The sequence below is a fragment of the Phyllostomus discolor genome, chromosome 9, assembly GCF_004126475.2.
Source record: "Phyllostomus discolor isolate MPI-MPIP mPhyDis1 chromosome 9, mPhyDis1.pri.v3, whole genome shotgun sequence".
Classification (NCBI taxonomy): Eukaryota; Metazoa; Chordata; class Mammalia; order Chiroptera; family Phyllostomidae; genus Phyllostomus; species Phyllostomus discolor.
In genome coordinates this window covers 73,810,738-73,882,826 of record NC_040911.2, presented here as the reverse complement: position 1 = coordinate 73,882,826, position 72,089 = coordinate 73,810,738, and the positions used below count along the sequence as shown (strand labels likewise).

General features: G+C 37.5%; 1 protein-coding gene across 4 annotated transcripts; it reads left to right on the top strand.

Annotated features, from left to right (window-relative positions):
* Positions 1-27,554: 27,554 nt before the first annotated feature.
* BTBD3 (BTB domain containing 3) lies at positions 27,555-64,811 on the top strand. 4 transcript variants are annotated; one of them, XM_028523775.2, is made up of 5 exons: positions 27,555-27,751; positions 55,675-55,948; positions 56,442-56,532; positions 57,098-57,216; positions 60,808-64,811. In XM_028523775.2, the coding sequence occupies exons 2-5, from the start codon at positions 55,806-55,808 to the stop codon at positions 61,838-61,840; spliced, it is 1,386 nt and encodes a 461-aa protein (XP_028379576.1). In that variant the 5' UTR covers positions 27,555-27,751; positions 55,675-55,805; the 3' UTR covers positions 61,841-64,811. The 4 variants fall into 4 exon arrangements, with proteins under 4 accessions (XP_028379576.1, XP_028379577.1, XP_028379574.1 ...); XM_028523776.2 differs by lacking the exon at positions 27,555-27,751 and adding an exon at positions 27,818-28,040; XM_036009566.1 differs by lacking the exon at positions 27,555-27,751 and adding an exon at positions 54,589-55,566.
* Positions 64,812-72,089: the final 7,278 nt, after the last annotated feature.

Here is a 72,089-nt window from a genome sequence, read left to right as displayed (position 1 = left end):
ACATTTTTCTCAACCAGGAGGGCATTCAATAGATTTATACATATTTCACTTTGGACTTTTCATCAATTTATATAAATTATGCTGAGATTTATTTTGTAGGAAAACCAGCAGAGAATAGTGGGATAACTGAATTAATCCTACTCTAATTTTCCTACCATAATGCTACAGATTCTCAGAAGGACCAAGAAATAGACATAAAACCAAAGGAACAAAATACAAACTGTTTGCTTACTGTAGTTCTAAGCAGAGGGTACAGCCAGTACAAAACTCAGAAGAGGGTGTTGCTCAGTGAGTTCAGGGAACAGGACAACCAGCATGGATAGCAAACCATGACTAAGGAAGAAAAAGTATAGGATGACGTCAGAGAGGAAGGTGGAGTTAAATCATGGAGAGCCTCAATTCAATATCTATTTCCAAGGGAATCTGTTAGAAAGTTTTAAGCAGGGACCAATCTGGACTGTGTTATGTTTTTTTCAAGAATGACTCTGGCTGCTCTCTGGATAATGCAACCACTAATGTACTCTCTATTTCTATGGATTTGCCTTATCTGGGAAAGAAGGAGAATGGGAGAAAATTGGAGGCTATTATGATCATCAAGGCAAGGAGTGGTATTGGCTTAGACTAGAAATTCTGCAGCAGATGTGGTGAAATGTTGCTAGATTTGGAAAATTCCTGCATGGAGAGCTAACTAAGAGTACTTGCTAATGGAATTGCTACATGTGTGTGCATGCATGTCTGTTGAGGGGGTGTGGTGGTGAATAGAGAGAAAAAGGAGAATTACAGATGATTCCTTCATTTTGCACCTGAGCAAATGTTTCTCTCCCCCACTGCACATGCTTTAGTTAAAGTTCTCAATAGCTCTAGCCTGGACAAAATCACGGTAGTGTCCTGTTCTCTATTTTTATTTATTTTTTGTCTTCCATTCTCCCCACACAATCACCTTCAAAATTATCCTATATGTTATCTCATTAATATCAGAATCTTTTCCCTTAAAAATTGGATTAGTCAAGATCTGGTTAGGGAAAAAAGATCCCCACTAACTATTGTTACAGAGGATTTAGTAAGGGGGACTTTTTACTCAGGGCATAGAGGGGACACTGAGGTAAAAATCCCATATTAGCAATTTCAAAGCCATTGTCACTTCTAGGGTTGAGGTAATCTAGATCATTGACACCTGAAAGATGCAGTTACTACCCTGAAGGCTGGGATAAACAGAGGAGTAAAGAGAGAATACCAGAACCCAAAGCTTGGACAGGCTCCTAAATATCCTAGATTTCAGCTACATTATTCCTTAAACCCCTCAGGTTTTTTTAGAAACCTTTGTACATGTCATTAACTCTATCTGGAGTTCCATTCCCCCTTCACAGGGAACAACTCTGGAAAGCCATCCTGGATTTCTCCACAGAGTAAATCCCATCCTCTTCTTTGACTGCCTGGTGCTTGCTTAGCTCTGTGTCAATATGAATCACACTGCATTGTCAGGAATCTGGTTACAGAGCTGTCGCTGTCTCACCCGAAGGACTACAAATTCATTGCAGATGAGATTGTCTTGAAGATTTCTCATCATTTCTCCTAAGATGTTTACTGAATTAAAAATAGTCACAGATAAACTAGAGGATTCACAGTGATAGACAATTTTTGAAGTTCAAATTGGAGTGAAAAAATTAACTACTAATCACTTCATTATCCATAAAAAATGCAGAATATGATGGTGGTTATAATACATATATGACATCTATATCTGTTAATTTTTATGCTATAATAAAACCACTCCTAAACTTCATTGCTAGCACAGATTCTTAAGGCCTGCCTGCCACAGATTCTGAATCAATAGATCTGGGTGAGGCCTGAGGAGCTGCATTTCTAACAAGCAGCCCAAGTGATGTTGTTGGCAGTTTAAGGACCATACTTTTAAGTAGCACTGCTCTAACCATCTGAAGTAACTTAATTGTATTGAATCCTTATTTCTAAAATGGAAAAGTATTAATAAATTAAAAACCCATACAAACTAAAGCCACTTTGTGAAAAGACTCAAAATTGTGCCTTAGGAATTGACCAATTAATAACTACTGCAAGCTATTTTAAGTACAAGAAGATTCCTTATAGATAATTTATGTTTATATACAGGAGGAAAAAGTTAATCTTGGTCAAGACCATCACCCAAAGTCAGAAATCAAAATACAAAAATAAAATAAAGAATATACATTAAGCTTTAATTATTAGCTTGTGTACAAAATGAAAAATCCATCTCAAGGCTTTCTTAAATTAGAAGATTTTGCTCCTCCTAATTGTGCCATTTTCCAATTCTCTCTAAAATATCTAATAATAGTATAGCCAGTGACAACTACATACTCCATAGCTCAAAATAATTTATATTTTCCCCACTAATAACAGATTACAGATGTTTTCTTGGCAGTCCTCAAGATTTTAGGCTGATCACTAACAAAGCAGCTTACTTAGTGAGTACCAGGTCAGATCTGTTGTGATCCAAAAAACGATATTTGAAAACCATCCTATAAAGAGCCTTTATAAATTATTATAATTAAGCTGATTATTAGCCTGCCCTTCCTTGATCCTAATTTAATTTCCTTCAATGATTTCTTTCTTCTACTTATGTTTCTACTTCAATGCTTAAAAGAAAAAGAGCAAAGCACTTCCTTTCAAAATTGCATAATGTACCTCCATTTTATCATGATCATTTAGATCAGGGTGTCAAATTCATTTTACCAGGGGCCACATCAGCCTCACGGTTGCCTTCAAAGGGCCGGATGTAATTTTAGGTCTGTATAAATGTAACTACTCCTTAACAGTTAAGCAAGAACTCAGTTTGTACCTGCCGCCAGGTACAAACAGGTGCTGGGCGGATAAAACAAGGTGGGGGGCTGGATTTGGCCCGCGGGCCTTATGTTTGCTGCCTGTGACTTAGATCATACTTGGATTATTAGCAGAAAACTGACCTGGATATTATTTTGAGTCTATATTAAATGGGGGATAAGCCTCAAGGAGCAAGAGACACTTAAGTGGTTGTGGGAGAGTTTACAATCCCTCCCAGCCTAAAGGCGTAAGGTTAAAAGTAAACGCTAGCTTCTGTCATGTGGGGCCACAGAGGTGAGACCTGGAACAAAAACCCTACATGCTCCATGTGCAGATTCCAAGATTTATGAGCTCTTACAACTAAACACACACCCACATGTTCTAATGGAATTGTGCTTACATCTCAGAACATGTTCCTGAAATAAATTCTCCTTGACAACTAGGGTATTAGAATAATGAAGAAGTGCTGTGGATGTAAAAAAAAAATCTGTTTTATGTCCTGATTCTTTCTCCTCTCCTCTCCTCTCCTCTCCTCTCCTCTCCTCTCCTTTCTTTTCCTATTCTTTTTTAATTCTTCTCTCTCTTCCTTCCTCCCTCTCTCCTTTCCTTCTTTCTTCCCTTTCTTTTTGGTGCAATTCCTTGAGTAGCTTTCCCAATTTACTCAAGTTATATATTTTTTTGTTTTTAAAACAGTGATTAAAAATTCATACCTTACAGGCTCTATTGGGATCATGGTTTGACTGAAACAATTTTCTTTCTACTTTTCTACATTTTCAAAACTTTCTACAATGGACATGCATTTCTAGAATAAACTTAAGAAGTAATATGCAGTACAGTATTTCTTAGTGTGGCCCTCTTCAGAATGCCTAGGATCAAATTTTGTTCCAGTATGTACTATTTGTATAACTGTAGGCAGCTAAGGAGTCTATCCAGGCCTTAATTTGCCCCTCAGTAAAGTAGGAATAAGAAGCATCCTACTTCACTAGATTTTTTTTAGGATGAATTAATCAAATTTAGTGGAAAATGCTCAAAAAGTATTAATATCATCATCACCATTTTTGTTACTTTGGTGATTATAAAATAGGGTGGTATGCATTGAATCCTTTTTGTCCTTGGCATATATCTTATCATAACATAGAATCATAATTCTTACTTACTATGTTCTCTGCCTCCTGGACATTCACATTAATATTGTTTTCATAATGAAGCATTTGGTTTGATGAATAATTCAGCTTTCTGGAATCACCTCCCAAATAAACACATACATATATTTGAACCTTGTATCAGGGTCTGCTTCTGGGAGATCTCAGGTTAACTCGTATATTTAAAGCTGAGAATGCTAAATTGAAGGAAACCCAAGTAAACCTAAAATTCATAGCAAACTACCTAGAAACTAGAAGACAGTTCACTGGGATGAAACATAATTAACTTGAAAAACAGAACTTGAAGGCAAGAGAAGTTTTGTTCATTAAGTTCCTGTTTGCAGGGAAAGGTGGGGGTAGTATCAATTTTTATTTTATGAGTAGTTCTGCAATGTAAACTAGCCACCAGAGATCACAGTGAGTGGAAATACTATCAGGACTTTTCTGGGAGTACACTTGGTACTATTGTCCAGTTTTTTTAAAAAAAGCAAGGAATGTGAATAGGAAATTCATAAAAGTAAAATGAGATGAATTCATCTGTAGAAATCATGAGAAACACATACATTTATCATAAATTTAAGTGCATTTAAAAACAAATGCCTAATTCTTTTTCTGGCAGTATTGAAATTTACAAAACCAGACTGACCTTCTTACCAAAACCAATTAAAAATGCTAGTTAAAATATAAATAACATATTTTTACATGTGAGAAAGAGTGGGTGAGAAAATGTGGAGTTCTCAGATGCTAAATACTAATTGAGAGTAGTAATCCAGACAGTTTTGGGCTAAGGGCACTTCCAAGTCCAAGGGAACTTGTGAGTTGGTGGTGGCATTTACAGTTTGCTTAAGGGATAGGGTTTGCTAGGATTAGGGGACAATGCCAGCCCTCACCTGTGTAAAGTGGGGGTCTGCAAAGGACTACATTCAGGGTCAAGATAAATACAGAAACATTGTCCTCACTGTCTACCCTCTCCAAATCCTCCCATACTTCACATCACACAAATTAGCAAGGAAAGTTGATCATCTCAAGACTTCGGCATTGGGTGAGAAAGAAAAACATCCTCTGAAAGACTGTAGTCACAACATGCTGCACTCATAGTTTTACAATCCAATTCATATTACCAGTACAGTATGAATAACCTCAAGTTGAGAATTTAGTTTACAGTTGTATTTTTAGGGTATCTAAGCTAACTGCTTTAATAAATAAACCTTGAAATATCAGTGGCTTAACACAACCCACATTTATTTCTTGCTTACACCTCATCCAATTGTTAGAGGGCAGAGGCTGCTGGTGAGGAGTTCCCTAACAGGCACTTCTGTCTCAATTATATGATTCAGAAAGCCTGCCTTGTCAGGGGAACAGGAAGAGGATTCTGTATGAGGATGTTCAGGGTTGACGTGGTAAAATATTAAAAATGACCCCCACTGAATGATGCCTCTCTGAATCATGCCTCTCTTCATGATTCTGAAGAATTATGCTTCTTCCATGAAAAGGTGAAATCTACTTCCTGTCTCCTTGAATCTAGCTTGAAATTAAGATTGTATTAGCTTACAGAATGTGATGGAAGCAACCTTCTGGGGCTTCTGAGCTCAAGCCTGAAAAGGCCAGGCAGCACCCGCATTTTTCCTTTTGAAGACCAACTGCCATGTTGTAAGGATGTCTTGCTAAAGAGAAAGACCACAGAGGCAATGAGAGCTGGGATGTCATATGGACAGACAGACCACATTGGGAAAAATAATGTCATTCCAGTTCACAGTGAGTAACCAGACCCCTGATATGTGAGAGAGACCATCTTGGGCTTTCCAGCTTAATCCAGTTTATAAACTTCATGTAGTTGCATAACTGAGCCTAGTAAGACTGGCAAAATACTGCCTCCAGTCAGTTTCATGAGAAACAATACAATGGTTGTTATGCCTTAAAATTAAGGTGGACAATTAGCATGTTCCACAGAAATGGCCCCTATTCCATAGTTCCCAAGCACTTAGAATAAGCAGAAATAATGTCTGAAGAAATTTACCTTCACTTCAGACCTAAAGATAAAGACATAATTCTTGCTATTACAGATATTTAAAAAGAATATAAGAGGATTTTATACAAAAAAGAGAAATAAGCCAATAAACCAATTCCCTTAAATCTGATGCATTAACACTGACTCAAGAGCACTAGGAAATGTGAGTGGCCCTGCATTCATCAAGATAAGGAATCATCACTTAAAAGCTTCTCCACAAGAAAAACTCCAGAAAGACATGTTCGTGGGCAAGTTCTAACAACATTTGAAGAAATTACTCACTCTTATAAAAGAACAGCAAAAGAAAGAATATTCTTTAACATTTTATGAGGTGAGTATAATCATGTCCTAAAACTAAACAAGATGCTCAGGAAATGGAAATTTAGAAGCTATTCTCACTTATGAACATATGTATAAAAATCTGAAAGAAAATTTTAGCAACCCAAATTGAGAAGTGTATAGAACTGCCTTGAAGGAAATGTTAAAAGAAGTTGTTTAGAGAGAAGAAAAATAATATGGATTGCAAACTTAGATCTACATATAGAAGGGAAGAGCACCAAAAAAGAATAAGTAAAGGAAAAGCGTATACAAAGAAAAAATATTAAAATAACCTCAATAGATTTAGAAAGGATGCTGTATACAGTTAAGTTTACATTTACTATATTTGCTGACAAAACTTCTGGGCAAGTTAGGAATTGAAATAAATTGTGTTAATTTGATAAACAGTATCTTAGGGGATGGGAATGAAGGAAGGAAAACAGAAAGGACTGATGGTAACAAACATATAATTTCATGTAAAAATTTTACAGTGTTTGAGAACAAGAGAATGTTGTCCAATGCAGTAAGGCAACAAAGAGAACTATAAAGCATAAGGATTGGAAGAAAAGAAATAAAGCTGTCATAAGTTAGAGCTGATAAAGAGTAGAGCAAAAGTAGCTTTGCAGTAGTGAATACATAACACACAAAGAGTTTATTTTTGTGTTATTTTTATTATTATTTTCCTTATGAACAACTATAAACCTACTTTTGTCCAACTGTGTATGACTGTTTATAGAAACCTTCCCAAATCTATACACACATTATTAGAATGAATAAGAAAGTTAAGCAAGTTTGCTGAAACAAAATCAAAACAGAGAATTTAATTGTATTTCTATGCACCATCGATAGTAGATAGAAGTCATGATTAATCAAAAAGCACTGAAAATAAAATTTAGTAATGGCTTCTGATTTTCCACAAAACTGATAGTTGCAATAATGACTGACTTTATTTTGAATTTGTGGATCTATTTGGAAAGAATTAAAATTTTAACAATGTTGAATCTTCTTATCCTTAAAAATGGTGTATCTCTTCTCTTATTTAGGTCTTCTTTAATTTCCCTCAGCAGTGTTTGGAGATTTTGTCATACAGTTTTACCACATGTTATTTTGTTAAAGTTATTCTTAAGCATTTCATGTTTTTGTGCTATTGTACATGGTAGACTTTTCAATTTCATGTTCCAGTTTCATTATAAATTCATTTGTATCTAGTAGCTTTTACTCTATGTGTATTACAGAAATGACAAAAATTATCTTTGTGAAAAAATAAAATTAGATCCTTTACTACACACATGCACACACATTCATATACACACAGCTGTCAATGGATTGAAACCTGAATGTGTGAAGCAAAACTATAAAACTCTCTGGAGGCAGGCTAGAACACCATTTATATGATATTAGGATAAGGAAGTTCTTAAACAAGATATAGAAAGTTTAATCAATGAAGAAAAAGGGTTGTAAGCTTGGATATATTAAAATTAATGTTTTCCTGCTGATCACAGAGAAGCAGCATAGAATACAGAAAGGATTTCACATTCTAGAGACTAATGCCCTAGGTTTGAAATCCTGCCTCTGCCACTTGCTATCAGTGTGAATTTGAGCAAATTACTTATACTCTCAGGTTCTCCTTACTCAAAAGAAGGCAAGGTTGATAAGAGTTATCTCCATCATAGAGTTAATATGATAACAAAATAAATTACAATATAAATGTAAGAGTTACATATTTTTAAAAAGACATCAATAAGAGTGAAAAGCCACAATAAAAACTGGGAGATATTTGCAACACTTAACTGATAAAGTGTTCAAACGTCTAGCCGTCTCTCTAACTATCTATCTAATCCATTATCTATCTATCTCCATCCAGCCAACCTTCCTCTTCCCCAAATTCAAAATTAAAAGAAAGTGAGCAAAAGACATAACTGGTACTTCAAACAGAAGGAAACAAAGATTTGGAGGACAATTTGCTATTGTTTAGTAAATGTGAAGATGCTCATACTTTATAACCCAGCAAATCCACTCTAAGGAATATACCCTGGAGGAACCATTATGCCTGTACTTCAGGAAATTTATACAGTAATGTTTATAGCATTGTCAAACAAAACAAAACAAAGCAAAAACAACACAAATTTCCAGCAGTAGTAGATTGGATAAATTATTTGCGTAATTTGATTTTTAGTAAAAATGAAGTTAAATATATCAACTTGGGTGAATCTCAAAAACATAATGGTAAGCCAAAAAAAGCAAGTCATTGAAAAATATATCCAATTTGATTGCATTGATATAAAGTTAAAAACATGCAATAAGAAATGGTGTATTGTTTAGTCATATAAATATATGTGGTAAAATGAAAAACAAAAACAGAAGAATGATATAACACAAATTCAAGCTAGTTACCTCTGTAGGAATGATAAGGAAAAAAATTAGAATGGGGCACAGAGCACCAGACACTTCAATTTTAACAGAAGTGTTCTATCTCCAATTCGATGACTGGTACTAGAGTTTCGCTGCATTATTATTCTTTTTAGCTTCATGTTTTATACTGGGGTTTTTTTTTTTTTGCATCTACTCAATGTTTGGTAAACCAACAGCGATTAAATGCTAAATTCATCACTAGTAGAAGGGAATTATGTTTACAACTTTCAAGTGACTACAGAAAGAAAAAACAAATAAATTTTGATCAATACAGCAAAGGCAAGAAGAAGAAAACAGAAAATTATCGAAAACACTAGACGTTCTAAAGTCAAAATAGAAGGTGGCACAAAAAAATTAGATGTTAGTTGAATTTGTTTATTTTATGGCAATGATTCTCAGATTGTTTCAAGAAAGAAAATAAAACAAAATTCAGCTATAGAGAAATATGTTCCAGGTAAATATAAACTACAGATAAGCAAACAAATATAATAAAACAAATAAAGAAAGCAATATAAGCACTAGCCAAATTAAATTCAAAACAGAAAGTTTTAATTTGGGTAAATGGGTTCATTTTATTTTTCAAAATGATAAAACCTCATTGAAAATAGTGCAGTCATGAATCAAACAATGATCTCACAATATATAATTGCCCCTTATTATTCACAGAGCCCATATTTGTGCATTTGCCTACTTGCTAAAATGTATTTGTAACCTCAAAATCAATACTTCTGGCACTTTTGCAGTCATTCACAGGCATGCACAGAGTGGCAACAATTCTGAGTCACCAGAGAAGCAATTATCAGCTGAGATCTAGCAAGGCCGTGCTCTGCCTTCTGTTTTCAACTCCCTTACTGTAAACAAGTTTCTTTTTCATGATCTAGTTAGTGCTATGTTATTCACATGTTTGTGCTTTTGTTGGTGAGTTCACTATTTAAAATGGCCCCCAAGCATAGTGCTGAAGTGGCACTAATGTTCATGAGTACAAGAAGGGTAAATATGCCTTATGGAGAAAATATGCGTGTTGGATAAGATTCAGATTAGGACCTGAGTTATCATGCTGTTGGTCATGAGTTCAATGTTAATGAACCAACAATAGATATGAATAAGGTGTTTTTAAAAAGAAACACAAATAAAACAAGATTATACATTGATTGGTTGAAGGAAATGTGACCAGAGGCTTGCAGGAACCTAACTCATTGTTTCCCCTAGGAGCAATAATTCAGCATTTGCTAATTCAGTGTTCAAGATGACTTTCAGAACATAATTACCAAAATAATTAGAACTGGCTACATAAAACACAAAATCACAATCACAGTAGGAGAACTGAATATGTCTCCAAAAATTCAACAAATTAGATTAAACTTAATTACAATACAGACAATCTGATAATAGGTACAATAAGCTTGTTTGGGCCTCCAATTCCCCTCTGAGCCCAAAGTCCTACAACGCATTCACACAGATAAACCTGTCAATGCTCCAGACCCCTGGACCCTTACCTCTTCATTGCCAATGTCTTCTTCTCCAGTCCAACTTAGTCACCCACTCCCCTGGTCACATCTTAGATACTGACATCACTAAAAACTGCACTACCATTAAAATCTTGAGTTTAAACATCCTGCTCTCTGCCAATTTTGTTCTACCTAGCTCACTAACTCACAACCCCCCACAGCTCTTTAGAGACTGCCAAAACACTGGCACCATAACTCTCTCACTGCTTATTTATTTCTCCCTTCCCAGTCCAACCCTATGTCCAAGACTTCTCATTATAACCACTCCCTCGAAAGTACCCCCAGCTCTCTTTTTCTCTCCCATTATCTCTACAGGGAATGCTTTCCTTCAAAACCTTTATTGACTAGTAGCTTATAATCCTCAGGACTCTGCCTGAGTATTAGTTGCCCTGGATGGCCTTTCCTGACCACATTATCCAAACTGAGTGTAGCCTCGTATCTCCATCTCAGTTTCTTGCTTCTCTCATAATACTTACAGCAACTTAAAAACATTTTTGTTTGATATGTACTGGAACATGAAGTTCCATCAGGATAGGGATCCTAACTATCTTGTTTACATTCCTAGTACCTAATGTAATCCTTTGTACAGCAAGTACTTAATTGAATTTCTAATGTATACAAAAATTTTACCCTATAAACAATATATGTTATTATCAAATGTCTGTCTATGGAATAATTACAAAATTTAATCACATGTAAGACCATAAATATCACCTTAATTCTATAATGTAGAAATCATACCACCTACTTTCTTTCACCATAGTGTGACAAAGTCAAAAATATAATGAAATAAAAGAGAAGGAACATTATGTGAACATATCAATAAAATAACCTTTTGTCAAGTGCACTCAAGAAAAAGGAAAGATAAAATGTAAGCAAGTATCAGAAATAAAATTGGGCACATATGCACATGGAGGAAAACAATTCTAACTGTAAGAGAGACTTCTAGGTGAATCTTCCTCTGCTTTCTCTAGACCTGTGCATAGGAGCCAAGCTCAGCCGGAGGAAGGTACAAAACAGTTCATTCAGTTCACACAATGGTTTTCCCATAAAACCATAGGTGTCGACTTTCAAAGGGCCTGAACAATGCTCCCTAAGTTTCCCTGTCCTGCTCTCAGTGACAAGCTTACTGTATGTAGTATCAGATTCTCTACATTTTAATCAATCTAATTGATTTGTTGAACTCTCAGAGACATGTTAAATTCTCTAATGTTCTTTAAGAATCTGTAAATTCTCAAACATTGTTGATTTTCCTTTAGGCCTCTCCAACTCCCTGCCAGCTTTCTCCTATTGACAGCCTGACTATTGGTAATTGCAGTCACATTAACATGTATAATCCATAAGATCTTTGTGTCATTCACTGATGCATCTCGAGCACTGAAGAGAGTGTCTAGCTCAAAACCATTGCTCAAAATACATTTGAGAAGCAAGCATATGCTAGATATACAATAGTCTCCCCAAGCCATGCTTTCCAAGCTTCTGTTGCCAGTGGTCAACCCCAGACTGAAAATATTAAATGGGAAATTCTAGAAATAAATACTTTGTAGGTTTTAAATTTTCCACCATTCTGGGTACTTTGATGAGATCTTGTGCTACCCCCCTTTAAAACTGTAAACTGTTCTGAGTAGTATGATGAAATCCTGTGCCATCCCGCCTGTGATGTGAATCATCCCCTTGTCTAGAGCTTCTATGCTTCCTGTCCCTTAGTCACTTAGCAGTCATCTCAGCTATCAGATGGACTGTCTCAATATTGCAGTGTTTGTGTTCAAGTAACCCTTATTTTACTTAATAGTGCCCCATACACATAACATTACTGTAGTACATTAACTGTGCTATTTTATTATTGTTGTTGTTAATCTCTTACTGTACCTAATTTACATATTATACTTTCTCATAGGCATGTATGTATAGAAAAAAACAGTATGCATATATGGTTTGGTATGCCGCTTCTCCATTCCAGTCATCCACTGGGGTCTTGGAACATATCCCTGCAGATAAGGCGGGCCTACTACACACATCTACACTTATCGGCACTCGCTTTCTCTTCTGATTAAATGACAGCAGTGTCCCTCTTTCCAACTCAGACCAAGACTTCAACCCATGCTTGGATTCCTATTCCCTGCCAGTTTTTTTGGAGTCTTACATTATCAGTTACTCTTTTTCTTTTTCTTTTTCTTTTTCACACTCTAAACCATATTCTTCCCAACAACTTTGAACAGTGCTAAAGTTTGTCCCAAAACATAACTCTCCTTAAGCTGACATCTCCCCTCCAGCTTTCATCTTTATCTGTCTTGTCTGTTTCATAGAATTGTTAAAGAATCGCTTACATTTGCCTCCATATGCTTTGGAGAGTCTCCATCCATCCAAGTCCTACTAGCATCTCATTTTGAAGATCACAGCCCTCACCCGGTGCAGTTTGGTTTTCTTCACCATAACTTTGCTGATACTGTTCTTGTGTCAGGAATGGCCTACTTGAGCACAAATTGAATGGTTTTTTTAACACCTCAAACCTATTCTGTGCTCTTGACTGTTTCTTCCTCCTTAAAACACTATCCTTTCTTGCACTTTTCTGGGTTTCCACTTACCTCTTCAGATTCTTCTTTTCTGACTTGATTACAGGTTCATTCTTTTCTCTGTAGTAAGTAAATATGGTGGTCCACAAGGCACTAGCTAGTTCCACTGTAGTCTTACTCAAGCCTTACACTCACAGTTTAATTACTCCCTGTAAGTAAATGACTCATGGAGAGTTTTAGTACCAGCTCAGGTCAGCACTCTGACGTCCACACCTGCATATGCCAGTATCCTCCTCTTTTCTTGCATGCCCATCTGGATATCTCCAAATCCCCTCAACTATAAAATCTTAGAGAATTTTGCCTTAGCCAAGTCAGTTCTCAATCAGATAATACACAGTAAAAGTCGAAGAGCCTAACCCTTCTCAAAATATACTGAAATTTGCCTGCAAAATATTGCATGTTGCAGATTACACACTCGCAATTAGGGAAAACTGAACTGACATTAGTGGGATTGATACACTAGTGTTAACATATTTCTTGGTAACAAAGAAGTCCCCACTGACATCAAGTCTGGGAAGTGCCTCCATCAGGAGCATGGGAAGTTCAGTGGAAATCTATGCAACCCTCACTCCCCATGCTTCATGGGTCACCAAGTTCTATAGCTTGTTCTACTCTCATTGTCTCCTTGCTCCTCAGATCTACAGTCCATAATTCACTTCTTTCAGTGACAAAATTGAAAGACTCTGAAGCCCTCTTCAAGTTCCTACCATATCAACAAATCTAGATGCAAAGGGGCCTGTGTATTCTGTTTTCTTTCTGTTAAGTATAGATGAAATTTCCCCTATTTCTATCAATGGGAGATCTTCTGCTTGTTCAATGGGCCCATCATTTTCAATCTCTCTCTCCTGTACCCTGTCTTTCCCCTCCATTTTATTGAATTACTCTTTCAGCATTCAAACATATTACTTTTCCACCTTAAAAACATTTTCATGGCCCCATTTCTCTCTAGCACCTCAGTTTTGTTCCCCTTTATAACAAAACTCTATGAAAAAATTGTCTACTCTTTTCTTATACTGCCTCCAATTTCTCCTTTCTCTCCTGAATCATCAGAATTAGACTCTTATTCAACATGTCAACAATATTGGTATTATAAAAGTCACCTCCAATGTAAAGCTTAGAAAGCACAGCAATATTCATCACAGGAGAATGAAAGGACATGCCAGTGAAGTAGAAGAAAAAGCTGGACTATGTGCTGTCCCAGAAACCAAGGAAAGGAAGTGATTCAAAAGGAAGAATATGATGACTTGATTCAAAAGCTGCTAAGAGGTAGAAATGACCTTTGGACTATGCAACTTGGAAGCCGTGGGGGACCCTGACAAGAGTGGATTCCATGGAAAGACTGGAATGACAAACTTAAGGGAGGGGGTTCAATGAGAATGGGAAGTAAGGAAAATAACAGAGTCCTCAAGACCACTCAATGTTTCCACAATTTACTATGAGTATTCCTAGAACTCAGCACAGTTGTACTTATGGCTATGATATATTGTAGTGAAAGGATACAAAAAACCAACAAAGGGAAAAGGTGCAAGGGGTGAAGACTGGGTGAAACCAGGCACAAGCTTCCAAGAGTCCCCTCCCAGTAGAGTTACACAGAACATGTTTAATTCCCCCATCAACGGATTGTGACAACACATGTGAACTTGTGCCAGCCAGAGAAGCTCATTAGAGACTCAGAACCCACAGTTGTTATTAGAGGCTTACCATGTACCCAAATTCTGGACTCCCAGCGGGAAAGCAGGTATTTGGCATAAAACTATTATTTATGCAAACTGTTTAGATACAGTAAGCCACTCATATTTAACAGTAGCAGTAACCCTCCAAAAATCAAGCTCCCTTGTAAATAGGCCTTTTAAAGCTAGGCTTGCTATTTTAACACTCTTCTTCACAAGGAGAGAGACTATTCCTTTCATGAACTTGTGGAAAAGAGAATAAGTCACCTGACAGCTGGAGGGAATATAGAATATTGAAGGATTTGATTTTATCTTTCATAGGTGAGAGTACAGGATTTTGAATGCTAAAGAGAATGATCCAGTAAGCAGATAAAATTTGATGATGCAGAAGAGAATGGTATACTTAAGTGGGAAAGAAGAATGAGATTCAGCACAGAATTGAACATGGGGACACAGAAAGTTCACTCATCATATGAGTGATGATGATTGTTGATTTACATGCTAACTATGCCTATCTTAGTTATAAATTTTATTTACAAGAGAGTTCAACGTGATGGCAGCTTCCATAATATACAAAATCAATAGCTGTCTTATTTCAAAAAGTTTATAATGAAACCCTCATTTTCAGTAATAATAGAAAAAATACATCTAGATAGAAATAGACACAATATAGGGTGGACTTTATGAAAAACACTATAAAATTTACTGAAGGGCACAAAAACAGAACAGAATATATCAACACATCAATCAATATTCTTGGAAATAAAGACTAAATATTGTAATATAGTATTTTCTCAAGTTAATTCAATCAAATTTATTCATTCAAATCAAAGCCAATTTCAGAGGGAAGAAATTTAAAATAATAATTTTTAAACTTCTCATTAACTGAATTATTCTTAAGTTGTTTGAATCAAATTGATTTCAATTCACATCAAAACCTAATACTTTTTTTTATTAAACAAACAATATTCAGCTAACCCTTGAAAAACCTGTAGGTTAGGGGTGGGACAATGACTCCTACCTACATAGTCAAAAATCTACCTATTACTTTTGACTCCCCCCGCCCAAACTTAAGTTGTCCTAGTATCTTTGGGGAATTGCTTCCAGGATGCCCAGCAGACACCAAAGTCCAGGGATGCTCCACTCTCCTACATAACATGGCATACATCAACACATACAGTGGGCCCTCTGCATCTGCTGCACTCCCAAATGTGGATCAAAAACTGTACATAAATTTATTGAAAAAAATTCATGTATAAGTGGCCCTACACAGTTAAAACCCATGTTGTTCAAAGGTCAACTGCATATTAATAGCAGGAATACAGAGTACATATAAGGTTTTTTAAAATTTAATAAAACTATGTGCAAATGCAAGACTTGGAGAGCCACTCATTCTTACTATTTTGTTGCATGCTCTTCAAGGCTTTTTCTGTGTTTACAGTCCTTGATCTGTGTGGTGCTGATATGCAAAACTCAGTTACCACAGTTCACTCCTAATTCAATCCCACAACCAAGTGGCTCACATTTCAGTTTCCATGTTATATTAACTGAGAGTAATTGCATAAAGTACAAATTTTGCTTCTAGCTCTTTGGTCCACCAATCACTTCACAAATAACACCAGTGCATCATGATCAGTGACCTATGGTGTTATCTTTTTCCAACTCTGTCTATCAGTGATTGGACACTGTTATTGTGTTCACACACAGACAGCAAAGTTTGCGGCTATGTTGCCTCCTTGTTCCCCAGTTGTAAATCCATGTGACATTTTAGAAAAATGAATAATTGAAACAAGAAGTTGGATAGCCAAATGAAAGTTGAGCATCCAAAGAAGTGATAATGTTAGAAGTGGAATTCGAACAGAATGTAAATTGAGTTATAGAAGAAAGAGCTGACCATGGCAATGTTGCAGCACTGCCATGGGAGAGGAACTTAGTGAAGGCAAACTTACACACACATGAGGAATGGAGCTGTGATGAAAGAACAAAGATGTCCTTGCTGAAGTGATGCTACCAAAAATGCTCCCATTAAAGAAACTCTCGGAGATATTGCATGACTTTGACTGTGCAAAAGATAAAATGTTAGAGGACCTAAACTTAACAAGGAGTATGACAATTTGCCAAGGCATGCAAAAGATGTTATGTGACAAGAACAATGCAAGCACTATTCAACTACTCTTGATAATTTTTATTGAAAAATAAAACACTTTAATTCCCAATTATCCTAATATTTTATATTAGAGCACACGAAATAGGTATTGATTTTACTACTTTTTTATTTCCATACATACTTATCACAGATAGTAAGAAACAACTTGCACATTCAGTTTTATAGTTCCACACTAGCATGCAAAGGAAGGGCTGACTACACTTCATCTTCATTCATTCTTTCTCTCTTCCCTATCTTTTATCATCACTTGTACTTTAACAAAAATGGTATCATAATAGAAACATTGTTTTGGTGTATGGGACAACATCCCAACCGAGCCACACTAGTGCAATATACAGATCTAGTTTCATAGAAATGTACACTTGAAACCTATGTGATCTTATGTCGCCCTGATAAATTTAGTGAATAATGAAAAAAAGAAACGTTTTGAGTCCTACTTTTTGTCTTCACATATATTATTTCCATGTAAAGAAACATAAATATATACTATTTTGCATTTAGTGAATGAAAAATATTCCACTGGCTGTCTAACATTCATACAATGATTCATATTTTAAAACAACTTGTAAGTTGTTGCTTTTTCTATATAGTATGAACAATGGTACAATGCACTTCCTAAAAGTTGAATTGTTAAATAAAATGGCACATGTGTGTATTTTTAAACTTGATAACATATTACTGAACTGAGTTTCTGAAAGTTATACCAATTTACACTTCTTCCTGGAGTGAAAGAGAACCCATTACTCAGATCCACTCAGATTAAAGTGGGCATTTTTAATCTTTCTAATCTTTGCTAATCCAATTAAGTAAAATAGTCCTTTGTATATTTTTGTTAAATAGTTGAACTGAATTGAATTTGTATTGGAGCAAATTAAGTGGCTATGGCAAATTTCTATTTTACATCAGAAAGTACTGTAAAATTTTAGATCAGAAACTTTAGAAATAGTCATATTCAAAAAAGGGCATTTTGTAGTTCTCCAAAGCCTTGAACTATTGTTTTAAAGTAATCAATGTTACCTCCATCTTCACAGACTAGAAAATGGAGATTACACAGAAACGGAATACAAGCTTGGGATTCTGTTTATTGTTCCTTTTTCTGGCCTGTTGGCCACAGATATTTAGATGCTCCTAGTCGTCCACATGAATGAATGCCTCTGTATACCTTAGAATACTTCTAACATTGGAATCCCCAGAAAACAAAGCAGGGATTAACAGATACTGGTTAAGGGATGAGTTTTATACCATGAATATAAATATAACACTGAGAATGGGCAAATATGAGAAAAAAAAAAATATAAGTTAAAACTAAACAATAAATTTATTTCAGTATCAAAAGGTTAATCATAAATTTTAATAGAACAATCATTTCAAAGTTAAACAATAACTTCATAGTTTATACTGTTGAAAAAATGATGTCCTTGCTATTTATGAGGTTAGACTAGCATAGTAATTTTTAAAAACTGACAAAATTTTAATACTGGAAGTGTTCAGATTCCAATTTTTCTTGAATCCTCAGAAGTTCTGATAACATAAGGCCTTTCATTCCCACATGGTGACTACAGACAGGGCCTGAAAAGTAGCCGCTCCCTTTGTAAAGGTGGAAACCTTCATAGTCTTTAACTCACCTTCTTTATTCATTTATATTGCCTGCCTACCTTTTGCCCAAGAAAGGAAATCAATCTTGAATTTTCTTTTTTTTTTTTTAAGATTTTATTTGTTTATTTTTAGAGAGGGAAGGGAGGGAAATAGAGAGACAGAGAGAGAGAGAGACATCAATGTGTGGTTGCTGGGGGTTCTGGCCTGCAACCCAGGAATGTACCCTGGCTGGGAATCGAACCTGGGACACTTTGGTTCCCAGCCCGTGCTCAATCCACTGAGCTACGCCAGCCAGGGCTATTGAATTTTCTTATAAATTTATATTATGAGAGGAAAGAAATGAAAACTTTTATGGACTCTGATTAACATATCAATTATATTTAAAAGGGACAGCAAATAAGTTTACAATCTCTTTAGACATTTAATTTCAGGAAATTATTTTTTTGTTTAATATTCTTAAGTTCCTTCTGACTACCTGCACAAACAGGTGACTTAATGTTGAAATGCAGCGAGTTAATGCACCTGTATGGGTTACACAAATTTCCACTGAAGCTTCCACAGTCCCAATGGAAACATTTATCTGACTTATGTAAAAGGAGCCCACCATTAAGAGGAATGAAGATAATATTCAGGCCTGAGAATGGACCTCTTGATGTTACTCCATGCTTTTATGCACCTGGTACATACTTGTGCTGCCCTGCTCATTTTTCCTTACACTTACTGGTTCAAGATGCCTGACTTTCAATCGCCAGCAATTGAGATGCTTTGACTTTCTTTGTGGCCACAGAACCACATTCAGCTCACTAAGCAAGGACTGAGTGAAAGTGCAGGGAAATTAGTTTCCCTGGGAGCAGCCCTCAGTCTTTGATAGGCTAGATAGGAATTGATGGATAATGATTCCAGTTTTCTTGTCCCTTGATAAATGGGAGTGAGTGGAAAAAGATCCCAGCTCTTTGGCCCCTCCATTGGGATATCCCTGAGCTATGATGATTCTGCACTGGGTCCCAGAGTTCCCCAGCAGGATGAGCTCCATCTGATAACTTAGCTGGCTCCCCTTCATTCTTTCACTTCCCCATTTCACCAGCAGTGTTTCCTCAGATTGCTTTCAAATAAACTACTTGCACTTGAATTGTTTAGAGGTTTGGTTCTGGAGAAAAATCAAAGCAAGAGGGTCTGGTGGGATAAGGCTTTATGCTGTCACTTTAGGTTGTAGACTATTACAAACCCACTGAGCTAACCTTGGAAGAATTAGAACCCCCAGGCCTTCTCCTGGTCCAAGTTATTTGATCAAAAGGAATACTTTCTCCAGCTTCCTGGAGTGTTACACAGTAATAACCCTTTTTAAAAGGGCAAACAGCATAATACAAATAGGTAGTGTTTCTTAGTCTATTTTTTTGTCATTTACTTACGTAGGTACAAAATGTTTCATGGTAATTCAAAGCTCTATGAACTATAATTCACTCTTATAAGGTTATAATCTAGTAACAAACAATTTACAATGCCTGTTTAAAGGGAAAATAAACAACATTTCTACAGGACTCTGAACCTCCACAGACACAAAATAAGTAATCTCAGAGAAGAAAATATATTTGTTTTATTTCTTAAAACACAGCTTAGTCATATACCCAACTGATAAAGTACAATACCTTTTAATGCATGGCCTTAAGAATTTCTCCATTTGTAACTTTTTAGTATGTTTTCCTCAACATTCAAGCTGGAATGGTTTTACATGATGAAATGAGTCATCAATAATAAAGGAATGCAGTGAAAATGCACGTGTGAACTACAAACGTTCAACAGACAATGGACAAGAAGGAAGCAAGTGATTATCAATACTGCAAGCATATAATAAGCACTTACTTAACTTCTTTTGAAATCACATTTAGAATTTTGACAAAATTTATGGCATTTAAAACCTTCTTGGAACTCGAGAAAATGCATAATCTTTTAAAATCATTGTATCTGCTTACTGATTGTTTAGTCAATCACAGATTATATTTATCATTATTCATCCATATAATCAAGTTTAAAAATAAGTTTTAAAAGCATAAAGTCACTAAACCACAAAGAAACATTAAAAAGACACAGGATACTAATAAAACTTAGAGAGAGATCGCATTTAAAACAAGGAGAGAGATTCAACACTGTAATAGCTAAGATCGATTTTTTAAAAAGTGGCAGAGTAAGAGCAACTGGAAAAAAAATAAAACATGACAGGACTAGTTAAAACACTGTGCATGGCAGACTGAATGCACTCATGCCTGTATCCAGACTCTTTGGCAATGCCTCCTGCACTGACTCTGGGCTTGCCCATGTGGCTTGCTTTGGTCAACGAACCAGTGTCAACCTGATGCACACAGAAGTTTGAAAATGTGCTTTCATATCTTTACATCACCTTTGGAAGGCCACTACTTCTCCAGGAACAAACCTATACTAGCTTGCTAGAAGTTAGCAACCATGAGCACTGGAGCTGAGATGTTGCAGGTGAGATTGTCTGTGGTGAGCAAGGGAACATCCCTGAAGAGTCACTTGCACATGCTTATGTCTTTCTGCAATTATTAGGGGAGACCTCCCCAATAAGCCAATAGAATTAAATGCAGATTACACACAGAGAGGAGGAACTTACGCAATAGAGCAAGTGTAGGGTGCCAAGTCCAAGTCTCTAGTCACTTGTGAGTCTGCAGGTGAAGAGGTGGGGAAAGTCTCAAGACAAGCAGCTATAGTGGCAGGATGGGTCCTGTGGAGTTGAAATCCTATTGGGCTCCAAGTGTGACCTGTGCTACAGCTAAGCTCCAGTGTCCAATGGTTGGAACTCTGAGTTCTTCTAGCTTACAATGGTTGGTGGTCTCACTCATATCAGTGCTCAGATGGATTCCTTATCCAAGTGTCCAGACTTTTGGTTCTAGGTGTTCAGGGTTCCTCAGTTACCTCAGTTTTGGGCATATCACCACTTGACATTATTGTCATGTCTGACAGTGATTTCATATTGAGTTGTCCAAGGGTGTCCAAAAAGTCCTTTCTGCTTATGGTCTACACACTATCCTAGACAAATCAATCTCCAGGCACCTCTACCAGCAATATGTAGATGCATGAGAGAGCTTCCAGCAAGATTAGCCAAATCTGACCCAAAAGCAAAACTGCACAGCCATCCCTTGCTTGATGGAAGTAATAAAGGTTGTTATTTTAAAGCAATTAGTCTCAGAATTGTTTGTTATTGTGCAATGTTAGATATGCCCAATATATTAGGTAAAGATAGCCAATAATCACTGAAGTAGAAAAAACGAGAAATACCTGTCATGAATGTGGGTTAGCTCTTATACTTGGAATAGGTTACTGGGCACAGAGTTAAACATATCAAATAAATATAAGCATCATAGAAAGGTTATGACCCAACTGTTGAAGATAATTTCTCCCCCAAAAAATTCAACCAAAAGAAAAAAAGTGAATAAAATAATTGGTTTGCATTATGTCTGAAGTCATAAATGTTCATTACATAAAAGATGATTTCTCTATTATGAGATCCATTAAACAAATACAAATTTAAAAACCCAGAGAACATATACAGAAGTGCCACTACTTAACAGTGCTCACCACACACCAATATTAAATCCTCACCTAGAATCATCTCTGTTACATTTGAACACATGGTCAGAATTTTATTAGCAATTGTTAATTATATTAAAAATACTAGTGATGTGCATATACCATGTATGCTATATATGCCACACCATTAGTTTTGTTTCAAATTTTCATGATTGTTAAATGCTGTTGGTTTCAAATAAAAATCAACTGCCACTCATTTCATAATAAAGTTTTGACAAACTTTTTTAAAAAAGTTTTAAAAATAAAAATAAGTGAGACTAGTGATTCTCAAACTTTGCTAAATATTGGAATTACCTGAAGAGTTAAAAAAAAATTCCAATATCCAGGTGACACCCCAGAGCAAATGCACAGGAATCATGGGATCATGACTTAGACATCAATTTTTTCTTCATGTTTCTGAGGTGATTCCCATATGCAGCCAAGTTTGAGAGCTAATGACGTAGTCCTAGATCTGTGCTTTCCAGTATGATATAGCCATTTTATGTTTTTATTGTTTTTAAAGATTTTATTTATTTTTAGAAATAAGAGAAAGGAGAGAGAAAGAGATGGAAACATCAATGAGAGAGAGAAACATTGGTCAGTTGCCTTTTGTACATGCCTCAACCAGAGACCAAACCCGCAACCCAAGAATGTGCCCTGACCAGGAATGGAACCAGTAACCTTTCTTTTTGCAGGAGGACACCCAACCAATTGAGCCACCGCATGATGGCCATTTTATATTTGAACAGTCCAAATTGAGATGAGTTGTAGGTGAAAACTACACATCAGATTTAGAAGTAGTATTAAAACAAGTGTTAAATGTCATTAATAATTTATATGTATATTACGTGGTACAATAATATTTTGGATATTTGGATTAAATAAAATGCATCACTTTGTTAATTTTACCTGTTTTGTTTTGCTTCTTAATGTGACTACTAGAAAATTTAAAAGTATGTATGCTCCTTGTATTTGTGGCTAACATTTCTTTCTATTAGATAGCACTATTCCACTAAACTAGAGTGTAAGGTATGTAAATAATTATTTTAATATTATGTGATGTCACAAAACCTTGCTTAATGAAGTATGTATTCACATTCTGGAAAATTGGATGTAATGTTCTATAAGAAGTTCATTTTTAAAGAAAAAACACTCTGTAACCCAATTTTGGGTTTGTTGTACTATTTTTGTCATTTCATATGCAAAATAGCATATGCACTTAATTTTATGATTATATTCTATTTCTTACTTTAAATGTCATATTGATATAAAGTTTATTTAGGATTCAAAATTACAGGTATTGCCCTGGCTGGTGTAACTCAGTGAACTGAGCTCAGGCCTATGAATCAAACTGTCACTGGTTTGATTCCCAGTCAGGGCTCATGCCTGGGTTCCAGACCAGGGCCCCAGTGGGGGGTACATGAGAGGCAACCACACATTGATGTTTCCCTCTCTCTCCTTTCCTTCCTTCTCTCTCTAAAAATAAATAAATAAAATATTTTAAAAATTACAGGTATAACTGAAATATGCAAAAGTCACCTTATTGAAAATTTGTGTAAATCACATTTTGTCAGTGGGATAAAATATTAAAGGGGGGAGGGAGTTAGCACCTATAAAGAGAATAAGCAATGCTGTGTCTGCTAAACATCTCATGAAATTTTCATTTTTCCTGATCATATATATTCTTGTAATAAGGAACATATATATTGCTATTTTCTTTAAGGAGTGGGCAGTGTTCTTCTTCTGTTACTTACTGTTCAGGTTGAATTATTTTGAATAGCATTAATAAAAAATCATGGAAAGGAGAATGCTGCATATGAATAACATAAAGCTAACTGTGTTGTAAGTCTAATTTTAAAAGCATTTAATGCTAGTACATTGGTTAAATTTACAAGGCACTATTCCAGTGTTTGTAATATTTGAAAAAAAATCTGGCCCAGGACATATTTTAACTTATTTCACATCTCCTATTATCATTATTATTATTTATCAGATTGTAATTAACATCCATAGCTGGAGGCCACTCCTTTTGTTTTTATTAAAATCTTCCTATTCTGATGTAGGGTTTCCTTTAATCCCAGGTTAATATATTTCCCATTCACTGTGCCAAAGCTCCTGAAATGAGTATCTTCACAAATTTTCAGAATAATATCCTGATTATTTAAAGATTACTAAAATGCTGTGTATTTTCCCCAAATCACTTGTCAATCCGGAGTTGGTTTACTCTCACCCTTGATGGAATATTTCATTCTCAGCCAAAATGAAAAAGGTCACACTATGATAACACTGGTTACAGGAGGAACATGATGGTCATTTTTGTCCACCTGGTTCATGGTTTCCAACTAAATCGTTCCTGTTCCTTTTCTAAACCCAAACCCCTGCCTTTTGTTATGTCCATGTTAGTTTTTCTGTATTTTCCTCATAAATATCCATTATGTCAGGGGACTTTATCTCAGTTTTTTTTTTAAACTATAAAGTCGCAAAACAACAACAACAAAACAGTCAAGACAATAAAGAGAAAACAAAGAGTAAAGGAGTTTATACATCTCGGTGGGTTGTAAATGCCTCTCTTGCCCCTTTCTTAGTGTATCCTACCTACTCTAAAGCAAGTGAGTTAGTGAAATGAAAGCGCTATTTTAACTGATATTTATCAACTTTGCTCAAAACATATTTAAAAGATGCTGTTCTGTTCCACCATTTGCACTTTACCAAACCGCAAAGCTGGGGCAACAATGGAGGCAGGATTGGAAAGAGTGAACCCCCATCACCACCTTCCTAAACAAGATGCAATTGGTCCAATCATTTATCTTCCTCCTTAGGCCCTTGTCATATCCTGCCTTAAATTGTAGTTATGGTCATTCATTTTTCTAAGCTATATGATAAGTTCCCTGAGGACAGGGATATTGCTTAGGACATAATAAATGGCAATATTTATAGATTAAGTGGAATATTTTACCCATTTTTATATGTTCCCAATAGCTATAGGCATGCCCCAAGATGAATTCAATAAACACTTTGAGTGCTATATCATGCACCTATTCTGAGAGGGGGAGTCATTTCAAAAGTAGACTTTTCCTAGGTTTCTCCTTCCTAGTAGCAAGTAGAGTGAATTGAATTGTACTTACATTGTAATAAAATGCTCAGATATGAATACCTACCTCTGCTTTGCACGTTTGGTGTTTAAGAGTACAGCTAGAAATCTGTATTTATTTAATGGCTCATTTGGCATATATTTTCAAATAATTAAAATATTCATGTTCTTACCTTTTGATCATATCCAGAGCAAGGGAGATCAACACTTTGCTCTCTTAAATCTGTTTTTTTAATTTAATGTTATGACCGAGCAAACTGAAAAAATGCTTTCATAGTGCTACTATCTCCTCTTTGTTTTTGCCTTTGGCACTGGTTCACACATAATAAAGTGGCTGCCATTTATTCAGACCCTATTATGTGTTGAGTGCTTTATCCACTTTAATTTTTCATAACCTTATAAATTAAAGATTATAATCCCCACTTCTCAGATTCAGTTGATAATTATGTAATCTTTATAACCTTGCAATGTATATTAGCATTCTCCAGAGCAACATCTATCCATCCATCTTTATATAGAGAAAAGATACTTAAGTATTTGACTCATGTGATTATGGAGGCTAGTAAGTTCAAAATTTGAAGGGTGGGCTGGCAGGCTAGAGAACCAGGGAAGAGTTGCTGTTCAAGTCCAGAAGCAGCCTGTTGTCCGAGTTCTTTTTGTTCCTAGTGAAACTGGAAAAGCCAGCACTGGTGCTGCCTGTCCCTACTATAACCAGTATGCAGAGAGGGGGATTGAATCTTTATGGTGCTTTATTCAGATGGTCTGCGATCTGAGTTATGTACCCTAATAGACTGTCTTAAATTCCATTTTAAACTGACCCTTTTTACAAGAAGAAAAGTGTAGGTAAGAGGTTTGGAATTCAAGGAAAAAGTTAATCAGATAAAAGCTGCAGCATTCTTTTATCTGTGTCCTGGGAGGTGGGTGTCTTACTCTGGAGTACAATGGCTCAGATACCATCTTGATTGCTTGTGTTCTCCTAAGCCACTAAGGTGGAACTGTTTATATGGTCTCCTGGAGTCAAGGTGAGTTGTACCCTCAGTTCCTGGAACACGCATTGATTACCAAGCTTATTAGTTATTACCTGAACTAAAATTTTCCAACTCTTGAGTTCCCTATCAATGGTAGGTCAGTGTTTCTCCGTTAGCCACCCAAAGTGCATTGATTTAAATGTTAATGTCACCTTTAAAAACTACCTTCACAATAAAACCTAGAGAATATGTTTCACCAAATAACTGAGTAGTGTGGTTGGCCAAATTGACACATAAAATTAACTATCAACAAGGTATATATGATCCCATGCTATAAATGAGTACAGTAAGGCTCAGAGATACTAATTTGCACAATATCAAACATTTATTTTGGAGCATCAGGACTTTATAAAAGGGGTTTCTGCCTTCCAAAGCCCATGTGTCTTTTTCACTATATATACTGCTTCTCAAATTAAGTATTTTGATTGATTAGAAATAAGTTATTCCAGGGCCAAATTCATGTTAAAAGAACGATTTAGTGATGGTAGCTGTATACTTTAGTGGTCTAATTTATCCATTAATAAATATTTACCAAGGATGATGACCAAAAAATAGGTGTCTCTCTTAAAGCTACAGAATCCTACTGTCCTTCACAATCACTGAAAGCTTTTCCATGTTTTCCATTCCTGGTGCCAACACTTATATTTAGAAACCTAGAGTATACACTATAGTAGGGGTGCCAAACTCATTTTCACCAGGGGCCACATCAGCCTCGTGGTTGCCTTCAAAGGGCCGAATGTAATTCTAGGACTGTATAATGTAACTACTCTTTAGCTGTTAAGGAGTTGAAATTACATTTGGCCTTCGAATGCAAAGGCAAGGCTGATGTGGCCCCTGGTGAAAATGAGTTTGATACCCCAGCACTACAGTATTTCATGTCTCTAGCCTTTATATCCCTAAATACTGTATTTAATCAGACCACCACCAACCCCTCCCCACCCAAATTCAGTATTTCTCCAATTAGCCAGTGAAGAAAAGCAAACCTTTTGAGATTAAAAATTACTTACAGATGAGCTTCAACTATCTTTCCAGTCGCCATTTGTGCCATTTCCTACGAACGATACGCTCAGGTTAAACTTGTTCCCAACTAGGTTCACGAGCTCATATATTATTTTATTTCTGCAACTTACACCTTTGTATTCACCTTCCTTGCCAGGTGAACTAATCTTCTGACCCTAGCCCTTATTTTTCCAGACTTCTCAAGAATATTTTTCTCTTCACCCCTTCCTCAATTGCTTAGAAGTGTAGTTAGGTTTGCAGTTTCAGGTACGCGGTGATCTCAATACACTCTCCTTACCTGTGCTAAGGCTGGAATCACTTCGGGAAGTGGAATCCCCAACCCAAATATAATCTGTTCGTCAATATCAGAGTGTGCCCTGTATCCTGCACACAGGTCTGCCAAAGTACATGTCCAATAAATGTTTAACACATTTATTAATGAATGAACCAAATTAGAAAACTTTAGTTAGTGGGGCAAGTGCAAGCTAGTCTTTCAGGGAGGCAGGACCCTTGGCGCTCTTTCATTTCACCGCGTTAAACTGACCCAGAGTCACCGCCCATTCTACAAGACCCCAGAAGGCTCAGGCAGTGCGCATGCCCTGCATCCTTGTCCAAAGCCGCCTTCGGGAACACCGCGCGCTTGGCCCCGCCCCCTGCTAGCACTTGGGAGCGCGCGCGCGAGACCCCGCGGAGCGTGCTCTACGTGCGAGTGCCCGCCAAGCTTGCCGGGCGCTGGATTCCCGAGTGCCCGGACCCGGGCCTCAGGAGTGGGCACCGGTCGGAGCGGCCAGCGGGGCGCAGCGCATGCGGCGGCGGTACCCGAGGGGAACAAGACAGCAGGCGGTGAGTCAGGCGGCAGAAAGCGAGCGGGCGGGTGCCTCCGCGCGTGCGCAGCTCCAGACTGCCCGGCCAGGGGCGCGCTCCCGGCTGCGGGTCGGAGGGGCAGAGCGCGGTTGGATCGGGACTGGCTGCCGCGGCCGTTGTTGGGACCCGGGATGCAGGGATGCCTGGAAACGTTGCCCGGGCTTTAGAGGTTTTGGCCGCGCAGGCGTGCTTCCCTTGAGGTTTCGGGCGGGACGGTGCCGGACTCGCGCGGGCCCCAGCCCCAGGGATTGGGCCAGCTGCAGCCCAGGTACCTAGGGGAGGAAAGGCGCGAACCCTAGGGGCTCTAGCTGGCCTGACGGGCGCCCGCGGAGTGCGCGACCCCCGGAGATGGCGGAGGTCCAGCGAGGAGGCGCGGCCGGGAACCTTGGCGCCGAGCAGGTGGCGGGGGCAGGGCCCCTCTCCGGGAGAGGAAATGTGAGCAAACTTCCCTCAAGTAACTTTATTGAGGGAGCTCCAGGGACCGACACCCAGCCCTGGTCGTCACAGGACCCGCGCAAATGATGGTGGGATACTGGGGGCTCAGTGTCCTAGTCCTGGAGCTGTTCTACCAGGTTCTTGGCGGCATTAAAAAACGCGCATTCGCTGTTAAAAGAGAGATACGAGTTTGGTGTTTTAGTTAGAAGGATGTTCGTCTTCTTGGGAAGAAAAGACTTAAACTGCCCGGTCTTTTTATCTCAAAGAAAGTATTGTTAGGGCGTCCTGGGGATTCCTATTTATGAAGCAACCTATTGTCCTGTGTGTGCTTGGCAAAAGCCAGCTAATTCTATTATTAGCCTTAAAAAGACAAAGGGAGATAATTGTGCTTTCTTTTCTTTTTAAAAATACTCTCAGCCATTTCGCCAAATCCTGAAATACATGAGTTCCCGGTATTGCCTGCACAAGAGAATCGCTGGGGAGTTTTAAAACTATGCTCAAGTCACACCCCAGTTCAATTAAAACTCAGTATATATTTTATTTTAAAGACCCGTAGGTGACTCCTGAATATTGCAGAGTTTGGAAACCACAGGTTTATTGTAAGAAAGTCAAAATTTTAGTTTTACAAAAGTACCGTTTAGTTTGTAGTCGGTGAGATGCGCTCTACAGCTTCATTTTCCATAGACAGAACTCACAAAGGGGGGTTTGTTTCCAACTGGGGACGGAGGGAAGCGTTTGTTTTAAACTTTAGCTTAACTACAACATGACTACAGCGTCCAGAACATTGTTCTAACTGGTGTTTTGAATTTCTGTTGGGATTGCTAAACCCACTTTCTCTAGCCCTTTACACAGCCAAAGGATTTCGTCGTCTTTTAACCTTCTCTCTCTCTCTCTCCCCCCTCTTCCCTTCTCTCTCCTCCCACTCTCCTCTTTTAACCATCCCAGCGTCTGAGAGGACTCTCCTCGCCCAAAAAGCGCTGACTCTAAAGGGTTATTGCGGGTTCCCCTAGCAACCAGTTCTCCAGGGAAAGTGGGCGGGTCCGTATCATAGGGTTTCTGAATAGGACTACCTTTTCTGAAGATTTTTGAATTACCGTTTTCAGTTCTTGGGCTGAGCACCGGTAAGGGTGAGCTCATATAGTTCCAGTTTTTCTTGCTAAGTAATTACAAAGTTATTTAAAATGCTCTTGTATGAGGTGATACTGCTGGTGGTTATATTGTTCTTTCCTGAATATTCGTTTCCCCCCCAGTCTTTGCTCTGAAAACTTGTTTAACAAAGTTCCAAAATGAAGTGGAAACAATTGGAAAAAAAAGTTTTTCTCTGTGGTACACAAACCTAACAATTGTTTCATCATTTCTCTAAAGTCCTAAAACCTTAAAAAAGGTATAATCCTACAGCCATGTAAAAAACATTTGATAATTTCTGACCAAAAAGAAATATCAGTATCAGTTTTTAAGTTATTTGTTCCTAGAAAGTACTTTGCCATGATTCTTTACAAAATGTTAAAGCACTTGTAATTTTACACTTTAAAGTAACAAAGGAAAGGCACAGTTTTGTCTACAAAAAGGTCCACTCTTTCCCAAGCATACACATCCAAACAAAGATACTTTCTAAAAATTTTAATTCTTTTATGCTCAAAGCAGATATTTGGTAGTCATTGAATTCCAGTTTGCCTTGCTAGGAATTGTTAAAACTGTTCTGAACAGAATAGTGTAGAAGTATGTCACTTGTCTCAGGCTTTTTGTTTTTTGAAACATTTCTAACTACTGTGAATTCAATCAGTGAATTCCAAAATGCTTTTATAGTCCAGTGATTTGGAACATGTATTGGGTATTCAAGAGGTTTTTCTCTCCCTAATATTTCTTGTTTTATGTGTTAGTTAAATTTCAGTTAATTGGAGTATCAAACAAGTTCTGTAAAGTAAAGTTTCCTATTTCACTCTGAGAATATAATTATGGAGATAATATAATTATTTGATGGACCTTGTAGTTCAACAGTCTGCCGTGTTGCTAAAATAGTAATCTCTCACCTAATCTTTTCTGTTTTCATTGTTTAAAACTCGAGGCCTTCTAAGCAGCTATAGTTAAGAATTTCTACTGTTTCTATGATTTTTAAACATTTAAAAATAAAAAACTATTATCCTTGTTGTAGACATTTTTCAGAATTACAAAAAAAAAGATTAAAAAATAAAACTCCAGAAATAAACAACTGCTCAAGGGATGAAGTTCTTCCATTTGTCCCTTTTTATTTGTCTGCACATATTTTTAAAATAAAATTGGCATTTTAATTTCATCTGTAGTTTTAAATATTGCCCTTTCACTTCAGATATCACAAATTTCCTATACTCTTAAATCTTCCTTGGAAATACAAATTTTGAATGCTAAATATGCCAAGTTTAACTTGTTTTCTATTGCACATATTTCCATTTTTAGTACTTGGGCATGTAGTATTAAACACTAATTGCAAATCCTAGCTTGGCTACTTCCAATCTAAATGACCTTAATTACCTATTTTTCCCCCCTGCATTTCTTCATGATTGTGTAGAACAAGGAGGGTAGTAACAGTTGCTGCAATGGAGGGTAGAGTTTTGTAGAGATGGAATGGACCAAATAAAGGAGGGTCCTCAACAGTCTGGCAAAGGAAGTAGGCTCAGAGAGTTAAGGACATGCAGGCAGGGCTGGGATAAATGCCCTCATGTAAAAGTCTCAGTATGTCTGACCTGTTTGGGTTAGATTAAAAGAGAATTCCTGAGGCAGAGGTGAAGTTTTTTATGACTCTTGAGACAGGTTGCCAATTTGCTTATGCCTAGACAAACTGATTCCCTTAAGCACAGAATGGTCTTCCTATGATTCAGCATTCCAGTGTTAAATCTTACCTGACTTTCTGTAAAAATGTGGTCTTAATTTATATTTTTTGGTAGCTAGTGAATTTAGTAATTAGCTTTTTATTTTACCTTGTAAGAAGTTTTTGTAGGTACTTTGCCCATTTTACTCTTGCTGATTTTTAGTAATGATTTTAAATACCTGTTTTACATAAAGAGTATTGTGCCTTTAGCCTATTTGTGGGATTCCGCCCCCACCACCCTGTCATAATTTGTCTTTTTGATATTTTTTAAACAACTAAATATTTTCATTTTTATATAGACAGCTCTATATCTTGATTTATATCATTATGATTTTTCCTTTTGAGCATTTATATTTGGAAAGTCCAGAGATGAAGAAAATGAAACAAAATTTTGGAAATATATTAGGTTTTTACCTTTAAATCTGTATTAGTGTATAGATATGTATTGTCTTACACCACTTTCTCCTCCCCAACTAGCCAATTCTACCAGCACACTTTGTTAAATATTGGGCTGACCAAAAAGTTCATTTGATTTTGTCTGTAAGGTGGCTCTAGTAGTGCGTGGTTGTCTTTAACATCATTCCGAACAGTGTTGTTAGGTTGTATTGTGACAGCTGTCATATCAGCATGCATTTAAAAAACTTATCAAAATTGGTGTATTTTTATATAGCCATTTTAACATTGAAGATGGAAGAAAATATGCAACATTTTCATCATATTATGCTTTATTATTTCAAGAAATGTAAAAACCCAACTGAAATGCAGAACAAGATTTGTGCAGTGTATGAAGAAGGTGCTGTGTCTGATGGAATATGTCAAAAGTGGTTTTCAGAGTTTTGTTGGGTAGACCAATTGAAGTTGATAGGGATCAAACCAAGGCATTACTTGAGAATAATCAATGTTATACCATGTGGGAGATAGCCAACATACTAAAAATATCCAAATCAATTAAATGATTAGTGAAAATGAAAACGTGTCTTATTTTTTATGCAAAAAACCATACAGATTTTCTTGACCAAACCAATATAATAGTCTATCCTTCCCTCACTGGTTAAATAGTCTTCCCTTTATTATATTTTAAGATCTTAACTAGTTTTGGGTCTAATTCTCTTTTAGGCCTTACTCATTTAATCTTGATTAATGCCAGATCTTTTTAATGTAGATTTAGAATACATAGAAATACCTCGTAGAGCAAGCCACACTTTTAAAAAAAAATCATAATTAAATGCATTTGTCCTTAGACATAGATTAAGGCTTACTGTAAAATAAGTGGTCCTCTACTTTCTCTGTCTCCCCTCTCATTGCAACACCTTTAGTGTCCTTCCCTGGTGGCAGCCTTTTGACTGTTTACTCTGTTCTGAGTTTTTCACTGGGGCCATTTGTAAGGTCATTTTGAGGCTGGTCAGAGAGTGGTCTTCCAGCACCCTGTGCTGTGGAAGGTGTCTAGCTGCCACTGTACCAGGAGACATCTGTCCGGAATGTTAGCAGCCTCTTTGTATAGTCACTTTTGGGGAAGGTTCCCAAGCTCTCACTGTTCAAAGACTTACCTGTTTTATATATTCTTTTAAGAATCAGTCTTCAGTCTTGCTGGGCTCTGGGGCTGAGAGCCAAGGCTCTACAGTGAGGAGGTGGGAAGGGCATCTAGTGATGTAGGGCTTCTCAAACAGCTTTTACGAACCTTTTATTAGCCCGCCACTCTTTCACCAACAGTTTTTGAGTGATGTGGAGTGCTCCTTAGCTTTCATTACTGACAGTATAGTATTTCACTCTTTCAGGTCTGCTGAGTTGCTGCTTGTCCTGCCGCTTTCCACTTCCATGATTGTGTTGCAGTTTACACTTCAGTTATTTAAGTCCTTGGGTCTATATTTTCTAGAAGGATCTCTGTAGTGCTGTTTTAGTGGAGTTTAGAGAGAGAGGATGTACTTGAATATTTTGTGAAACCTGCCATCTTTATGTGGAAGACCCTGCCATTGAATCCTAACAACTAACAAATAACCAATTATGTGTTGCATTTTTATTCTTTGGCAAGAACTGTCATCTATAATGTAGATGTCAGTGTTTCTCTTCAGGGGCATAAAACATTATTCAGAACTATCCTCCTGTCATAGATATATATAACTCTTTTTTTTAATTTAAGTTCTAATATTTCTTATTAGAGTTCCTAGGAATTTATATTGTTGTTGTGACAAGTTCTTCATATTGGCTCTTGCTGGTATAAGAGGGTTGTTGGTTTTTGTATGTATATATTTTTTATAACTGGCTCTTATTATTAAGAGCTTTGCAGTTTATTCTCTTGGGTTCCTAGTTATGTAATCAATTGCAGATAATGACACTTATGTCTACTTATTTCTGATAATTATACTTTTTATTTTGGGTTTATGGCATACTGCACTGCTGTTAGTATTTTGGAACATAATCAAATAGTAATGGTGGTAATGTACAAAATTCTGTTCTTTTTTTACTAGGAAAAACAGTGGTACAATATTGACTTTTATTTTTATCCTATGTCCTCATGAAGACAAAGGAAGCCTATCCTTTTATTTCCAATTTACTTAGAGGTATTTTTAATTTTTTAAGGGTCAGGAATTGAATATTAGCAAATTATTGTTAATATCTGAATTTTATCACTGGTATTTCCTAACAAACTGCTAATGTGAGTCCCAAATATTAACTGGAGTAAATCCTTTCCTTTGGGTAATTTATAAAAACAAATTCAATTCTCAAGAAAATTAAGGTGACACATTCAATACATAATCATGTCTTCTGGGATGGAGTTGGTATAGTTACTGGGATTTTTCAAAAGAAAATATTTCAAATTGGTAAATCTGTTGCCTGTGGAAATGGTGTCCTTTCATGGGGTCATAAGAAAAGGATTTTGGGAGACCTATACATGGAATGTTGAGGTCTTGCAGTAAGATATATTGGGATGGAAATAGAAGGATGCCCCCATTTTCCAATTCCCTTCTTCATCTGTCCCAATATAGGAAAATTCAATCTTGTCTTCCAGCCCAGTACAAAGTCCAGAAATTCTGTGCCATTGGTTCAGTCCATACGAAAGCTTAAGCTAGTTCAGCCTTTGTTTTTGTCTGACTAGCTTAGCTTCTGTTCCCGGCTGTGCTATGGCTGGTATTGTGCCCAGACGCTTAGTTGTAGTCCATGCATTTGCAGTGGATTGTGTAGCTTTGTTTAGCCGGTTTATATTATCTTGGGTTAATAAAGGACTGGGCTCTTTTTCAAACTAACCAATCAACTTGCCGATCTTTTTCAGGCTTGCATTGGATCCTCCCGCTGACCAATCCATTTCCTAGATCTTAGGGGATCCTCTGTCCCTTATTTAATTGACCCTCTTTCCAGACTAGACACTCCATCCTTGTGGTCACCATCTTAGTTTCTACTGCACTTGCCTCATAGTAGGAGGACCTGTCCCTGTGCCATCTTGACTTCTATTAGGCATGCGCTCAGCAGAGGAATTTTTTTTTTCTTTATTGTTTATTTTTTCATAGGCTGGGTAAGTGTATTGGTTATACCCTGGGGATTGAAAAGTAGTCCTTCCTCCCTACATGGGGGGCTGAGGGATATTAATCTCCTTGGCGGGGTAATACTGTGATCTGCTTGGATGCCTGTGAATGCTACAACTTAATAGCAAAGCAGGCTTATGCCACCTAGTTGATTATACGTAGGTTGAGGCCCATCTGAGATTTACCAACAAACCCTTTTCTTAAATATTGTTACATACATCTAGACATAGGTTCAAGGTCATTACTAGCTGAACATTTGTACATGACCAACACCTGGTTTGTAAGGGCATGTGATATTTGATAATAAATTGTATCTGAGAGATACTGGTGAACTCTTTTAAGTTAATGTTGGTGTAGTTTTGTTTCTACAAACTTAAAAGCCAGTGTTGGTATTTTTTGTTTTTTGTTTGTTTGTTTGTTTGCATTTACCACTGAAAATGGCTGGAAAATATATCGAGTCGATAATACAAGAAATGTTGAAGAACTTCAGTGAATGTTACTCAAGTCCGATGATGAGAATGATAGATTTGATTGTGAAAATGAAAGTGATTTAGAAGATGAAGATTATGTGAGAAAGTTCATTGAGAAGATTCAGGTACTGAGCAAGGTATTTCTAGTGAGAAAGTGAAGATGAATTAGACATGAATGAAGAGTATTTTGGGAGAAAGGATAAAGGATCCAAATGGAGGAAAAATCCAGTAAGATGACAAATTTAGAAAACAGCCGCAGAATATTTTGTGTCAACTTCGGTTAGTTCAGTCAAATACAGAAAAATGCCAAGACAGAACTTGAAAGTTGGAGCTGCTTTATCACAAATGATATTTTAGATCTAATGTTATTATATACAAATAAATACCATAACAAAAATTTTTATATCATATTTACATTGATTCTATCTTAAGCCATTTTTCACAAGAAAGAGATGCTAAATGAAGACAAAAATGAACTGAAAGCATTTTTAGGCCTCATATTTAATCTAGCTGGTTTACATTGGCTGAATTGGCAGGATTTATGGACTACAGATGGTAGCGGGATTGAACTTTTTAGATTGATGATATCTTTGTCGAGATTTAGATTTATTCATAATTGTATCACTTTTGATGACAAACTTACCTGCTTTGAATACCTGAAAGTGGACAAACTAGCTGCTGTGAGAGACATTTTCTTATCATTTGTAGAAAATTGTAAAGTATGTTACTCTATGGGAAAGAATGTAACAATAGACGAAATATTACCTGGATTTAGAGGCAAATCTGGGTTTAGACAATGTATTCCGTCCAAGCTCAGTAACTATGATATAAAAATTTTTTTTATGGTCAATTCAAAAGTATTTTACACAGGAAATCTTGAAATATGCCGGTAAGCAGCCTGAAGGTCCTTACTTGATTAGTAATAAACCTGCAGATGTAATCAAGAGACTTGCAGAACCCATTTACTCATCAGGATGTAATATTACAGCAGATAACTGGTTCACTGATATAAACCTTATCTCCGACTTAAAAAAGAAGTGTCTTTTGTGTGTAGGTACTGGTTCATAAGAACAAACTGCAGCTAGGCAGTTTGTCTGTGTCCCTGAATCTGTGTCTCCTTAAAACAGCTCCGAAAAATCCAACTTATTTGCTTTTGGTGCAGATTGCACACTCATATGTCATATGTCCAAACAGGGAAAAAAACATAATTTTAGTTTCAGGTATGCATTTTGATGATGGAATAAATTTAGATTTGCAAAAAGCCTGACATAATGAAATATTACAACCAAATGAAGTCAGTAGTTGACACTGTGTACCAAATGATAGATATGCATAATGGGGCCAGGAGCACCAGAAGATGGCCTGTGGTTACATTCTACACAATTTTGAATATTGCAGAAATAAATGTTCAAACTATTCACATATGCTGAACAGCAATGTGAAAATAAGGCACAGAATATTTTTTAGAAATCTTACAATGCAGTTAGTGTTGGAACAAATAAAAAGGCATAAGCCTCCACAGGTGTGCATAAGCCTTTACAACTGAAACTTCATCAGTTTCAAATAGAAATTGAAGGAAATTCTACCAGTGACATAGATAGAGCTCCCTTGACAAGCAGAAAAAGAAAAATATGTGTTAGGTGCTGCTATGCATCCAAAACAAGTCACTTATTAAAATATTTTTGTACCACCCTGGCTGGTGTAGCTCAGTGGATTGAGCGTGGGCTGGGAACCAAAGTGTCCCAGGTTCGATTCCCAGCCAGGGTACATTCCTGGGTTGCAGGCCATAACCCCCAGCAACCACTAACTGATGTTTCTCTCTCTCTCTCTCTCTCTCCCCCCCCCTCTCCCTCACCCTCCGTCCCCCCTCCCTCCCTCCCTTCCCTCTCTAAAAATAAATAAATAAAATCTTTAAAAAAATATTTTTGCAAGTATTGTGGAAAGTATTTATGCCTTGAGCACAGTGATATTGTTTGCAATGACTTACAAATGTTTTGCAAAGCCAGCTATTGAAGAGTCTGATTAATTAATGTTAAATACATTTTTTGGTCGTGTTTTGTAGAAATATCCTTGTTTCCATTATTTGAAAAAGCTTATTCTTTATGTTTTTATATTTCCTTGTTTAATAATTTATAGATTGCAACTGAAAATAAATAAAAATCATGTATTATATAAATATGAATGCAAATTTGAAGTGTTTTAATTTTTTTTCACATTTCAGCACATAATAGTAATGAATGTATCGGATACACACAGTCTTCTATGCTGTAATTTTTTTGACTGCAACCTCTGCAGAGTTAATAATGTCTGATTCTCTTTGCTCCCTTGCTTTATTATCTAGCTAGTTACCTATGCAGACAAATCCAACCATCGGTTCCCTATCTGAACCTTTAGCAGCATTGAATATAATGGTTCATTCTCTCCTTTTTTGACAAGCTTACCTCATTTGCTTTTGAGGACACCACACTTGCCTGCCTTTCCTCCTATACCACTGGCCCACTGGTTTCTCCTCAGCTTTTTAAAAATTGTGTGGGTTTTCTTTTCTCACTAAACTATTATTTGGGAATGTTTCAAGGCTCGGTTCTTGTAGGACACGTCACAGTTGTAAGACTTTCATAAAATGTATGTAGCTGCTAAAGACTCCCAAATGTGTATTTCTAGTTGGAGTATCTCTCTTAAACTTCTGTTCCACATACTTAATGACTTTTTGACTTCTTCGCTTTAGTATGTAGAAGTTACATCAAGTTTTACAGTAGTTCCTTTTTTTTTTTAAAGATTTTATTTGTTTATTTTTAGAGGGGAAGGGAGGGAGATAGACAGAGGGAGAGAGAGAAACATCAATGTGCGGTTGCCGGGGGTTATGGCCTGCAACCCAGGCATGTACCCTGGCTGGGAATCGAACCTGGGACACTTTGGTTCCCAGTCCGCGCTCAATCCACTGAGCTACGCCAGCCAGGGCAATTTTTACAGTAGTTCTGATCATCCTCTGCAAACCTGCTTTCCCTGCAGCCTGCTCTATCTTGGCTCAGTTTATTTTCAGTTTATTCAGCCAAAGACCTTGGAATCATTGTCATTCTTCTTTTCCTCTCCCATTCTATAATATATCCAGGCTGTCAGCAAATCCTGTTACTGTACTTTCAAAATGTATCCAAAATCTTGTCTTCAAATAAATTCAGGAGTTCAACCCCTTTTCCCACCCAAGTCTCTAAGACCTCTTGACTGGATTACTGCAGTGGCCTCTTCTTTCTCCTTTTATGACTTCCCTTTAATTCCTTATCAGCATAACCACCACAGTGATTAAAAACAAATACAAGACACGTTACCCTTAAAATCCTCCAGTGACTTTCCATGTCACTCAGAGTAAAACTCAAAAGATTTCTCATAAAGATTATAAAGATTCACAAAGCCCAATACAATCTGGTTACCACTAACTCAGACCACTTTCCCATTTCTGTGCCTTTCATATTCTCCTTTCCAGTCATCCTTACCTCCTGGTTCATCTTGGAACAGGTGGGCACATCACCACCTTTTGGTCTTTGTGCTTGGTTTCCCTTCTGCCTGTAATACAAAGTGTGTGTGTAAAAACGTCCAGCCATTGTTAATACAATGAGAATGGTTTATGCAACATCATGTAACCTGGCAGCCAAGAAGAGTTGATTGGACTGCTCATGTGTGGACCGTGATGACTTCTCTGTACTAGTCAGTGGAGTGGTGGATTCCATTGAGTGAGTACGTGTACTGTGTGGCTGTTGTGTTCAAAATGACTGAGCGAGTAGAGCAACGAATCTGCATCCAATTTTGCATTAAGCTTTAACATTCCTCTGCAAAAACTGTTCTGATGATTCAGAAGGCCACAGCTATGGGCATCTAGTGATTAGCAGCTTCATCACGATAATGCACCCATTCATGCATCATGTCTCATGCAGGTTTTTTGGCGAAATATCAGATCACTCAGGTGTCTCAGCCCCTGCTACGGGTTGGATTTGACACCCTGTGACTTCTGGCTTTTCCCAAAACTAAAATCACCTTTAAAAGGGAAGAGATTTCAGACCTGTAGCGTCGAGATTCAGGAATATACAACAGGACAGCTGATGGCAATTGGGAGACTGTGTGAGGTACCAAGATGCCAGCTTTGAAACTGAGGTGCCAGGACTGAGGTGTCATTGTCCTGTGTACAATGTTTCTTTTCTTTCATATCTTCTTCAGTAAATGTCTGTTTTTCATATTACATGGCTAGATACTTTCTAGACAGATCTCATATTTGGAAAATAATAATACAAGAATAAACTGGCATACCCACAACTGTAAACTTACTTTTGCCCCACCCTATATATGAGCAAGAGTGGCCACACATCCAGTTAGAGGGTATAAATATTTTAGTCATGATTGCCATCATATTAGAAGTAAAATTTCACCAGTGACACTGTTCTGAATGCATCTATACTATGAATTTGTCTTGCCTTTGAAACTCTGATTAGCATTGTTCTGGGTTTTGATATTGTGAAGACTCACTCTTTTGCAAATATCACTGTTTCAATCTATTTTATTTTGAACCCTTAACAGTCAGTCCTTTGGGCCAAAGCTGAATGGAAAGCACTGACCTCCATTTCTGCCCTTAGTGTAGGCTATTAATGTATAGCCTAGTTAAAATACATACCTTATTTTATAGTATGATACCTGGATTCAACTATGAAATCTACATACAAATGTAAGTAGTTGTTTTGTATGTAGATTTTTTAATTGACACCTTTCTTATATTCATCTGTTTTTTTGAAAGTGGTGATCCTATCTACCCTGCACCAGCAAATATACCTACTCTATAGTGAAAGAGTAACTTTGGCCTTGGACTATTATTACACATCAGGTGTCTGGATAGACTAGGACTTAACTTATAGACCACCACCTGTTTCCATACTTTTTATTCATGGGAAGTAGAGTGCAAAATTGAGTGTAGTTGTCAAACTACATTTAAATGTGTTTGGGGAGCTTATTTGGGAATTATCTACATTTCTAGAAAGTCTAGAAAATAATACAGTTCTTAACTAAGGTTACAGCAGCCATCTCTTCTCAAAATAGGTAATCTTATTGTCAGCATTAAAAATGGTGAGAAGCTACCTGGTAGCACCTTCTGCTCAAGATGCATTTTCAGGATCCAGACGGCTGTTGCTAGCTACTACACCCTTTTTCTTGCACATTTCTTCCACCGCATCCCCTTGTAAGACACCCACTCTGGCAGGGGTATGTCCAGAGTGCTCCCTCCCTTCCTGTGGTTTTATGTGGCACCCTCTCCTATGGCCTTAGGAGATAAGTGCTAGGAGCTGGTGCCCAGTCTGCAGGAAAGTGGGCAGCAGCAGTGGAGGGAGAGTGCACAGGCACAGTCACTTCTGATGCCTACGTAGTCTCTTGTGGTAGACTTCCCACCCCTCCCTCAGATGGTTTCAGAACATTTTCATAAATATTCTAGAACTTCTTTATATGAATTAGTAGGTTTTCTAGTTAATTTAATACTATTCAACAAGCATTTCTGTGGGACCTAGAGGATTTAAGTCATGCTTACCTGAAGTCTGGGTTACTTTCCTTTGTCTTGTCAGTGCTGTGAAAGATTCCTCAAAGTGCCAAAATTGACCCTGAACTCTTGGTTAGCATACATCTCCTGACATGTACTTAAAATCATCACCAGGCAGTGCTACACTCTTACTAGGTGGATGTTGGTTAGGGATGTCAACAGTTAGTGGTGTTTGGATTGGGTTACAGGAAAATTAGATGCTCAAGATCAGGACAGCCTGTATTTTGATTTTACATCTTCCTAAAATAATACATAATTATTGAGTATGAAGTAATTATGAGAACAACAATCCTACTGATATGAACAACCTCTAAAATCTTTTTAAGAATGAAGCTGGAAATGTGTTTGAACACCAGCTCTTTGGTAAAAGGCTATTTTAGAATGAAAAGTTATTATTGGTAGATTAAATATTTCCTTTGTCTAGACTTCTGCAAAGTCCTGTTTTCCAACAAACTGTTTTCTACTATTTAATATATAGAGAGACTTTGATGTTATATAGTATCAGACACTGTAGTTGTAGAAATAGTATGTGAGGAAGGCAGGTTATACCTAATGTGCCTCTCTTAAATGAGGGAAAAGTGAACAACAGATTCTTTAAATGTTGGCATCCATGCTTGAGGGAACAGCAGAGGTTGCTATGGAAATGTGATACAGGAGAAAAGAAATCACCAGACAGAAATACTTGATTCTTTTTTGCTGGTTTATGTGAAGTTTCTCAGGACAGTTGTCTGTTTGGTGTGGTTTCTTCATTCTGTCTGCCTAATGTACAAAAACCTTTTTATGGAGTGAATGGTTGAGAATTATGCTTTGAGAATTAGTTATTGTTTTCCAGAAGAGTAAAACCAAAAAGCAAGTATGTGTAGAAACCTGGTGCTGATTACTTATACTTTTTTTTTTTTAAGAATTTTTGTTGAAAACCTCTAGTGGCTTATTACCAATCACACTTAGAATAAAATCCAAACACCTATGATGTCAGTGGTTCTCATACTTTTTGTTCTTGGGAATCTTATACTTAAATATTTTGAGAGGCCCAGAGAGCTTTTGTTGTACCTACTTCTATTTATTGAAGTAGAAATGAAACACAAAATTTTTAAATATTTACTTATTTGTTTAAAAATAAACATGTTTGAAGCATATGAAGAAAATCCTCACCCAAATATGTAGCTGGAAAAGGCAGGGGTATTTTAATAGCCTTATTAGATAATTGTACTTATTATTTGATACCTCATCAAAAGTTGAATAGTAGTTTCTTCAACATTAATTGCCATGTGGCATCTAAAACCATCAGTTAACTCTGTCTTACACTCTGAGTGGACCTTTTACCCATGCATGATTCTGTAATGTGATTGCATTGTTATTAGAAAATCTTGGTTCACTGAGTTATGCAACTCTTTCAGATGTTGATGTTTCATTATACAATATCATACAAATTACATTTATTTAGTGTCATCACCAGTCTCATCAGAAACAGTCTTTAACCATTGGGAAGCTATCAAGCTTCTTGTGGCATAATCAATATTTTCAAAATTCTGGTTTTTGCTTGAAGGTTTTAATGTTATCATTGGCAATTGTTAGTTTTTTTGGTTTTGTTTTTTAAGTGACAGGCTCACTTCATTCGTTTTTGGGAAAATGGCTGCTATATACCTAAGTGTGAATAAACATTTTGTGCTGAAATACAATGGTGTTCCATGAAAAAAGTTGCTGGTTCAGATCTAACGTGAACAATTGCGCACATATATTTTTTTTCTCAAGGCAGTAATTCTGTTTCAGTTTCACCAGAAATGCTTTAAAATTACTTCCCATTTCATCACACAGAATATTAAGTAGATTTGTACTCAAGGGTCAAGATTTGATGAAATCAACAATTTTTGCTGCTTATCTCCCAGAGAGCCCTCATGAAACAGTACATTGATTATGGCAGAGGAATGCACAGACCTAATCTGCACTCACCTAAGCTGTTTCACCACTGTTTCTAAATCCCCCAGGTGTGAAGGGGGAAGAAAGGGCAACCTGACAGGTCCTTCAGATCCTTTTCCCTACGGTTGCTCAGGGTCCATTGGAGTGACCTTCAAGTTCCTTAGGAACCAGTAGCATCAGTAGTAAAAAAGAAAATGGAGAGCCAGGCTATGGACCAGTTCTTACAGTTTGGAGCCCTTGGATAAACCCTCCCTTCTGTGTGGGAGCAGAGGGCTCTTCCCATGAGGGCTTTTGGTTATGCTTCACCACTGCCAGATGTCACTGGGAGGTTTCAGGGGGCTTCAGAAATACCTACTTCACCATTGCAATTCGAACTGCTTAAAATGCTTATTACATTAAAATCATTCAGAGTATAAACAGCAGGCACAAAACAGATGTATTTACTTTATCACACCTTCCAAAACATACACTTTTATAAAAAACCAGTTGAGCTTACTTGGAAATCAAGCTATCTTTTATTTTTTGCCGACACATAATTCAAGCCATTGCTTTACAATAATTTGTTTACGTTATCAACCTCACTAAAATGGTTTCAAATCAATGCTGGTGGTAAAAGTTTTCTTTCATAAACATAGCATCCAAGCAAGAGACTTTCCAGTCATGGCTAGGATATTCAGCTATCTTTTTTTTTTTTTTAATTTTTGTTTTAATCCTCACTGGAGGACATTTTATTATTGCTTTTAAAGGGGAATGGGGGAGAGAGAAACATCAATTGGTTGCTCTTGTATGTACCCCAATTGGGGATTGAACCCACAACCTGGGTATGTGCCCTGACTAGGAACTGCACCTGTGACCTTTCTGTCTATGGGATGACACTCCTACCAACTGAGCCACACTGGCCAGGACTCAGCTATCCCACTGTTGGTGTTACCATCTCCATTTATTCTTACTCTAATATTGTAAAAGAATATATAGATGGAAGTTGAGAATTCCTTATTTTAGGGGGAAAAACGCTTGATTACTTCACACTCTGGTTCTTAGTACAGCATGACATATGCTTTTCTCCTTGTGCTTGTGCTCTACAGTAATCTGAAAGGTGACGTTGTCCATCCCTAGCAGTGAGGTTTGTTTGCAGGGTAGATGTGAGTTTCTAGACTGTGCATGTACTCAGCCCTGTATACACAAACCTGTTTTATTACTTTGTTTGAAGATGAGGTGTGTCTAATGTAGTGGAAATTCATCCATTCAGTGTATATACAGACGAAACACATTTCAAAGCCATATATTAAAGTCTCTTTAATTATCCATTTTTTAAAAATTATTCATATGACTGCTTTTTTCCTTTTATGTGAATTGCTGAGCATTTATTATCCTTTCCAGTTCATTAAATCACTAAAATTCTCTACTGGTGCTATAAATAAATATGCCAGCCCATGAATTGAGACAAGTTGATAAAGGCAGCTTTGTCCCAGTAATGGAGTCTTGCTCCCGTTTTACCCACACTTCTCTTTGAATATGTGAACATAATAAAATTTAGACTTCTGAGGAAGTAAAGCCTTGCTTTGACTACATGTGGAGGCTTGCTCTAAGTCTAGCTTTAGTCTTTTCAGTTGGCCTAGATGCCAGTTGCGTACAATATTACAAAACCACATTTGTGTTTAAACATGTTCAGGAAGAGCCTTGAGACACACTTAATAAATGTTTAGATTCTTTACCACTGTACAGTACCTTGTATAGACCTGTATCTCAGATAGCTAGAAATATCCTAGACTTCAGTCGCAGACCATTTTAGCTCAGGACCAGTTGCACTCCACAAATACAATCTAGGGTTCTAGATGGACTTGGAAGTGTTAGATTTGATACTTCCCAGTACTTATGGATTGAAAGCCAGATGTGGGTGTGGTGCTGTTAGCTCTTGTTGGGAGATGTGGAGAGTAGCCCTCAGAGAACTGGGTCTAATCAGACAACATAACACATGATGAAATGTGAGAAAGTGCTGCAGGAAGTCTGGAAGTCCAGGGAAACCTTCCTTAAGGTGTCCTTGGAAGCCTTGGAAGGATTCGTAGACTTCTGATAGGTAGGGTTGTAGGGAAGAAAGGGCAATGAGGATGGCAGGACGCAAAGGGCTCATTTATAGTGCTGGAATACAGTTGACCCTTGAACAAGGAGGAGGTTGGGCACGGCCCCCCTGCACAATTGAAAATCTGCATATCACCTTTGAATCCCCCAAACCTTAACTGCTACTAACTGGGAGCCTTACCAATAGTAGTCAAATAACATGTGTATGTTAAATATAATGTATGTACTGTGTTCTTACAATAAAATAAGCTAGAAAAAAGATGTTAAAATCATGAGGAAGAGAGAGTAATATACAGTAGTTACTGAAAAAATCCACCTATAAGTAGACCCACATTTTTTAAACCTGTGTTCAAGGGTCAAACTCTAGTCTTGTTTGCATTTTGAGTGAATGAAGAGGACAAAATCAAAGAGCTTAGAGCCAGATCATGGAGATCTAAAATGCACTGCAAACCATGTGTCTTCTCCCTGAGAAAGGTGAAGCAGAATTTCTTCTCTTCCTGGGTAGATGCTTGGTCTGTAGTCCTGGCTTTGTTCTGTTAGATTCTAATGGAGCAGAAGGATCAGGAGAGACCCATCCTCACTTAATATGGTAATCCCTTTAGGAAGAGCATTATAGAGTAGTATAGTTGGTAAAGACTTGACCACATGCCCCTTAATAAATACTGCTTTTCATTTCCTTTTTATTGTAATATTTTAAATTTTGTGAGAGAATGTTATCTTAAGAAATACTGACATCGACCAGGTCTCCTGTATGAATGTTTATAGTGGATAACAGCATCCTTACTGCTGGCTATTAAAAATCCTTATATTTTGATCACCATTTCCAGAGACCGTTCTTGCCTTGTTCTACCCATCCTCATTACAGTGTGTCTTGTATGAGTCCATGTAGCTCATGACTAAGGTGAAATGGTTGCTTCTCTGTGTTTTTTAAGTACTAACAATTGAGTTGCCACTTTTTTAAGATACATTTTGACTTGAATGCTTTTATTCTGCTAATGAGAGTTAAGTACATGCACATGTAAATACTGTATATCTGTTATTATGTGATGCAGAGTTTGGGGAAACCCAAATTTAAGAACTTATTTCCATGAATTCTCTTGATTTTCTAAGTGAGACTTATTTATGAGCAATTAAATTATTTTATTCTGTACATCTGGGCATTTTAAGTCCTGACCTACTTATGTAGTAGCTTTAAATTAAAAAATAAGTTAAAAACTCACTGAATACATTATTAGAATTGATCCCTGGCTGGTGTGGCTCAGTGGACTGAGCACCTGCCTGCAAACCAAAAGGTCTCCAGATTTGACTCCAGTCAGGGCACATGCCTGGGTTGTGGGCCAGGCCCTCAGTTGAGGGCATGCAAGAGGCAACCGATCACATCTCTCACACGAATGTTTCTTTCCCTCTCTGTCTCCCTCCCTTCCCCTGTCTCTAAAAATAAATAAATAAAATCTTAAAGAATTGATTTTTTTTTGTTTGAAATACCTTATTTTCTTAGTAGAAACCCCTCAAATTTTATTTTGATTACACCAGCATGAGAGATGGAAGCAACAAGGGAGTACTTTATCAGTGCCAAATTATTTCTGCAGCAAATGGAGGTAACCTCTGAATGTTACATGGTCTTGATATAGTTATGCCAGCATTTATAGGACACTTTGCCTTTATATTGTGTCTTTCACAACAGTCATGGGGAATTATAAACTTTAAAGCTAATTAAAGGTAGCATAAAGCATATTTTTAAATTTGGATTTAGAATAGATTTTACTTTGCATTTTTGCCAGAAGCTGGTTTCTGTAATAAACCTCTGCCACAGGCTTTTAATTCTAGTTGAATTTTTTGTTAGGCAATATTTCTGCACCTCAGTTTAGAAATAAATACACGTGCCTTTTTATTTTCATTTGGTGGCTCTCCAGAAAAAGGTGTTAGAAATTGGGTATACAGGTGCCTTGTAACTTCATGTGTTTGTAACTTCCTACAGCACATTTTTTCTCATTGTAGCGGATCTCTTATTTTCAGATCTTATATTGTTTGTTTAAAATAATTATTTTATTCTAGTCACATTATAAAAATGAAGGAAGGCATTTCATTAAATAGTAATTAATCGAAGCCCTTTTGTGCATGTGTTTATAATGATGGTCAGATTGCAAAATTGATAACTGATCTTTTTCCATGTGGTTTTGCTAAAACAAGAATTGAAAGGTTTTTTTTTTTCTGACTTTGCCTTTTTCCAACCTGTTTTGTTCTACAGTGATAAAAATTTTAAATCTGAAACAATTTATGTCATAACTTCAAGTGTTTGGGAGGGTGCAGTAATGAATTAAATGACAGGATAGCAGTATTCATTTCTAAGGCGCTACTAAGAAAACAACACACATTTAGATGACTTATGCTTAGGAATTTTTTCTTTTTAATCTTGTACAGCTTTTTCAGTAGGAACTGTGTATGTTGGGGAAGGTGGTCAGTGACAGCCCATTAATAATCAGGATTGATATAGAATATCTGGTGGTTTGAGGGCTGTCTGTATTTTTTCATCCCATTTCATATGCTCACTGGAAAAGGACAACTTCCTCAAATAAAGCAATACATTGTGAAGTATGTAAGTGAAGAGGAGCTTTGGATTTTAATGATCTGATTGTGGAAATGTTTTTAGTTATCACACTGCTGATATCACAGAAAATATGTATCTCCAGCCAAAGTAAAAAATAACTATGAAAAAAATTTCTTTGACTAAAACATATTATTTTCTTCTATCAACTAAAGCCAACAAACTACCTAGAGAAAGCCACAGCAGATGTTGGGCAAAGTTGTTCCGTTCTAGCATTTCCAATAGGATTAATGTCTCCTGTTAGATCAGAACAGTCTCCCTTCCTGCTTTCTCAGAAGAGACCTCCTAAGGCCTGGTTTTACTTTAAATTATTTTCAGGTACGTAGGAGAAAGTCATACATAGAATAGTCATTGATTTCACCCCTTAAACTAACATTTTATAGATTCTGTTTGGTTGAAAACAATAATTTCTAAGGAGTCATTTATTCCAAGTTTAACCTATGTTTAATGTTGTTATAAGTTAATAAATTTATGGATTGATGGGTAAAATATCTTTAGCAAACATTACCAAGAGAGTTAATGGACTTCCATTAATCAGTTTTATGTGCATGTATAGTTGTGTGCCATGAGAAATATATAGAAATGCATTGTACTACTGCTGAAACTATTACTAGTCCTGGCAAAGGAAATTCTTGTTTTGGAATTTTCATCTAGATTTTCTACTATATCATTGGTTGTCATAGTAGCACTCTTAATTGAGAATTGTGATTGCATACTTTATCAAGTAATTACTTGATGAAAGCTCAGTTATTCTAATGTAATTCTGTTGGAATTCTGGGCCATTGTCTGGCCTGGTTTGAGGAGTAATTAACCAACCTAAAGAAGAGAGTCCTTCCTGGAATTATATCGGTAAATTATATCGATTTTACTGATTGTGAGGTGCCATCAGTTGTAAGACGTGCCATTATTTTATATACCAACAAAAAAGGATAAAAGCCTAATAGTTAGACTCATGAGATGCCATCAATTTTAAGAGACAACCCAATTTCACCTATGTTTAAAAAACGGCACATATATACACATAGAATTTTAGTTGGATTTTGGTCATAATCACAGTATTTAAATGTAAAGAAAACTATTTTAGCCCTGGCTGGTGTGGCTCAGTGAATTGAGTGCCTACCTGTAAACCAAAGGGTAACTGGTTCCATTCCCTGTCAGGGCACATGCCTGGGTTGTGGGCCAGGTCCCCAGTGGGGGTGCACAGGAGGCAACCACACAATGATGTTTCTCTCCCTCTATCTAAAAATAAATACAGTAAACAAAATAAATGTGAAGAAAACTATTTTAAATAAATAATTATTTCTGCGGAACATTGTACAGGTTCTTCAGTCCTAGGAATCTTGAACTGGAAAAGAGATTATGGAGTCAACACTTACACATTAGGACACTTAATATGAGATCCTCTAGAGAATATAAAAATTTGCTGTTGATGACCTTGTTTATCAAAGTATCTTAAACTCTACAAACGAATTCATGGTAGCATTCCTTTAAATATCTATCATTAAAGGTTCACATGTGACAAGTTTTGTATATTCTCTTTTAGGATAACCTCATTTAACATGTGATAGAGAATGATTTGGGATTTAGATATGTTGTTTAGTATTCCAAACAAGGTACACACAGACACACACATAAAAATCAAATATTATGTTAAGCCGTGGCTGGTGTGGCTCAGCAGATTGAACATCTGCCTGTGAACCTAAAGGTTGCTGGTTCAATTCCCAATCAAGGCATATGCCTGGTTTGCAAGTCAGGTCCCCAGTTGGGGACCTGTGGGAGGCATCTGATTGATGTTTCCCTCCCTCTCTTACACCCTCCCTCCTCCTCTCTTTAAAAATAAATAAAGTATTTTTTAAAACACCATGTTAAATACTATATGGAGTTTTAAAAAAACCATTCCTGCGTTTAAGGAATTGTCACATTCTACCTTTGGGTATTTTTCTCCAAAATTTAAAGTATAGTTCAAGGCTAACTTCAGCTCTGTGTGGTGAAAAGGAAATGACTTAGTGAATCTATCCATGAGCATCTGCCTTCCAGCCAGCGCTGAGATATGCCTTTGGCCAAATTCTTGTCTTAGTTATCACTACCTTTGGTGCTAGAAATCAAACTGGGTCACTGTTGAGAGGGGCCAAATTGAGTTGCTAGTGTAGACATTGCTGGGTGGCTAGATCCAGGCTCTTTGAGGAGGTGGGTATGGCAGGGCATCTGCCAATGTACAATAAGAATCTTGATTATGGAACTTTACCTGTCAAATCCAAGCTACCAGGACCTTTTGGCCCTTAGGTGGGGCTGGAGCAAGCCTCCAAATGGGTTGAAATGTCAGTAGCTGTGAGGCCTGGAAGATTACAAGGCTGGGAGCCAGATTAATCATTTGGGCTGTTTATGTTTTGGAAAATTTTATCACAAATGTTTCCTGCTTTGTGTACAGTTGTTGCTAATAGTGAAAGTTTACCTTTGCAGAGTGTCTTAAGCTTTTATCAAAGTGCTTTTGCAGACATATAATCTTGCCTCCACAATAAACCTGAGAGGGAGGGACTGGGTGTAATTACCCCATTTGACAGATGAGAAAATGAAGTAACTTGTTATTGGTTCTTGCTTTTTTCACTATTCTGTACTGACAGTGCTTGACTCCATATTTATTTCTAAATTTAGAAAGCATATAGTCTGTTTTCCAGCAGCTGCTGTGATCTTTAGGGACTGCCAGCATTTTGTCGCTTATCTTTTTTACCTCCCAAATCAGAAGCATAACTTTCATGCAGCATTAAAGCACTAAAGAAGCAAAAACAAAACACTATTTCATCATGACTTACTAGATTAAATTGCTGTCCTCTTTCATGTTCTATTAATAATTTGTGGGAGTGAAAGCTCATTTCTTTAGTCCATACCACCTTGTTTAAACCTTGGTGAAGCTCACTGCTGTAGCTGTAGTGTCTTGTAGTAAACCAAACACAAGTCCAGACAGAGTCCAGAGTCAGAACAGGTTAAACAAGAGTTGCCAACATTGTCAACACAGGATTTGTTGGTGTTAACTGTGAATGGCTGGTTTTCAAACTTTCATTTTATCTGGAGAGCCTCTTCTGTTTTTGAGAAGCTTGCTCATGGCTACTGTGCTTTCGTAGTCCTTCTTGTTACAGTTCCCCTCCATTTCTTTCCAGAAAGTGTCATTCTAGCATTCCTCCTACAGGGTGCCACTGCAGGGTGCAGAGTATGCATGTTCATGGTTTTCATGTCTGTAAATTTTTGCACATACATTTTTATTTTAAAGTAGAATAGAAATATGAAGATAAAGCATCACATAACGAGTAGAAGAATCACTGTGGGCAAACGTTGGAGTAGAACAGACAGAGTTAGGCAAGCGGTGAGGAAATCTGCATTCTAGTCCAGTCATTGCCCCACTACTTAACTGGACTTTTCACACATCTCTTTAATTGTTTGGACACCCAGTTACCTTATCTGTGGGGCAGAGTTGCATTAAATGATTTCCAGAGTCCCTTTAAGTTCCCAACCTCATTCAAGTGCCCAGACTGAACATACCAGGCTCTACTAAATAAAGGTGGGATGTCTGGCCAAACCTCCATGAAGAGGATGATTCAGTGTGCTTAAATTGATAATTTTGTTATCATTGGGAATTGAATGAAAAGAGATATAAAGGTGATTGAACTTCCTGACAGTTATAAAAATACTGATACATTTTATTAGCTAAAACCTTTTAAAATTGGTTCCTAATCTTGTGTACCATTGTGTGCCCAACACCTAATACACTGCATGATCAGCATGCTGTATTTTGAGAATACTCTTATAAAAGATTGATGGAGCAGATTAACCATGTTTCTCAACAGCTTTAAAATTCAGAAGGTATAGAAATAAGTGAAAAAATGTTAGATGGAAATAAATTTTAGAGGTGAAATTTGAGAATAGATATAGGACTATTATTACTCTTCAGTCCAGAGGGTGGTGTTTCTGGGTTATAGATTTAGTAAATGGGGTTTTAACTATTTATATTTTATTCCAAGGAGAGGGAGAAGTCATAATTTGTGTTTAATGAGATAGATGTATAGATATGAAAGCGGAGAATAAAGTGACGTGATTATTTGTATATGCAAATTCATCTTAGATGTTTTTATAACATTTTATTGTGTTCTAGGCTATGGATTACTGTGAAAGACAGATGTCAGCTATGGCTTTTTTTTTTTCCAGAAAAACAAATGCACTCTTCCTGAAGTTTGAAGGGTTTCATGTGCTCCATTAAGTTGATGCAGTCTTGCCTTACCCGTCTTCTGGTTCCCCCTAGTCCAAATTCTGGATAGGAAAAGACCCTGGCATGTTAAACCTTAAAAACCTTTAGAAATAATGTAGACCATTGTTAGGCTGTACTGTGCCCAGGAAATCAATGGAATGAACCCAGACCAACATTAAAAAGAAAAGGAAATAGAATAGAAATATCACAGTGTATGATAACATGTTGAGTTAATTTTGTGAACTGTCTTTCCGTTTGTATATTTGTTTGTCTCTGCCTTAGTACCAAGTCTGAATATGAAATGCATTTCTTGCTGTTTATTGAGGGTAAACTTCAAGAAACACTCAATCTATTCTTAGTGAACCTGTTCATTTAGTAGCTGAGGAAACTGAGGCACTTAAAAAGACAAATGATATGTTCAGGACTCCCACCCCTCAATACATAGTTTAAACTTCAGTCGCAGAGCCAGGGCCGAATCAGATTATTTGATTTGTCAGTTTTACTGTGCCACAGCAATAATTTTTTGAAATAAAATTGTGAAGTAGCCCTGGCTGGTATAGCTCAGTGGATTGAGCAAGGGCCTGCAAACCAAAAGGTTTTGGTTTGATTCCCAGTCCGGGCATATGCCTGGGTTGTGGGCCAGGTCCCCAGTAGGGGGCATGTGAGAGGATATTTCTCTCCCTGTCTTTCTTCCTCCTTTCCACTCTGTCTAAAAATAAATAAATAAAATCTTTGTAAAAAATTGTGAAGTAGATTATTTAAAAATATAAATAGTTCATCTGTTTCACACTTGGCATTTTTTTAATCCTTTATTTTCCCCACTAAAATCATCATTGTCATTGTCCTTTAAAACAATCTGGGCCTGAACTTTTTCCCAGAGAACTGAAAAATGTTCAGGTGCCACTCAGTTGGCTGTTTACACACCTGATTTTTGACACTTGGGGGTTAATCAGAAGAATTTACAAGACGTAAAGGATGTCAAGTTTCAGTTCAAACCAAATTAAATTATTTTGAATTCTTTCTCTATTTGCTTGATAATTGAATGCATAATGTGATGCCAGAGGTTGATACTGAATAATTGAGTAGACCCTGCAGTGTTCCTTAGTTATCTGTATAAAGTTTTCTCAAACTTGAATGTCGTACAGATTACATAGAGGGTATTGTTACAATGCAGGTTGTGATCCAGAGTCTCCCTGAAATTCTGGGTTTCTAACAGGTTCACAAGATAGTGCTCCTGCTGCCTGCTCCTTGGGCCATACTCTCAGCAGCAAGGATGTTGGTGAGAAAAGGTAGCTTCCATAAGTTTTCCATTGTCTCAATTTCATCAGTATTTTCATGCTTTTCAAATTGGCTATGAAAATTTCAATGTCATCCTTATCTTTTAATTGGACTACATTTTGTAGTCAAGACCAGCTCTTTATAACCATGCTCACCAGTTCCCATGTCCATGAATAATATGCCTCTTTTTGCAGCACTGGTCTAGGTGATTCAGATCTAGCACTACTTCCTTAACTCATAGATTCAAGCTTTTCCACAAAACTTAATTTTCCAAATAACTGAAACCTTTAATTTCAGAAAGAATATTTTCTAAGATATGTAATTTTCTTCCTTAACTGGTTACACACACATTTTTCTTTATTTTACTTGTGTAAGAGCAGTGTTTGTTGGAGGCTTTCCTAGTAAGGAGTATTAAACTAAATGCAAAATTAATAAAAACCACAGCCTTCTAAGTTCTTGTGCTGCTTTTTATGCTTTTTCTATTTTTCATGGACAATTATTAGGATGTCTATCTCAAAGCAGCTCATTTCCCATTCCATTCTAATTGGTTACTGTCTTCCCTGTTGTGGCTTCCCTAGGAGGGTGGTGGTCAAAAAGTTTAGTAGCAGTTGAGCAGGAGAGAAATCCTTTGATTTTTGTTTTTGTTTTTGTTTTTTAAATCATATCCTGAACATTTAGCTCAAATGGAAACTCACTGGTTTCTTTTTCATACCCTTTACCATGTGCTTTTAAAAACTAATTTTTAGTTTCTGTCACACGCACACAGATTGTGTGTTAAAATGTGTATGAAGGTGACTTGGAAGTGTTTATATATGGATGTATGTGGTAGGTAGCCCTGCGATTGAAAACATGATAATTGTAATAAATAAGGAGCTTTTTAGGGTCCATGTAAAATGGGGATGGATAACCTGCTAAAGACCGTGGTTCTCTTACATACAGTCTGTGTTGCAGTGGCTTGGCAAACAGTTTTAAAAATAACAATGACAATAAAGAGGATGTTCCTTCAATTAATGCTTTAGGATCCTAGGAATCTAACGTTTGATTTCTTGTGTGTTATCTTTGTTAGATTTTCAGTTATAATAACAATTGAAGCTCCTATTTGTTGAGCCCTCGCTCATCATGAACTCCTTATTCACGTGCATGTGGTGCAACAAGCAGGGCTGTGGTCACGAAGAGTAGAGAGGGCTGCTCCACTGAGAGCAGGTAGGGAGGGAGGAGATCACATGCCCTTGTTAGTGCCTCTTTAGTAAATAATAAGCATGTGTGGAACCTACAGCAGGTGTTTTTGTTTTTGTTAGCTTGCTAAAGTTCGAAGTTGTTGGAGGATTCTTGTCTATAAAAATCACATAGTAGTTTATAGTCTTCTGATTCAAAGCAGAGAGAACCTGTTTGCTTTTTAACTAGGCAGCATCAGAACATTTATCAGTTGAATAATAGCCTTGTTATGGGTTTTGTGGTAGAAATTGTAGATTATATTCTTTTCTTTTTAAAGATTTTATTTAATTATTTTTAGAGAGGGAAGGGAAGGAGAAAGAGAGAGAGAAACATCAATGTGCAGTTGCTGGGGGTCATGGCCTGCCACCCAGGCATGTACCCTGACTGGAAATCGAACCTGTGACACTTTGGTTCGCAGCCCGCACTCAATCCACTGAGCTACGCCAGCCAGGGCAATTATAGTCTTTAAAATTATTACAAGGCTAAATGTAGCCATAATATTTGGATTGTATTTTGAAATCCTGAACAAAGCCATTTGACGTATTTTTAGTGAATTACAACCTTTAAACACTGATACCAGATTTAGATTTGTATCACTTAAATCTTATTTTTACATCTAGAATTTGTCTATGCTTCAGTGCAGTTAAGCATACTGGTATAATCTTAGTCTTCTTAACAGTATTTTGTGATCTGGGACTCCTGTCAAAAATCATTATAGGGGCTAGAAAACATTGTGAGGTAAAATAAATACATAACCTCATCCCTTATTTTGCACTAGATTATAACTTATATTCAAAGAGACTGAAAAAAGAAAATAACATTTTTTTCCATTAAGCTGTGATAAATGTGTTTAGGATGGTTTTGTTATTAATAGTTCCTCATAGCTGGTGAATGGAGGATATTGTGTGAAGTATTTGAAACTGAATGCTACTGGGGTAAAGATTTTACTAGTAGTATAAAGTAGACATCAGTTCCTACCCTTTATTAATTGATCTTCCCTATTTAACTAAGGAAGTAAAAATGTGCATCTACTGAAGAGAAATCTGTGAGCATAAACTCTTCCTGTTTTCAAATGTATTTCATAGGTGGTTTATCTTATTTAAGTATACAATAATAAAGTAGACGAGAGAATGCAACTGCTTGCTGTTCCTTTAATATCAGAACTGTGCATGTTACAATAGGTGTCACTGTTTTGCTTGGTCCAATCATGATTGGTGACTTCAGCTATTGGCTCCAAGCACTGGCTGTCTGACTCCATCTGCAGGGCTGTAATACCTACTCTCTGATCCATTCACCACACAACTTCAGCCGGCTGAACACACTCACACGGCTCCAGCACATCTTGCTAACCTAATTCAGAAAACAAGTGCTACAGCTCTCTGCCTGTCATCTTTGCTCTCTGTAGCATTTTCAGGTGATCCTGGAAACTGGGTTATTTTCATGAGGAAGTAAGAGAAATAGGAATCATGGTGGGCATGTATTTAACAGCCCCAGTACTGGATAAAACTTAAAGCCAGTTACTATTCAACATAGTGAAAAGGTCACCTTGCCTGCCTGAGAAAAGAAGCAAAATACCAGCTTGTTGGTTTCTGTTAACATATCAGCTCGTGCCAGCCTCTTTTCCTTGATGTTCGTACCAACTTGGGATATCTAGCTCTAAAGAGAGACATACTGTACTCATGGTAGATGACAAGGAAAAGAACATGAAATGTCTCACCTTCTTCTTGATGCTTCCAGAGACGGTAAAGAACAGATCCAAGAAAAGCTCGAAGAAAACAAATACCAGCAGCAGCAGCAGCAGCAGCATCAGCAAGTTGCCTCCAGTTTGTTATGAAATAATTACCTTAAAGACTAAAAAGAAGAAAAAGATGGCTGCTGACATATTTCCCCGCAAAAAACCAGCGAACTCCAGCAGCACCACTGTCCAGCAGTACCACCAACAGAATCTCAGTAACAATAACCTGATTCCAGCCCCGAATTGGCAAGGTCTTTATCCTACCATCAGAGAAAGGTAAGTGCCAGGCCAGCATGTTTACTTTAAAAGTTTTCCTGTGTTGAAGTTTCTGCTTTTTGCACAGCCCATACTGTGTTTTAACATAAATCTCTGTTTCCTCTTTTCCCAGCAGCTTTATTGGTAATGGAAAACTGCCTTGTGCCTTTTCCAAAACAGTACAGCTGTTTTCCTCTTAGATAAAAATGTTTTTGCAAGCTGTAACGTTTAAGTGACAGGGTTATGTCTAGGGGCCATAGATGATAGAAAGCTTTTATTTGTCCTTAGTCTGATGAAAAGTTTGGATAACTTTTTTTTTTTTAACTTTAGTTACTCCCCATGTGCTTGCAATGATTACAAACACAGTTGTTTAGTTGGAATCTTTATTTGTAGTTTTACCCTGAAGTTATAAAACTGTTGCCTTGCTTAAGAATCTTTTGTGGGTTCTGTATATTGGGGAGGGGGTATTTAGAATGCTGGCTGCTGTGAATTAATGAATTCCCTCTGTTTATAGAAATGCGGTGATGTTCAATAATGATTTGATGGCAGATGTACATTTTGTGGTTGGGCCACCAGGTGGGACTCAGCGGTTGCCAGGACACAAAGTAAGCAACAGCCGCATTACCGGTTTAGTTCTGAGATTTGCAAGAGAGGACCCTCTCTGTCAGCCTGGAATTCGGGGTGGGCAGCTTGCTGATGTCAGGCAGTGCATGTTTCACCCGATCCCTGTGAAAGCTGAGCCTCTCCAAAGGGCTTTGGCTACGCTTAATTTTTTTTTCTTTGTTCCTTTTATATAGCTTTATATCTCACACAAAAACATGCCCTTTTAATTCTCCAGTCATGGGGACTTGTTGTGACAGGTTAGGAAAGTCGTATGTTCACTCTTTCCCTAGAAATCAGTTAAATAAGCTTTTTCTTTTATTTATTTGTTTTGTAATGAAACAACTTATGCATTAATCTGTTAAAGCCTTTAGACAATTAGCAACATAGAGACTAATTTGCATGAACATCTATCTTACCCTATCACAGGAAGATACACTGTACCTTGACTGTGACAAAAAAACAGGTTTAGGTGTTCTGTGTCCACTGGACATGATTACTTAGAGTTGTTTTTCTAGATTGATTTGCTAAAAATGCTTCAATTTAGAGCATGATTCCCTTTCTCCACAGTATGTTTTAGCTGTTGGGAGCTCTGTGTTCCATGCTATGTTTTACGGAGAACTTGCTGAGGACAAGGATGAAATCCGTATACCAGATGTTGAACCTGCTGCTTTTCTCGCAATGCTGAAGTAAGCATCTTCGTATGTTTGGAAAGAGTTTGTTTAAGCTGTATTTCTACGCTGCTGGTTTCACAGTTAAATATAAGTTCTGTGTAACAGAAAAGGGAGACTGATGAAGAAAGAGGGTGCTGCCTACCTCTTTTGGAGAAAACTGCATTATTCAGTGGAAAGCATGTGGAGTGATGCAGTCGTTTGTAATGACACCTTGGCATGGGATTTGGGGGCAAGTGGCTTCTGATTTGATTTTTAACAACTTAGAATTAAAGAAAAATAACTTTCTGGCATAGACATTATCTAATAGAGAATATCCTCTCTGAAAGCATCATGTGTGAAAAACTCTTTAAAGACAAATTATAGTTTTGTTTCACAGTTCTGGAAATATATACCTTGTTTAAATACCACCAGTTAAGAGGTATTTAAGTTTTTTAGGAGTTATTGTTTCCTACCAGCAAATGTAAAACTTATTATCTGTTAAAATAATCTGATCTTTGCACACACACACACACACCCATATATATACTCTTACATAAAATTAGATACCCTTTCTCAAGGATAAGAAGCATTTGCATTTGATAGTAGAGGAGAAATTTTTGAGAGATGTGAGTTTTCTATAGGTTTATATGTATGTGTACAGATAACTTTTAATTAGTGATATAGCAATGTAAAGCTATAAGGTACATATTTTTTAAAAATAGCTTTATATCTCATGGGTCTTTCAGAATCTAGTATGTGTTAATGAGGTAAATAGGATCCACTTCATTACATGTACTGTTACTAGGCAGGAATAGTCTACCATGTTATTAAAATCCAATGATTATTCTAAACCATATATATAAAATTTTTGTTAAATACTTTAGCACACTTAATTATATCAGAGTTCAAGGTTATCAGCTGTTGCAGCAATTTCGGTTCACTAGAGTAAATAGAATCTTTGTCGAAAAAATTTATTCCATGGGTCAAGTTGGATAGTAATCCCATAAGTGGTAAGTTGCTGTATATCATCTGCTGCCTACTGAAGAGTAAGAGGTATAGTTAGTTCTGTAACCAAATTCAAGCTCACTGCATGACAGCCAATGAGTTAAGTGACAAGGAGTTAGGGCAAGAAAAGCATCTTCACTCAGAAAGCCAAGAAGATTGCAGACTACTGTCCTAAAGAACCATCTTAAGAAGGTGCAGAATTAGGGCTTCTTTTATGTCTAGGGCAGAGGGAAACAGGAGAGGCAAGAGGTGATTGAAGACTGTGGACATCTGGGCACCAGCAGGGGTTTGAGAAAGATTGTGGAACTTCTTTGTTCTTAGTCTGTTGATTTTAGTTGGTGTGAGTCCAGTCATGAATTTAGGTTCCTTCAAATCTATGGTAAACATTATTTTTGTATATACCTCCTTTATTTCCTCAGGAGAGGCAGTTATCTGGCAAGGGGCTGTTTTTATAAAACTCAGGCCACCAGCAGAATTCCTATAATGATTAGCATGTCTGTATGCAAGACCAAGCAGAAGCTATTAACCTAAAGGCCATGGGAACAAAGCAGGCTTGAACAAGATGGAGTCAGGGGGGCCAAGCATTTCACTGTTACAGTATTAGAGCTAACTATTTATTTGTATCATAGTTTCGAAATCTAACTGCTGCTGACTAAACTTTTACAGTGGAAGGTAGGGATATTAAAGGCAAGAGAATGTGTAAGTACAAAATGTAAACTAATTAACATTTTTTAACCAACCAATACTTCATGACCTTTGTAATCTTTTAGAGATATAAATATAAGAACCAATTTTACCTGTAAGACTTTTTTAATTTTTTCCCCATTCATGCCAGCTTTGTATATTTGACATTATCTTTTGCAGAGGGGAATGCTAATGCTAGTTCAGCATTTTGACTTCACTGCAGTTAAGTGGAGTGTTGTGTCATTCCAGATATATACATGATTAGGAAATGTAAGAATCACGGAGTTGTTAAATGCATTTCACCTAAGTCATTTGATTGATCATTTGACAAGCATCTTTTCTCACAAATGTATTATTTAGAATATATGTCGATATAGCTCTTTAAAATTAGATATGCCATCCATGTTAAGAGGTAAAAATCAGAGAAGTGGTAAGGTGCCATTTGCTGTTGTACCCTAGTTGATCAGTGCTGCAATGTCCCAAGGACAGTGGAAGCCAGATTTTCCTCACCTCACCCCTGCTTGGTGGGTGAGTAGCCAGTATTCCTGGGTAGGGGTTGTCAAGAAAAAGATAAAAGTGCTTAGTTGATAGTTCCAAGATAAGAGATAGCACTCTCTTGCTGACTGTGCTTCAGAATCCTCCCCAATGTCCTGGATCTCTGGTTAGAGCACCTCTAAGCTGCAGCCTGTTTTGTCAAGAGGTCTCACCAGTCCGAGAAGAGAAAGATCTTCCTAGGAGCAAAAATGCTGGTTCCATTTGTGATTGTGGACATTTTGTTATTGCAGTCATTTTGTGTTTGTATATGTGTTTTACTTTCTTATAGAAGCCACTGCTAATTTCTTGTTATGTGTATTTCACTAAGTTGAAATATAATAACTAAAGGAAAACTTCATGGGCAAGTAGCTAAACACCCTCACTAGAAAGATTTAAAATGTAAGCATTATCAACATGTATTTTTCACCCATATGTAGTTCTCACTGACTAACTTGGTGAACCATAGCACTCTAAAAGAAGCAGATGATTTCTACCTTTACAGGTCATTCTGAGAGCCTGCACTGTCCCCCAAAACACCAAGAAGTGTTTTATCTCTTGATGTAGGGATGCTTTACAGAATCACAGCAATAGTGCATATTGAGGCTTTCTTACTTTGTCTTCTAATTAAATATATCTGGAAACAATACATTCTTTAATTCTGAAGGTGGAAGGAATGTGTAGGGGGAAGAGAAAGAATTAGTTTTTTTTTTAAAGCCAACTACAAAGCCTGTATTGGATTCTGCGTAAAGGTAACTGGAAGATAGTGTTGAAGTTCATATTTGACAACCCACTGAACCTAGAACTACCTGAAAAATATCTTATTTAATCTCAGGTTTTATTTTGTGTTTAGGAGAAATTCAAGTCACACTTAGTTAAAAGTAGCAAGATGTAATCATTGCTAACATTATAGTATTAAAAACATTTGATTCTATCTGAATCTACAGAAAAAATTTTGAAGTAAAACAAGTATATATATATATTGCTTCTAAAACATAGGGGAGTTTTTTTTTTTCATTAAATATAAAATAGTACATGTACTAGAATGTTGAGGTTTTTTTCCCTTAATATTAACCATCTCTGTCTGATACATCATTCTAGTATCTTTTATTCTTTTGAAATGATAATTAAATTCAGTTTATAACATAGAGGCTAGAATAACAACACAAAGTTAATGTCTTTAGTTATACAAACTTAACTACTGAGTTGAAACATTAACTTATGTACATTTTTCAAATGTTTTTTAATCCCTATTATTTTTGTAACAATTGTCACCTAACATGATTTTTTCTTTTTCTTTTTTTTTTTTTCTGTTTTTGGAACTAGCTTGAAAGTAGTTGCATCTTTTCTTGCTGGACACACTCATTTTGTGAAAATTCCATTTACATGCTGTGCATTTTCTTTCAGATATATCTATTGTGATGAAATTGACTTGGCTGCCGACACAGTGCTGGCTACTCTGTATGCTGCCAAAAAGTACATTGTTCCTCACCTCGCCAGAGCCTGCGTTAATTTCCTGGAGACCAGCCTGAGTGCCAAGAACGCCTGCGTGCTCCTCTCCCAGAGCTGCTTGTTCGAGGAGCCAGACCTGACCCAGCGTTGCTGGGAGGTGATCGACGCCCAGGCTGAGTTAGCTCTTAAGTCTGAGGGATTTTGCGATATCGACTTCCAGACACTAGAAAGTATCCTCCGCAGGGAAACACTGAATGCCAAAGAAATTGTTGTTTTTGAGGCAGCTCTCAACTGGGCTGAAGTAGAATGCCAGAGGCAAGATCTAGCTCTGAGCATTGAAAATAAACGCAAGGTCCTCGGAAAGGCACTTTACTTGATACGCATACCTACAATGGCCCTGGATGATTTTGCAAATGGTGCTGCACAGTCTGGTGTTCTAACTCTCAATGAGACCAATGACATCTTCCTCTGGTACACTGCAGCCAAAAAGCCCGAGCTGCAGTTTGTCAGTAAAGCCCGAAAGGGCCTTGTCCCGCAGCGCTGTCACCGTTTCCAGTCATGTGCCTACCGGAGCAACCAGTGGCGCTATCGGGGCCGCTGTGACAGCATTCAGTTCGCAGTGGATAAGAGAGTATTCATCGCTGGCTTTGGGCTGTATGGCTCCAGCTGTGGCTCTGCGGAGTATAGCGCCAAGATTGAACTCAAACGTCAGGGGGTTGTCCTGGGGCAGAACTTGAGCAAGTATTTCTCAGATGGCTCCAGCAGTACCTTCCCCGTGTGGTTTGAGTATCCGGTGCAGATAGAGCCAGACACTTTCTACACAGCCAGTGTGATACTGGATGGCAATGAACTCAGCTACTTCGGACAGGAAGGCATGACGGAGGTTCAGTGTGGCAAAGTGACCGTCCAGTTTCAGTGTTCCTCGGATAGCACCAATGGCACTGGGGTACAGGGAGGGCAGATTCCCGAACTTATATTCTATGCTTGAAAACACTCCCCGAAGCAGTGTGAGCTCTGAAGTGCACATCTGGTTCCTGCTTGCTTGATGCTTAGCTCATCTGCAGATATGTGATCAGCGCAGGTAATTTGTAATGAATGAAGCTGTAGGCAGTTTTCTAATTTCTCTCAACCTTTTAATTATGTACAGGCAAAAATGCAGCATTCAGCTTTTAACTATATGCTTAAAAGAGCCAAGTTCTTATTAGGGCTGTGTGGTTTTTAGAATTGCGTCCATCTCTACAGCTGGGGAGAATGTGTGCTCTTTTCTAACTGCCCCATTGACCTACCAGGTCTGTCCCTCTTAAAAATTTTTTTGGATCACCTCAAATTTCCTTTAGGGCTTTAGTTTGACAAATAGAAATAGTCTAAAGTAATAATGACAAGAGTTGTTTTTAAACAGAACCCCTCCCCTCAGAAAAAAAAAAAACACATAAACCTAGTGTACAATTTTGAAAGTTTTGCTTTCTACTAAATAATAATTTAAAGAGGAGGCAGTAGTTGTGTTTAGCTCTATTTCCTTTTAACTTCTGGGCATGGCATTTTCTTAAATCCTAAATTCATAAGATTGTTAAATATTAAACACTGCAAAGTATTGGTACAAAGTGGGAAAATAAGAAATTGGATGTTTGTTTAGGCCATGACTTCTGCTACAGCAGGTTTATATTCTTTAGATTAGAAGACAGAAATATTGCAGTACAGACACTTTTTTTAAAAGGAACTAAATTATAAAATTTTGTTGTCATTAGAAACAATTTCAGGCTTATTATTTTAAACTTGAAACAGTTCATAAAGGAAACCTAAAAAAGTCTCATACTATAAATGGATTAATTGATGGCACAATAAAATGCAGTTTGAAAAAGTCAAACTCATTTCTCCCCAGTTAGCTTCTGATCCCCACCATTTGCTTGTTTTCATAAATCATACTGTATAGAATACCTATTCTCTTCTTTTTTTTTTTTAATGAAAAGAGGACCAAACAATTCTTTAGATGAATGGAAAAACAATTAGTTTTGTAGCACTACACGTTATATAATAAGATACCTTTATTCATTGATTTTTTAAAAATAAATATACTTTACATGTTCTACTTTGGTCACATACTATCTTAGTTAATTATAATTCTGTCTTGTTCCTGGACTGCTAGAATCTGGCCTCTGGCCATCTTTAAGTGCCAATGTATACCTTCAGGGTTTTTTAAAAAGTGACCTGGAGCAATACACCTGATTATACCTAATATTTACTGCATCAGGATCACATCCAGTTCCTTGCTTGCCCATAGATAATGTAAACAAAGGAGGGAAAAGCTTGTCAAAAAACTCTCTTTTAGCGATGGCTTGTGATGCTTAAGTGCCGCTGACCCTGGTAGTGTCCAGTGTGTTTACTTCCAGTTGAAGTATCCATGTGTTCCTGGGCAGCTTTTCTGCTCAGTGTGATCCTGAGATGGCTTCCCTCCCCACCCAGAGTGTGGTCCCTGGCCGCCTCCTTCTCCTGCTCTGTAAGCCTGAAGCTGGCTTGTCTGGAGCCAGGGGTTAGTCCTGGGGTGGGTCTGTGTGCATGGGCACCCATGTGCACGCAAGTATGTTTGCCAACTCAGGAATTGTCTCCTCCCTGCCTGGCCGGTGAGAGGTGGGACAGAAATGTTCCCCCTGCTGGCCCCAGCAAGGCCCCAGTGAGTGACTGCCCATACATTCACTGTGTTTCTGGGCTACTACTTCCCCTGTGGACAAGGGCTTTTTGCTTTTGGCCAGCTTCCCTCATGGAGGAGAACACTGGATTATGGGAAATGTTTTAATCATCTTTGCCATTACCTCTGTCTGTTAGCATAGATGATCAAAAGCTGTTACTGGTGATTATAAGTAAGTACTCCCAGGACAACTTTACAAAATTGTCTAACAATTATTTCATATTAGAAAATGACAGATAGTTTTGGCAATGTATCTATGTAATAAGGGTACATTTTCCATTTTAAAAATACTTCTACAAATGATTTTGTTTTTAAATTACGATTAAACATTTCAGGAATTCGTAGCTACCATGCAAATTGGTAGGCTGTGTACCTGATTAGAAGGCACTCATGTATAAGCCAGAGGAGAAGAAACTTTATTTAGCACTAGCTTCATCATATCAGATTGTGAGGTGGGTGTGATAACCTTAGAGTGGAGATAGTTCACTCAGTAACGCTCACTGTGCATGCTCCTGTTAGCTAGCTGCCCTCCGCATAGCTAGGGACCTGCTGGGTGAAAGCCACATGAGATCCTGTACACTGGGTATAGAAGAACCTAATTTTATGTTAATTACTATTAAAGAAAAAAGACATTTTTGCCACCCGATTGGCTGGTGCTGAGAGCTGTGGGTTAAATTTGAAAACTTGTGTTTTAAATCCTATTCTCCCCTTCTGCATTTCAACAACATGGAATGAAGGCTAATGTGCTTGCTTTATTTATTTATTTTTATTTTTTGGTAATCTTAATTTTGTAACTTTTAAAAGTAGAAACTATTGTTCTGACAAGGCAGGCAACTCTAGTATATAAACACAACTCTATTAAACAAAATACTCCGTAGATGCTTTTCCCAATGTTTCTGGCAGTCTTTGTCGTCGTTCATTCTGGGGACAAGGGGGAACTAGGTTAGCAGTTCTAATGTAACATTCTTTAAGCATATCTTAATATAGTATTTAAGTAAATTGTCTGATTTCTACATAATTATTGCACTGAACTGTCTTTTTCATTTTTTAAGGTGTTGAAATAAGCTTGGCTAATTCAAGACACTAGCCACTTGTGCATCAGAGTGCTTGAATTTAGTAGCTTACAGCATTATTTATGAAGGAAAATATATAAATATGAAGTACCTCATGTTGAATGTTATTGTACTGTATTTTTAATGTAACAGTGCAGATCTTGTTAGACACATGAATGTTGTATAATCATGTTAAATGCAAATAAAAATAAAACTGATTCATATATTTTTTTTCTTAGCATTTTTGTGGGTCTCTTGAAATAGTAAAAAAAATCATTTCTGGCACTTTTGGTGTCAACTACATTTTACAGAGATGGTTTTGCAGGAGCATTTGTTTGCTAAGTATTCAGATATCTCTGATCCCTAAAGAAGTAAAAATTTGAGGCAAAAGCATAAGAGAACAATGAAAATGGAATCAATTGCACTGTTCAAAACCTGACTCTTAAGTTAATGGGAGGGAGTCAGTGGATGTGTTTATATTCCCCTTACGGAATTTGTGGTTGGCTTTCTCGTGCAGTAGTTGCTCAGGTGTCTGTGAATCTGGCTGTACTAACTAAGGGGGTGATACTGAATTACACCTAGCTTTAGATGTAACCAGTGCTGCTTGTTCCTGCTGGTTTATAGCAGCTTAAGTCTTGGAATTAAAAATAAATATCATATGAGAATTTTGAATGTAATTTTTATGTGCTCAACTAGTTTTATATTTCCCCGTGTCAAGTACATTAATACACACACATTTATACATAATTATATACACATGTACATATATTATTTCTCTGTAGCATTCTGTTGCTTTCATACTAGAACTTATTATGAAATCTTGCGTAGTTGCTTCACCACTTTACCACTTAAGTTTCTATAACATACCTGCTCAAAGTATTTTTGGAATTATCTCAAAGAATAAGGGAACTGAAAGCCTCCGTTCTCATCAGCTTAATTATAGATACAACCTGAATTGCAAAGATCTTTAATCCAGGAAAATCTTCACCATTATCTCTTCGTTGCTATTAAACTTAATCCATATGTTTGTTTCCATAATCCCAAGACAATTGGAAATTAACTTCCTCCTTTGTTGGTACTCAGGACCAACCTGTCATTGAAATAACACTTTCTCCCCCAAAATCATGGACTTAAACTTGGGGGGATGGGGGGAAAAGGAAAAAGAAAAGCATTCCTGGCAAAGTAAATAGTATTAGAGACCAAAATAAGAGCAAGTGGCCCCGAAAACCTGTGGTTATCCCAAGTGTTAGAGTAGGCCTTGCCTGCCTTTAGGAGTCTTCAGTAGAAGGTGACTGCACTTTTGATTTCTAATTCATACACTTCAACCCTTTTTTTCAGAGCTGTTTATGTTTATTGACCAGCTACTCCCTTTGCTCAACATTCCCTGTTGTCTGCCACTTTTTAGAATGTCATCTCACAAAACAGAAACGGGAAAATTTTCAAAAATAGCATTTTCTCATTTATTTAATTACAACCAACATAAGCACTTGCGAAAAGAGATTCTCAACTAAGACATTGGCAGGTAAATGAGATGAGAATATCTGTGAGGAAGAGATGAAGATAATGAAAGGCTGACTGCCCCCCCCCCCCCACACACACACCAGTGTAAGACACCAGCAGCTGCAGGCTGTAGATCCACTTCTGAAGAATCTTTGGGTGCATTTCCTCAACTCGGGCACCTCGCGTCTTGTTTCCTTTTCTGAACCTTTTCTTGAGGGAGGGCATGGGGAAGGTTTGATTCCTATTTAGTCAGACCTTAGGTATCTCTATAATCGTTTTCTATTTGACTATTTAAATACCCATTGGATAGCAGTTGTCATAGCAGATGCTGCCATTTCATATTCTGCCATCTAAAAAAATCCCTAAACTCAAGGTACGTAGTTAAAACATCCACTCTTTATTTTGTCAAATCTGTACTTTAAATAAATCTGTGTTCAGGAAATAATTAACGTTTCCTGTTAAACTACTAGTACTTAAACATTAATTTATTACTGCTGATCTCTTGTTTAAGCTGTTCTTGGTAATAACCAGCTTAAATACTATAGAGGAGGAACTGATGTCCTTTTTCACTTCAAGTAACAACAGTACATAAAATTATTTCAAAATTAAGGCATGCCTTTGTCTTTAAGACTGGTGAATAGGTTATACTTAATAGTCTCTCTCTTTTATATCAATTTGAGAGGAGTGAATTTTTTTCTAAATTAAGTCATTAAGTTAACCTGATATATTTCTAAAATAAGTCACACTAGTGCTCTTGTTGATTCTAACTTGAAGTGTTGCAAACAATATTTATGAGCAGCATATAGCATAAAGACTTTTGTGAAAACCCGAAAAGTCTGAGATAATATTTTGATATGTAGCAGTCTTTACTGTGCCTGTGCAATTTGCATTTTCCTCCCTAAACTATGTTCAAAATACATTCAAAGAAAATTACTATTTAAAGAAACTGCAAATAATCTTTCAAAGCCTGAAGCAGAGGACATCAGTTTCTACTATGTAACCGAATACATAAAAATGTACTTTTGAGAGACATTCTATGCATCTTACAGAATTTTCATTTTGTGCTTGTCTTAACCACTGCTAAATTCTAAATTATTGCAGTACCCCTTATAGTGCTGAAACAAACGTTATACTTGAGTCTCAGCCAATTCTAAATTAAAGAAAAATTCCAATTTTGAGAATATTTGGAGACATTAATGAACTAAAGAATATTTAAGTGTTTTCTGGATAATTTAGCTCCAGGGGAGGGGCATATGATCTGAATCATTCAAAAGGTTAACCCAATGTGTATGTATTGATCCTTCCCTTTACTCCAGGCAGTAAGACTTCCAGGGAGCCAGAGACCAGTAAGAAAGATGTAGTGTGTGCTTTTAGAAGCTTATGGTCCAGTACAGTGCTGCTCTGCTCATAGCACACAGGATCACGGATTGCTGGCCTCAACTCCTAGAAATGCTGATTTGGGTGGGGCCTGGGGAATTGCATATTGAATGTGCGTCCATGTGATGCTGATGACGCCATCTGCGCACCACAATGAGGACCCCTGGTGTCTGGGTGGTGTGTGGAGATGGAGCCTGTACTGTATTGCTAAGGGCTTAGTACAGAAATGCCTTTGCTACTACACAAGCATAGAAAAGAGGCCATTGGATCAGTCTTGGGTCAAAGAAAAAATAATGCTTGAGCTGCATTTTGAAGGCTGCATTAAAATTATCAGGTGAAGATCGGTAATGCCAGTTGAAAGCGGGGTGGGGCGGGGGGGCGGGCAAGGAATTGCCAAAGGGAAATGGCAAGTGGGATAGAATGGCAAACAGCTCAGCTCAACACGGCTCAAATAAAGGGTACATGTGGAAGAAGAAAGCCACCTACCGTGTGCAAGTATGGACCAAGATAATGAACTGGGCAGGAACATGAAGTGTTTCCTCTCTTAGGCTGAATTATCTGGCTTTTCATCCACAAAATAAAGCAGTGACATTGAAGAGATTTGAGATTGATGTGAAAACAGTTTCATGTTTTAGAAGAATCTTTCTTGAACTCTGAGAAAAGACTGGATCAGTGTGGAAGCAGGAGGAAAAGTTAGGGGCTGTGAGGGATGCAAACAAAGTCCAAAGGGACCAGGGAATGGAGAGGAGACAGAATGAAGATTCTAGAAATGGGAAAATACCCAGGGTGCAGCGGCCGTAACATCCAGTTGCAAGGGGGCTTGCTAAAGCTGGAGTGAAACCTCTTGCCTTACATTTATGAAAGGGAAAGAATCCATTTTTACTCTTCCATTATCTATAGGTAATTGGCTTATAGGTACCCACCCTTGATTTAAGATTCTTTTCGGAAGAAGGAAAAACAAGCAAGTTGGCAGGCATAGTGTACCGGTTAATAACAGATGAGCAAGACTGCCTGGACTTGAAGTTCTGGACTCTCTGGACCTCAGTTCTCTCAAGAAAGGCAACAGTCGTAATAGTGCCTTTCTCAGAGGATTATTATGACAGTTAAATAAATCAATGTATCTAAAGTACTTGTAACAATACCTGGCAGACAGGAAGTGGCCCATGGGTGTTAAGTGAAACAATACAAAAGGCCACAAATTAAACCCGTGCACTTTCCTCACATACGTCACTGTGAAGACCAGTTTACTTGGCCTTATGAGCCAGCAATTCCACTTCTGGGAATATATCCGAAGGAACCCAAAACACTAATTTGAAAGAATATAAGCATCCCTATGTTCATGCAGCAATATTTAGAATAACTAAGATTTGGAAGCACCTCAAGTGTCCATCAGTAGATGAGTGGGTAAAACAGCTGTGGTACTTTTACACAATGGGGTACTACTCGGTTGTAAAAAAGAAGAAAATTTTATGCGTTGGGACAGCATGTATGGACCTGGAGACCATTGAGCTAAGTGAAATAAACCAGTCAGAGAAAGACAATTAAAATATGATTTCACTTGTGGTATGTAATGAACAAACTGAACTAACAAGCAAAATAGATTCAGAGAGCAGGCTGACAGCTCGGCCGGTGAGGGAGGTTTGGAGAGGGTGGAGGTATGGGGCAAAAAAAAGAAAGAACTCATGGACATGAACAATAGTGTGGTGATTACAGTGGGGAGGAGGGTGGGTGGAGATGGAGAGAGGTAGAGGGATAAATGGTAATGGAAAAAAAAATAGGAAAAGATAAAACCAGTTTACTCTTAGTTTGCACACTCAACAAATTATCAATGTGACAAAAAGTAATTTTGTTGCTGTTCCTTTAAATCAGTATAGTCAATAGAGAGCATACAAAGCTATGAAGAGCTCTGTTGTTGGGGAATTGTCATATTTTAATGGAATTCCTAGGAAGTAATTCAACACTTCCATGTTAGTAAGAGACATATGATATAGGTGGATTCTAACATATCAGATGCCTTCTAAATGTAACTGAAATTTTCTCAGAAAACTTTCTGTAAAAGCTGACCATGAGAGCACTTAAAGAGGGTTTGAGAGACCTTTGAAGACATTTTTCAAGAAGAGACTATTCTGCAAGTAGAATAACCCCTTTACTAGTTCTAGTTCTGCTAGAGTCATAATAAGCTCTTTTTTCTTGGCCTGCAGTCCTATGCAATTTTGTATATAACCCCTTCTCAAAATATGTTGGTAATAAAATCAGTTTGGGGATGAAAAGCAGGTTTGAACTTTGTTATGAGTGATGTGAATATTTAATGGCTACTTGTTTTATTCAAGTAGACACAACTGTGCAGGAAGTACTGGCAGCTCTGAGTTCCTGTGCCCCTGCAGTTGGCACTTTACCTTCCTTCTGCTACCCTCCCCACAAGGGTCCTTCATCTCCAGGCTCACCTTGTCCTGAGCCAGCACTGGAGTCTCATTTGACAAAGGCCCTGATTTCCTAGAAATTAATGTCTCAGTCCCTTGCTCTGGATGCTCTATTTTGCAAAATAAGCTTTCAGGAGCCTCACCAACCAGAGATTCTCTCATTCAGGAGCCAGTCACTTTTATATGAATGAAGCTCATAGTGCATATGTGGGGATTCTGAGGCACAGAAAAGGCTGAGAACCCCTGGTGTAGGCAAACCTCCTGGAACCTTTACTCACACCCACAGGGACACCTAGCTTCAGCTCCTTGTTCCCTGATGGGGACCTTCACACCACACACTCCTACATATCAGTCGGGTGCTTATGTCCTGAATCCATGATCCCTGGAGTGGACCCCAGGCAAAATCACAGTCTGCATTAGTGGATGAAATCAACCACAGGTATCTGAAAGACCCAGCCTCTGACACTCCCTAACATCTTGACCCTGACATATACTTGATCTCACTTTTGTCAGTCTCCCCACACCTCCGCCCTCTATCTGCACCTCAGAAACCCATTAATCCAGTCCTTACAGACTGTCCTCTTCCCATCTCTAGTCCAGTTGACCATGTTCAAGCTCATCTCAGGGCCTGCCACGTTTAGAACTCTGGTTCTGAGCTCTATCTCTAATCATTCTGCTTCCTTCAGATATGTGCTGACCATGTCCAACAGGCCTTCACAGTCTCCGCTCTTAGCCTTCAAACCCAGACTGATATTTCTGCCCACTGGTCTTGATGGAGCCCCCTGCCCAGCCTGTTCTGTAGCCCTCACTCCCTGTTCTTACCTCCAACCTCACCCCCAGAATGGCGTGCTCAAAATACATTTATGACAGCTCTCTGTTGCCCAAATAACATGTAACAAACACACAAAACCTCAGTAACACACATTAATGTGTTTAAGCACCCACATCTAGGAACAGCTGTAGATTGTCTTGGCCTTTCTGAGAACTTAACTGGGCTCACTCAGGTGTGGGAGTTGGCTGTCTGCTTGGGGTGACTTTGCTCTGATTGTCTCTCAGACTAGGTGTGGTCTCATGGTGATGGCCAAGGCACAAGAAAATTACCTGCAACAGCAAGAAACCTGCAAGGCTCAGAACTTGCATGCCATCACCTATGCTGTTTCCTGTTGGCCAAAACAAGTCACAGGCCACCCAGATGCAAGGGGTGGGGAATGAGACTGGACCTCTTTACTGAAAAGCACAGCAAAGCCACGTGGCGAGGGCTGAGGATAAAGAGGAGTGTTGTATTCGACAGGATTTCACCTGAGTGTTGGAAGCACCTACATATAGATACTGTGCTTCTTATGAACCTGGACACCACAGTCAGTGCCACTTAAAGTGACGCACAGAGGATCTACTTGCCCCTAAAGTATTAGGGAACATGAAACCTTCACTGAAGAGTTTATAGGGGAGAGAAGGAAGAATCATGCAGCATAAACTCCCCAAATATCCTTTTAGCAGGTCCCCTTGCCATGTAACTAGTTTGTTCTGCTGACAGGCATTTCTTCTTGGCCCCAAACCCACAGGCACAGCTGTGTCTTCTCATCAGAACACAATTCATCCCTTAGCTCCAACTCCTCAAACTGGAGCCTTCAATCAGCAGGTAGTAAATATCATCAGTGTAATATTTCTGTCTTGTCATTTATATCACTGCTCTGCCACATATGTGTCTATTAGCATGCTTGTACACTCTTACTCAGATAAGCAGGCCCTTGTAAAACAGGAGAAGTTGATGGAAGTGGATAAAAAGAAACCTCCCTACCCTGTGTTTCTTCATCATCATTAAAGTCAATACCCCTAGGAAACCTTGGATGGTCCACAAGCTTCTTCCAGGTACAGGAATGTAGGGAGAGACCATGTTGGCTTTCAATAAGTTTGGAAAGGAAGAGGGAGATGGACTTTGATATAAGAGCTCAGCCAACACTTGGGGCCCATGGAAACTGAAGAAAGAGGGTTGGCTGAAGCAGGGAGAAATGATGGGGTCTCAGGAAAGGAAAAAGCCTCATGCAGCTTCTCTACTGGGAGCTTCTGTCCCAATTCTTCATCTCTCCAGGAATCCCTGACCTGGGACTAACTCACAGTGTCTGACCTAAGGAAGCTCAGCAGATGGACAAGTGTAGGGTGAGTCCACCAGCTGGTGGCCTCAGCATATCAGCTCAACTCCTAAGG

Coding starts and splice junctions, on each gene's coding strand:
- BTBD3 (XM_028523773.2), top strand. CDS start 55,617: ATGGTAGATGACAAGGAAAAGAACATGAAATGTCTCACCTTCTTCTTG. Junction 56,533..57,097: donor AGCGGTTGCCAGGACACAAA/GTAAGCAACAGC, acceptor CTTTCTCCACAG/TATGTTTTAGCTGTTGGGAG. Junction 57,217..60,807: donor GCTTTTCTCGCAATGCTGAA/GTAAGCATCTTC, acceptor ATTTTCTTTCAG/ATATATCTATTGTGATGAAA.